The sequence below is a fragment of the Callorhinchus milii genome, unplaced genomic scaffold (genome assembly GCF_018977255.1).
Source record: "Callorhinchus milii isolate IMCB2004 unplaced genomic scaffold, IMCB_Cmil_1.0 Scaffold1, whole genome shotgun sequence".
Classification (NCBI taxonomy): domain Eukaryota; kingdom Metazoa; phylum Chordata; class Chondrichthyes; order Chimaeriformes; family Callorhinchidae; genus Callorhinchus; species Callorhinchus milii.
Window position 1 is genome coordinate 4461551 of NW_024704742.1, and position 72089 is coordinate 4533639.

The 72089-nt window shown below is 41.0% G+C and overlaps 1 protein-coding gene and 2 non-coding genes across 3 annotated transcripts; all 3 read right to left on the bottom strand.

Moving 5' to 3' along the window:
• Window positions 1–2854: 2854 nt before the first annotated feature.
• trnap-ugg lies at window positions 2855–2927 on the bottom strand. The gene has a single exon. It is a non-coding gene; the product is annotated as a tRNA-Pro (tRNA).
• A 20382-nt stretch (window positions 2928–23309) lies between these two features.
• melk (maternal embryonic leucine zipper kinase) lies at window positions 23310–56546 on the bottom strand. Its single transcript, XM_007899031.2, has 18 exons — window positions 56436–56546; window positions 55068–55160; window positions 51715–51800; window positions 49749–49865; window positions 48716–48859; window positions 47158–47226; window positions 46295–46387; window positions 44289–44387; window positions 43238–43306; window positions 43055–43153; window positions 42861–42947; window positions 42524–42652; window positions 41227–41325; window positions 39404–39644; window positions 36842–36938; window positions 35924–36092; window positions 29516–29619; window positions 23310–24165 (listed from the first exon to the last, which is right to left on the bottom strand). Exons 2-18 carry the CDS (start codon window positions 55126–55128, stop codon window positions 23988–23990), a joined length of 1941 nt encoding a protein of 646 aa, XP_007897222.1. The 5' UTR covers window positions 55129–55160; window positions 56436–56546; the 3' UTR covers window positions 23310–23987.
• A 13178-nt stretch (window positions 56547–69724) lies between these two features.
• Window positions 69725–69797, bottom strand: trnat-cgu. The gene has a single exon. It is a non-coding gene; the product is annotated as a tRNA-Thr (tRNA).
• Between the last annotated feature and the right edge of the window lie 2292 nt (window positions 69798–72089).

Here is a 72089-nt window from a genome sequence, read left to right on the forward strand (position 1 = left end):
GCCATCAAGTGCGTGCCATTCCATTACTGCAGCCTGCATGGAATTTAAGGCTGGAAACTTTTATCGCCGCGTAAAGTTTTGGGAAATCCTCGTATTCAGCCTCAATTAGAAAACCGGGTTCCTGCAATTCTGAACATTTTATAATATTCTTGAATTGAGTGTTCATATTCGAAGAACTGTGGAAAGTTGGTTTTCAAATTAAGGGAAAATATAAGAATTTTCCAAATTTCCACACAATCTTGTATGGTCGTAAGACGAAAACCCCTGAGATAGTTTGAGTTTCATGTTGTTTAGAAATTGTATTCTCTCTCCTGAAGGCAATGACTCTTTTCTGGGGTATAGTTCCACAGTTTGCTGAAAGCTCCATTCTTCCTACGTAGTGAATGTTGGTCGACTCTTCAACTATAAGACGTATACATATCGTACATATTGCCCAGCCTGTCTACACACCCTTACAGTAGAGGTCACCGGATAGCATTCAAGGAACAGAAACCCTAGATTCATGTTCCTGCTCCCTGGGCTAGGTATTGCTGAGGATAATTGCCATAATAATAATAATAATAAGTCTTGCATTTCATATTGTGAATTATCCCACAAAAATTCTCAAAGTGCGTCACAATGTTTTCTGTGAAGTGCAGTGACTGTGTATTTGTGGGCGAATACAGCCGCCAAATTTTAGACACAGCAACATCCCACAAACAGCCATGAAACAAATGACCAATTTTTTGGACCCTTTTTTTAATCTGGGGGATGGTTAGCAGGGCCACAGGGAGAAACTCCCTTCTCTTTATCAGTAGTACCGTAGGAATAACAGCTCAATCAAAGGACAACATCTCCATCAATGCATCGCTCCCCCAGCACTGCACTTGAATCTCAGCCTAGATAATGAACTCAAGGCCCCGATGTGTGGTTTGATCCATGGTCTTCTGATTCAGAGGCAGGAATGCACGCTGTACATTCTCGCTACGGCCCTAGCTCAGTTTGAGTGTAATGCTCATTATGTAGACAAAACATGGACAGCTAATCTGTGCAAAAAAACAACTTGCCTTTTTTTAAAAGACGCTGTCGAGCTGAAATAGCTCCTATTGCTTCATGACTCCTCATTGACCAGTGTAGTAACTTTTTCTGAAGACAAATACAGAGGCCATGTTTCACACAGTAATATCCACAAATGGCCATTCGGTGAATGACAATTTAATTTGCAAGATTGCTTGCTAGGTCACTGGGATAAACTTTCTTTTTTTACATAGTGCCATGAGATCTTTAACGTCCACAAAAAGAACAGGCAAACAAGACCTCCGTTTAACATCTCAGCGAAAAGATGACAACATCTCATAAACAATAATGAGATGAGGTGCCAATTAAAATGTAATAATAATGGTACCAGGGATGAGAGACTTCAGTTATGTGAAGAGACTAGAGAAGCTGAAATTGTTCTCCATAGAGCAGAGAAGGTTAAGGGGAGATTTAATAGAGGTGTTCAAAATTATGAGGGGTTTTGATAGAGTAGATGGGGAGAAACTGTTTCCACTGGCAGGTGGGTCGGTAACCAGGGGACATAGATTCAAGATAATTGGCAAAAGAACCAGAGGGGAGGTGAGGAGAAATGTTTTTACACAGAGAGTTGTTACGGTCTGGAACTCACTGCCTGAAAGGTTGTGGAAACAGATTCAATGCAACTTTCAAAAGGGAATTAGATAGGTACTTGAAGAGGAACACTTTGCAAGGATATGGGGAAAGAGCGGAGGATTGGGACTGATTGGATAGTTCTTCCAAAGAGCTGGTACAGGCACGATGGACCGAATGGCCTCCTTCTGTGCTGCAATATTCTATGATTCTGTGATAATAAAGATTTTTTGAGTGAATTTGGAAGAAGTGGGTATTTTAGTCAGGACACATTACATTATATTAACATACAAATTTATAGGGAAGCAAAGGAAATTTAAAAATAAAAATAAAAAATTAAAAAATAAAGGAATATGGAGAAAGGGAAATGAACAACAAATCATATATTTTTATAGAGTGAAAAGAGTGAAGAAAAGGGAAAGAAAATAGAAGACAGAGGGATAGGCAACTGGTCCAGGGAAGAGCTAATGATAATAATAATAATAATAATAATAATAATAATAGTAATAATCCTTGCATTTGATATAGCACCTTATCAAGTCTTCGGGACGTCTCAAAGCGCTTCACAGAATATATCCCCGATTACCCCAATCCTGGCCAGACTGCACTGGCTGCCTGTCCCAGAGAGGATCGACTTCAAGATCCTCAACCTTGTCTTCAAATCCACTCCTCTGCACCCCCGACCTCTCTGACCTCCTCTCTCAAAACAGTGCCCATTGCCTTCGTTTCTCCGGGTCTGGCCTCCTCCTCGTCCCCCGAGTCCTCCGCTCCACCCTCAGCAGCTGTGCCTTCAGTCTCTATGCCCCGAGGCCCTAGAACTCCCTTCCTCACTCCCTTCCTATTTTCAGGTCTCTGCTGAAGACTTCTTTTTGACTGTGCCTTTGGTCACCTTCCCCCCCCACCTCCCCCTGGCTCGGTCCCGGGATCCGTTACTGTGAAGCGGTCTGAGACGCCGTCCGGCGTGGAGGGTGCTATATAAATCCAAGTTGTTGTTGTTGTTGTAGACTGTAAAGTGAATTAACTGTACATTTTGTGGGCGAAACTCGGCAGCCAATTGCGCACAGCAGCGTCCCACAAACAGTCTCGGACTGAGTGACTAATTTATTATTATTTTTTTGAAGGGATTGTTGCCCCCGGAAAAGCGATCCGCCAATCGACTACCAACCGTGTTTCTACTTACTGCTAGGTAAACAGAGGCGTGTGGAGTAAGGAAACTTGCCTAATGTTTCGCCCCCTGCCTGGGAATCGAACCCAGGTCTCTCGCTTCCAAGGCGAGCGCTCTAACCACTGAGCTACAGGACTCCAACAAGCTCATGCTAGGAACCTAGGTTGAATTAGCACATGTGAAAAGCAACGTTTCGCTAAGTGAAGGAGCAGTTGTTATCAGGGCCTCCACTTGAGTTGTGCTTCTGATGCCACTGTCACACAATAGCTCACTCATCTACTGCAGTCCTTAATACAGGACATGCCATTTCTCTCGCTCACACACACACACACTGTCTTTCAGATAAAGTTCTTCACCTTCAGCGGGGCCAAGAGCCCACCCACTGTTCTCAGTGCTGAAATGTGCCGGCAGAATTTACATCTCACCGCTCTACCCTATCTCGGCACCTCTCCTCCAGAAATGCCCATTCACCTTCACACACCACGAATGGTGACAATTATCATGTTTATCCTTACACGTTAATCCTGAATGTTAGTCGAGAGCACCCATGCAGGATTATAAAAAGTACTGTACGCTTTTGATCAAGCAGACATGGTCACTTAATTTTTTTTACACACACACACACACACATGTTTAACTATCAATGGATAAGAGGGAAGGAAAATCCGTCTCACCCTGGGGAGGTGGCATTCATTTTGATAGCGTTACGGATGTCACCGAGTTGGTGAGGAAATGTGTAATCCGAGGAAGCAGCCAGCGGCTTAGAAAAAGATCTTGACAGAGTACGCACTTGGGCTGATCACTGACAAATGAAGTTCAATACAGATGAATGCAAGGTACTGCGTACAGGAAGTCAAAAAAATAGGACACACATGTACTCCACAGGCAGGACACAACTTGTCAAGGGGGAAACTGAGAAAGGCATGGACTGGACTCATCAATCACTTTGTCCAAACAGTGTGAAGCAGCAATAAACAAGGCAAACAGGATGCTGGGCTATACTGCCGCTTCAGTTGAGTTCAGATCCCTAGAGGTCTACAGTAGTCAGATGTAGGCACCTGGAATTCCGATCCCTGAAACATAAGGGAGAGAAACTCTGGAGGGTTGGGGAGCTTGCAGAGAAGAGCAATGAGGATGATTCCCAGTTACAAACGAGGTGTGACGATGATGAGACAAACTAGGACACTACAGACTTGTAATTGAGTTCAATTCCAGGCAGAGGGCGAAACCTTGGGCAAGTTTCCTTACTCCACACACAGCCTAATAATAATCCCTCCAAAACAAAACAATAATAAATTGGTCATTTTCAATCCACGACTGTTTGTGGGACGCCCCTGCGCAATTGGCTGCCGTGTTTCGCCAACAAATATACAGTTAATTCACTTTACAGTCTATTCTGTAAAGCGCTTTGAGATGTCGAGAAGACGTGAAAAGCGCTATATCAAATGCAAGGATTATTATTATTATCATTATCATTATTATTAAAGAAATAGTAATAATCCTTGCATTCGATACAGCGCCTTATCAGGCCTTTGAGACGTCTCAAAGCATTTTACAGAATAGACTGTAAAGTGCATTGACTGTATATATTATGAATGAAACGATGTCCTGGGATGGGGTGTGTGTGGTAATCATAGTAATATATCAAATTCTAATTGGGATTGAGGAGTGCAATCTTAGGGCAAACACAACAAAGTCTTTACACAGACAAAGACTTCCGCAACAGGTGAATAGGATGGGTGGCAGAGGTCAGTACACCACCATTTAAGAAGCAGCTGATACTGCAATGGGAAGATGTACGATGGGAATTTACGATCAAGTCGGCCACTTAAACCTTTCTTATGATTTCTAATGTTTTGAATGGAAAACTACACAGACACAATGAAACTTGCAGCAAAATACTGATGTCTTTACAGCCCATATCCACGTGTCATGGTCTGCACAAGAGCAGCCACCTTTACTTTGAAGAGCAGTGAGATGAACGGCTCAATTTAATCCATTGGGTGCAGCTTCTCAGCAAATGAGGGTTCGTTACAAAACATCCACAATTAAAATCTATGAAGAAAAAGAAATAATTTACAAAGCGCTTCTTCACTAAGTATTCAATCCAGACCTGTTAACTCTAGAAAAGTACAGTACAGACAAACATTGGGCCCCAGTTGTTTGTCTGCTTCTCTGATTTGGGCACCACTGTATCTCCTTCAAGACATAAAAAAAAGTCAATGAAATGCAGTTTGGGGAACTTGTAAGATATGGAAGGATAGGGTTCGAGGGTCTGATCATCAGTATGTTTAAGGACCATGACTGGATGACCGGTTTACAAATGTTTCGAAATATACAGATCAGAGGAATTTCACATACGTCAAAGTCCATCCATTTGCCTCCAATTTGTGAACGACACTGATTCCTCATCGCTGTCATTATTATTATTATTGTTATTATTATTATTATTATTTTCCAGATTGGTGTAACACTGTTTGCGTATCTCAGACCTATGGAAGACAGGAATAGGACTATGTTTAGTATTCAGATGAGGAAGCAGCAGTCAGAGACTGGGAATGGAATCTGAACAGTCTGTGGGTAGGGGAAGTGTTGGAGAAGTCTGTAACCTTTGTACCAACAACACCTTGACCTTTGGGTCAATTGGTTGAATTATAAATAATAATAATAATAATCCTTATATATTTTACATACATTGTAAAGTGTAGTAACTGTATATTTTGCAGTCACACATCTGAATAAGAAAATCACTTGAATTGTATTTGTCGAATTAGGAGCGTTTCAAGTCAATCAAATTAATATTTCCAGGTACTTTCATGAATGAATGTCTGAAAAAAATGCATTTTAACACACTGTAGTGAGGAACTAAGTGGCAAAGCTGTAGTTTATAGCTTTTGATCTGTATGGTAATGTAAAGCATCACCCTGTACTAAACGACAGAGAGGAAGAATAAAGATAGCTGTACAAATACAAAAGGTCATCTATAGGATTCCTCTTAAATTATTGGAATATATTACAACTCCAGAGCTCTACTGATGAGAACTATCATCGTTTTAACAGACAAAGCACTTTAATTAAGGAATCCGGAAGTACATTCCTTAATTAAGGAATCCTGTTTGAAATCATAATGTTTTCGACCCCATTGCCTCAATTTAACTCAGTTTTTGAAGTACCCTCTGGGTTAGGAAAAGTGCTCAAATAGCACGATTGGTGTCTAGTCACAGACAAAAATTAAATGCCTCACAACATAAAACTAGGCTTTCTGTGGGAAAGCATTGCCCATCACACGCACTTGCAGGACACAGGCTGTGAGTTGATCTTCGGTTGGAGCTGAGGTCTCACAAGGCTGTTTGCCGTCCAGGGGTTTTGCTGTGGAAAACGTTTATAACACACGGCAACTTTTAATGCTAACACAGAGGTTGTTTCCGCTTGACTCAGTGTCTGGCAATAACAGGAGGATTAGATACGTGCTTGACAAGAACAACAATACACGTTGCATTTGATATAGCGCCTTTCGTGTCAGGGAGCGGCATTCAAGCACTTCACGGGAATTACTGTAATGTGTAGTGACTGTTTTTTTTGTAGGCAAACTTCAATGCTCAGCAACCAAACAGCTGTACATTTAAGCAACCCCAAGGCAAAAATGTTCTACCGCTTCTGCTAAGTGTCCTGGCTTGAATTTGATGAGGCAGAGGCACCTTGTGTCAGTCTAGCACAGAAAGCATATAAACAAATGAAAAACAGTGTCCAAAAACTCTGTCTTTGAAGAGTGTTGAAAGATATATTACGACGAATGTTACGAATAATCTTTGCTTTTGGAAGCACAAACTGTTAGTTTGTCACCTTTTTCCTAAAATAGCATGTTTAATGAATGTATACACCAATTAGGTTTATATAAGTTGTTAGAAAAGTACACACAAGTTGTCAGACTGTTGCTTTGTCTTTGAAGTGGTGCAGAGAGCTTGAACTGAAGAAGGGAATATCAGTCGGGTGATGTATCCGTAGGGAGAGAGTAAGGCTCACCAACCTGGCATTGAAATGAGACGTGTCATCCACCACCTTGAAGAGGTGATTTCACGGCCATCACCAGTCTGAATGGAAATGTATGCAGATTTTCTTTTAACATTTCCTTCGTAAACTACCTTGGGTTAGCTCATGTCTCTCTGAATGCTCCCGATGCTGTGTTTATCATTCACATGGACCCTGACCTGTGTGCTGTGTCAGCTCGACTGTGATGCGCTATAGCTCACAGACACCGAAGTAGAAAGATTTCTAACAAAATCGCAGACGGCGCCTTCAAAAAGTCCATATGATGTTCACTGCTCCAGTTTACTGCCTGCTGTTGCTCCTGAGCCAAAGGCTGGATGTAGTGGGAGGTCCTAAACAGTAAAATCATTTGCTTGTTAACCCCTTTTTATCTTATCTTTTAACCTGAAAAAGTCATCTTTACCTGTGGCAACTGATGAGCACGTCCCATCACTCCCTGGGCCTGTCAGGCAGCTCTAGAACTGCTTTTTAATGGACTCGGAGTAATTTTGTCTGAGTGAAGCCCTAAAAACTCCCCAAGGAGAGATCATCAAGCAGAGCAGTCCCCAATGGAGGATTTATTACCAGTCAGGATGAGAAGGTTGATTAGCTTCTGTGGCTGAACAGACATGCTGTCAGGCAAGCCTCTTAATCCAATCAGTTACCTGTCGGAGAGAAACTGTCTGTGTTCCTGATCGGGGCAAGGGAGCATGACCACATCACCTCTCCACTTCTGTCTTCTTAACCAAGCAACACTTACTCTTCAACCATTGTGCGCACCTCCTCTTACTGCATTGCCCACCAATTTTGTTGAAACATTCCTTTAACCATAAGTCGCCTCTTAATTCTGCACTATAAATTCCATCTTCTCTGATTGATTAATTAATTTTAAAACCAAGTGCAACTGTAGCCTATACATAATACAAATTGGCACGCTAGTTAGACTAAAGCTCCGGAGCATTTCTACAGGATAGCTTACTTGCACTTTTCTAAAACTCAGGTAAGCAAATGCTGAAGTAGGAAACAAGCTGCGAACATCACCAGATGGGACACTTCAGAAATTCTAAATCGTAAAAAAAATGGAAACTTAAAAACTAGTACTTACGAGCGTATAAAACAATTCAAGAAAGATGTAAGATTGCAATGGGTGAAATACATTTACTTTATTCAGTCATTGACTTTGCCAGTACAACAACCAATTGTGTTGTGTGGCAGTTGCAGTTTCTTAGTCTATATTTTTGATGTTTTTTTTTACACTCAGAAAGCTATCTGAATCAATTATCTTCTGTTTCTAGATATTAATTGCACTAATGCACCAAGGTAACATTGAGGATTCGTTTCCCACACTAGACCTCGACAATAATACTTGTCGTGGAGGAAAACCTTGCCTCACACACACACACACACACACACTTTTCTAATGGTTTCACCAGAAGACAGTTGTTGCAGCTGTTGACCACAACACCAACTTACATTTTTATACCAAAAGGCAAAATACTGCAGGCGCTGGAAATCTGGTATAAACACAGAAGTCTCTGGGAACACGCAGCAGGTCAGGCAGCATCCATGGAGAGAGGAAAATGAGTTGAGGTTTCAGGTCTATGACAGAACAGTTTTACATTGCTCTTCGCATAAGAGGCCTGACCTGACTGGCAATGTTTTTGGTTCTGCCACACTGATCTCAGCATTACGGTGACAGTTTGAGAAATATCGTCTTGACTACTTCAATAACTTAGAAACAGTTTTTTTGGCGAAAGCAAATTAACAGTTGCGGGCAGACACACTAACAGTAATCATTGAGACATCTCCAGTAGTGCACCGACCTACAATATAACAATTGTCATCGCTGATAATTATAGTAACAACAATAATAATCCTTGCATTTGATACAGGGCCTTATCACGTCAAGCTGGGGAGAGAGAGGTGACCATAGGCACGGTTTTCAGGTATGATCTGAAGACCTGGTGCAGAGATTGAGGCAGGGAGTTCCAGAAGTAGTGGCTCAAAGCATGGCAGCCAAAGGTGGAGTGGAGGGGTTGAGCGATGTGCAGAAGGCTCGAGCCTGCTGAGCAAAAGAGGCAAGTAGAGGAGTGAGTGTGAGCATGTCGGAGAGGTCCTGGCAAGGACTGGGGTGGTGGGGATGCGCGGTTTTGTATGGTGAGGATGCGGATGGCGCAGTTTGTTAAGCTATCAGCAAATTGATGCACAAATATCCTGATGCAACGTGAGTTGCAATTAAACCTATTGTTTTACAATACTACCTGCTATTCTCACACACGTGAAGCGCTTTGAGGCATCTTGAAGGACGCTTTGAATGCGTTGAGATACCTCGAAGACATGATAAGGCGCTATATCAATTGCGAGGATTATTATTATTATTATTATCTCTCACAGAAATGTCTGACTGCTACGTGAAGCCAAGAGCTCTGCTGTATTGTGTAAGAGTAGCATAGTGTCACTCACTGTGTCCTGAACCGTTCCTGATCGAATTGCTACCTCCTTGCTGAGGGGTTCAGCGATGGCCCGAGTCATTCTGTCCCAATCCCACTCCAGTGAAGAGTTGGTAGACAACAGAACAGCAATTAGGAATCTGTCCTGTAGGATGATTCCCTTAAAACAGGCTGAGGCAGCATCACACAGCTTACAACTACAAAATTACATTTGTATAGTGCTTTTCACGTCGGGAGGACATCCCAAGGCCCTGTCATTTCGTACATATTTTGTAAGCAACCTAGCACTGCGAGAGCTACAGTATACAACATTTGCAATTAATACTAGAAAGAATTCCCCCCCCCACCCACCCACCCCAATCTCCATCAGCACCAGGCATCCTCTACCACAGGCCGCATTACGCATGCATGGAATAGTCACGTGGTCACAACTTGGGCTTAGCTTCTCTCTTCCAGACCATCCAGAACTCTGCAGCTCGTGTCCTCTCCCGCACCAGACTGCTCCACAACTCCCGCCCGGTCCGCCCCCACCATCAGAGGTTGAGCCTTCAGCCTCTCCACCCCCACCCTTTGGAACTCCACCTCGCTCCCTCCCTCGCCTCCTTCAAGGCACATCTCAAGACCCTCCTCTTCGATCGTGCCTTCGGTCACCCTTCTACCCCTACCCTCCATGACTCTCCACCCCACCTGATCCCAACCCCCTGCTCGGGACCAAATCCGGACTGCCTTGGGATGTCCTCCCAAAGTGAAAGGTGTTATACAAATGTAATTTGTTGTTGTTGTCCAGCCGGTCACTCTGCATTGTGTCACTCGTGACACCTGATTTGGGAGGAGGGGGAATCCCATAGCTGAGCTTGATCTGGACACTCATCGAACTTCCATACATTGTCTGTCAGGAATCAATAGCTGTTTTTTTGCTCCTTAGCCCAATGTGCTGAATCACTGTATTTTGCCTATCTGAACAGGCATTTGTGTGCAAAATACAGTCACTGCACAGTCACTACAGTAAATTCTGTGACGTACTTTGCGATGTCCACCCAACATCAAATTCTGGTATTGTATTATAATTACAGCAGTTAGAAATTTCCTTATGCAAAATCCAATCTGAATAGCATTAGCCATTAATTGTGTCATCGGTTTAGGTTCTGGAAATGGAAATTCCAGAGATATTTATTGGAATGGATTGCTCACTCTCTCCCTGGAGGGATTCATCCAGCTTACCTAATTCTGGAAAGTATTAGACCAGGTTGACATGAACCAAGGAGTTGGGGTACTGCTGGAGTCTAACCAGCCAAAAAAACACGTAGCTTGCCATTGAGAGCACTACTGGGCAACCTTTCCCACTATTTGTCCAGCTAGGACCACTCCATCAAAGCTTTGGCTTGCGTTGTTAACATGAGTTGAGTGGGATGACTCCCTGCCCCAGTGACTGGTCTGCCCTTCCAAATCTTCCTGATGAGCCAGGCTGGCCTTGCTGTCATCAGCAGTGCCCTTGAGTACTGTGGACCTACCAGGCTCAGGAACTGGACTACTGAGACCGCCACAGAGGGCTGGATCGATTCTAACATTCCACCTTGGAGCCAGTTCAGCTCCAAGAACGCCCTGCCCTTTCCCTCCCAGGAGGTTAACTAAGGTTAGATATGAGGTTACCCCTACACACAATCTCTTGTTACTTTTAGTCAGCTGTTACAGCAGTTGGGTCATTTTTTTCAAGGCTTGTACCTGTTTTGTTTGGTCAGTTTTGAACTTCCTGAAGCACAAAAACAGTGGGCTTTTCTTGAATCAAGACAACAAGTAAACATCAAATGAATTTCCGTAGCTTAGTGGTTAGAGTACTCACCTGGCAAACGAGAGGACCTGGGTTTGATTTCTGGGCAGGGCGAAATGTTGGGCAAGTTTCCTTACTCCACACCCCTCTAAGCAGTAAGTAGGATCCTGGTTGTTAGTCGATTAGCGGATCGTTTATCCAGGGGTAATAATCCCTTCAACAAAATTAATGAAAACAAAATAATAATTTGGTCACTCAATGCACGACTGTTTGTGGGGACACTGCTTTGCGCAATTGGCTGCTGCGATCCACCAACAACATAGACAGTCAATTCACTTCACAGTATATTTTAGGAAGCGCTTTGAGACATCTCGAAGACGTGATAAGGCGCTATATCAAATGCAAGGATTACTATTATCAAATAAAGCGGAGATTTATCGGCTGTGGCACTTATTTGACTTGATGGAGTTCTGCGGTTGAAACCCGTGTTCATGTTGTATCTGTACATGAACCTTTTCTAGCATGTTTTTCTAAAAAACAGTCTCTTGATCTGCCTCTCATCATAAATCCATTTTGAAAAAAGGGACACCCGTTAGGGTTACCAAACGTTGAGAGCAGATGATTTGCCTACAGCAGACGCAGACACTTTACAGGAAATCCTGTGAAGCACTTTGAGAAGTCCTCCCACCTCATCAAATGCAAGGATTGTTGTTTTATTATTTTAAAATCTCAATTCAAATGAAGAATTCCCATGTACTGGGGTTGGTACTGTGTACAACAATCCCTTATTACAATGGTATAACTCAGTGAGAAGAAGCTAAGCAGGGGCTGAGACACAGTCCCGTATTGCCTGTGACTGTGGCCAATTATCAACATTACCAACTGGCAGGAGATTACAGTCATACTCTTACACTCAAGGTAATAATAATACTAATAATAATCCTTGCATTTATATAGCGCCTTATCACGTCTTCCTGACGTCTCAAAGCGCTTCACACAATATACTGTAAAGTGAATTGACTGTATATTTTTTGTGGGTCAAATGTTCAGGAATGACCAATATTATCTAAATGAACTATTCTGACAGGATAGGTGGTAGCAGAAAACAGTAATAAATCCTGAACTCGCAACATAAACACTCATCCTGAATTACCTTAGAGAATTAATTACAAATGTAATAAAATTAACCCTTTTTTTCAACTAAGGACAATGAATGTCACCAGTTTAGGCTAAATCTAATCGAACATGTAATGCATTGCTGCAATATTACATGCACGTAGAACCAGAGAGAAATTTATAGCACAGAAGAAGCCCAATTCTCCTATCATGTCAGCACTGGCTCTTTCAAGAGCAATCGTTTCAATCCTATTCCCCAAACTGCCCATTCCCAAACTGACTGTCTAGTTTTGTCTAGTTCCCTTCTGAAAGTGGAATTTGCCTCAGCCACTGCTCCTGGTGGGGCATTCCATATCCTAATTACTGTCCGTGAAAATAATTCTCCAAACCTCCCTATTTGCCTGTTTGCAAACTACTTTAAATTGCTGGCCTCTAGTTACTGACTCACTGACCATTGGAAATAATTTCTTTCTATTGACTATCAAAACCTCTCATAATTTTAAAGACTTCAATCAGGTCACCCTCAGGCTTCTTTGTTGTAGGGAAGGTGTTCCGCTATAATCAATAAAACCTTTCCTAAACCTGGAGTCAGAGAGGATGGAGCAGGAATGAACGCACCACAGTGATGTGACTGTAAACTGAAGGTTCAAGTGGCAGAGAGGAGCCTATATCATTAAGTCTGCTCTAACTGGTTCATCACTGAATTAGGCAATTAAAGGCAGGTGGCTGCATGTGCTTATTTGAACCACAATTAAAAAAAATTGAAGATAAATGAAGCTCACAGGGTCAGAGACACAGTCTGTCTTCCTTCACCTCTACGATTCGAATTAATCGGAAGCTTTGTACTTACTCATCACCATCAGCACAGTTCCAGATGGCCAAAAGAGTCCATGTCAGCCCTATTACCAGTCCATTGACTCTTTCATTTGACTTAGCTGCAATTTCATGTCCAACAGCAGTCACTTGATTTATTGCAGGTGCCTCATAATAACGGTATAAAGCGTTTGGTGTCCTGGCCTTCAAGAGGAACAGATTGGTGTGTGAATATGTGCGCATTATTCTCCAGCCTAGAAAATGCAAAGCAGCACACCCACTCATGCCAAGACATGTCACGATGAGGCAGTTTAGACCCAAGATGGAAAAGGGGCTACCAAGCTGACAGATTTACAACAGTTTAGCCATAATCATTTTGAACTCATGGGATTTGTCCATTTTGAGAGGTCATTCCTCCTGTTCTCTCGTCGTCTCCAGAAGTTTGAAGTTCCGGCGTTAAAGCTAGTAAATAATTAGGACGATTTCTAATCCTAGCCCTGACCCGAAAGGAGCTAACATGTAGTGGTCCTTCATTTGAATACACAGTCAAAACACCTGCTCGAAAGGAAGACTTGACATTCGGAGGGCAAAGAATTTGAAGTAAAAAGCCAAAGCCACATCACCTCTGAATTTAAAAAGAAAAGGCTAAGCTGTGGTTCAGATTTTTCTCTTTCTCTCTTGTGTTCCGGGAAGTATGAAGAATTATCCTAGGTTGTTGAGTACTGTGTTAGGATCCTGGCATTCTCACTGTGGAAAGCAATGAATTCCGGGTTCTGTGACATTAATGTGGTGGCCGAGGAATGATACTCTACATGCTGAGGTAATGAGCTGGGAGGCTAGTGGCTTTCAGCTGTTGTCTGCGTCTCAGCATTAATTTTTTTCCAGCTCAATTTTGCTGAAGTTGCCCCTATGCCTGGGGAATAGCAGTAACATTGCTAAGGATGGCACCAGTCATTCCTTAGCACATCAGTAAAGCAACTATGTAGAACGACCCTCAGATGTTTGCTAATGATTTGCAGCACGTCATCCCGAAGAGATGATGCAAAAACAGACGTGTAAATCACTCAGTCTAACAACTGCTTTGCTCTCTGCGCTTTCCATATTGTAATGATCTGGTGCCTTTCAATTTGGAAGAAAAAGGTTAGCGAATTCACAACAACCACTGAAAGAAATGGAATAAAGTAAAAAGCATGTGATACATATTAATGGCACCGTATCTTGTCATCAAAATGTCTCAAAGGACTAAAATCCTGACTCAAAAAAAAAAGGTTTTAAGTCTGGAGTACTGTAGCTCAGTGGTTGGAGTGCTCGCATCGCAAGCGAGAGGACCTGGGTTTGATTCCCTGGCAGGACGAAACGTTGGGAACGTTTCCTTACTCCACACGCTTCTGTTTTCCTGGTTGTTAGTCGATTGGCGGATCGCTTTTCCGGGGGTAATAATCCCTTCAAAAAAATTAATTAAAAAAAATAATAATTTGGTCACTCAATCCACGACTGTTTGTGGGACACTGCAATTGGTTGTCGCGATTTGCCCACAAAATATGCAGTCAATTCACTTTGCAGTATATTCTGTGAAGCGCTTTGAGACGTCTCGAAGAAGTGAAAAGGCGCTATATCAAATGCAAGGATTATTATGGTCTTCTTTTTCCACTGACAATGTTTCAATCCGTATGCGACGTTCGACTGGGAAGGAGGGAGCGGGTGGACCGAAGTTGTGAATGGTCTCGGGCCGGGTGAAATCATCTGCTAGGCCACCTGTTGGACCATGCTCCTCGAAGTGTCTGTCCTGAAATTGCCCTTTGCAATCCTAAACCTGTGTCGTCTTCTTCTTCTACTATTTAGGTGCATCCTAAAGTCCTTGGGACGTTCTCCCGACGTGAAAGGCGCTATACAAATGTTGTTGTTTGAGGGTTTTCTTTTTTAGTCCTGTTTAAAATTGTATGCTATTTGTATACTCTATGAGGTCTCCTCTGAGGGAACCATCTTCTCTTCAGACCAACCCGGCCAGCTGATCTAATCGTTACTCATTCCATCAACACTGGCATTATCCTCGTTGCTTTCTTCTGCACTATCCTGATGATGACCAGAACTGTATGCAATCCTCAAGGTCTGACCAGAGCTCTGTAGAGCCTGAGTGTGACACCTAGGCATCTAAACACAATTGACTTAGTAATATATAGCCCAGCATCCTGTTTGCCTTGTTTATTGCTGTCTCACATTGTTTGTAGGTACCAAACTCCATAAATAATAATAATAATAATCCTTGCATTTGATATAGCGCTTTTCACGTCGGGAGGACGTCCCAAAGCGCTTCACAGAACACACTGTAAAGTGAATTGACTGTATATTTGTGGGCAAACGCGGCAGCCAATTGCGCACAGCAATGTCCCACAAACAGTCGTAGATTGAAAATGACCAATTTATTATTGTTTTTGGTTTTGGAGGGATTATTATTAGGCTCTGTGTGGAGTAAGGAAACTTGCCCAAGGTTTCGCCCTCTGCCTGGAATTGAACTCAGGTCTCTTGCTTGCAAAGCGAGTGCTCTAACCACTGAGCTACAGGACTCCACATATAAACATACATCATTCCAGTCTTTGCCAGGCTCTATTAGTTTCCTGTCCCAGAACAAATCGATTTTAAGATCCTCACCCGACTCGCGTTCATTCACCTCCTGCCCTAACACCTCCCTCCCTCTCCCACCTGTCTGCACCCCACTCCTCTACCCCCTTCTTTGCTCCACCACCAGCTCAGGTCTTCTGCACATCCCTGATTCTCGGCTCCACCTCAGTGCAATGTTTCATCTGAAGGATGGCATCTCTGATGATGCAGAGTTCACCCAGCACTGCACTGGAGTGTTAGCCTCGCCTTCCTGGTGTCTGTTCTCAACTTGACCCTCATAACCCTGAACCTGTGCCTCCTTGTCCTGCTACCTGAGCGTACCTAAAGGTATTTTTCCAGGTTCTCTTTCTCTATCCCATAACCTACAGCCAAGAAACAACCTTGAAGGACCGTTTCACCTGCACTTAGACACATTGGCAAGAAGGAGCCCTGGGATTGTGACTCGCATAATTGAGCTGATATTTCAACTTCTGAAGGACTATCATGTTTGACCTTTCAGGCCAAATATAAACATGATGTCTGAATTAACCTCGAAGCTGAACCCTAATTGCTGTTCAATGACTCCATATTATTAATAGTGTCTCCAAGTCATAAAGTTATCAATTGGAGTTGGTGTATTCTGTGGTTCATTTTTTTCCCTATTTATCAAGGTGAGATATGTTACTGGATGAGAAACTGAACACTTTCCAAGTTTTACACCTGGAACAATGTGTCCTGCCAATGCTGCTGCTACTTACGTACTGAGAACACGGTCTTGAAGGTGAGCAGAATACAGGGGACAAATGCCTGACAAAGCATTTGTAAGGGTTTATGGTGTGATATGGAGAGTAAAGTAATGTATGAGGTGCTAAATCTGAGCAAAATTCCGACCCCCTTTTTTTTTCTGCACTGTAAAACCTTTCATTGGACCTCATAAAGAGGCTGTTTGGCGTATTAGGCATGTACCCAAACACGGAAAGCGTCTGAAGGGAGGGAGGGCTCTGGCCAAAATGACCTGTCGTTAAGCACGCTGGAGGTATAGTCAGCTTCACAGTCTATTTACCAAAGCATGAAGACCTGGATCGAGCAGCTTGTGTTGAGTGAGCCTGATAAGCGGAATTGGAATTGGACCTAGAGTAGGGTGACCATATTTTGTAAAGCAAATCCAGGGACCCATATTAAAAAAAATGTAACTCATCACAAGTGCCAATTAATGGCTATATTTCTCTGATGAGTGTACCTTGGCGGATCACTTTTCCAGGGCTAATAATCCCTCAAAAAAACAATAATAATAATTTGATCACTCAATCCACGCCTGTTTGTGGGACGCTGCTGTGCGCAATTGGTTTTCACGTTTCGCCCACAAATATACAATCAATTCACTTTACAGTATAGGCTGTGAAACGCTAGAAGACGTGAAAAGCGCTACATCAAATGCAAGAATTATTATTAAATTATCATCTGTTCTTGTTCTTTACTGTTTTATTGTATTATTGTTCTTGCTCAGTTTGTTGTTGTATTGGCCATTTCTGTAATATCTTCAACTGACATGCTTCGTAATTGCAAATACATAAATGGTGCTACAAAGCAACGTGCCTACCTTTTTTATATCTCTGTATTGCCTTTGATTTTTTTCTTACTCTTCCTGACCAGGTTGAGTCTCGTAGCTCGTGTTGGAGCACTTGCCTCGCAAACGAGAATACCTGGGTTTGATACTCAGGCAGGGCGAAAGTTGGGCAAGTTTCCTTACTCCACATGCTTCTGTTTACCTAGCAGTAAGAACCTGATGGTCAGTCAATTGGGGCATCACTTTTCCAGGGGTAATAATCCCTTCAAAAATAATAATATTGTGGGACGCTGCTGTGCGTAATTGGCTGCCACATTTCGCCCACAAAATATACAGTCAACTCTATATATAGAGTATATTCTGTGAAGCTCTTTGAGACATCTCGAAGACATGATAAGGTGCTATATCAAATGCAAGGATTATTATTATTATATACTGTGTATTACATTTATGTATGTAAACTGTATAAACTTGGATAGTTCTTTTTCCCATTGTGTTTACTAATGGAAATGCACAGGTTTTATGGCCCCTATGTACATGTAATACAAATTCCAATGACCCCATGAAACTGTGTAACCACACCAGGCTCCCTGACCCCATCACCCCCACCCTCGCCTGGCTCCGCTGGCTCCCATCCCTCAGAGGATAGAATTTAAAGTCCTCGTATAGTTACGTGAACTCACTCAATATTTTGCCATTAGAATTGCGACCCACACATGTTCCTGAACGGCTTGGTATGATTTCAAATTTAAGGTATTTCCGATAGCCATTACATGTATTAATGAGTGTTATCTTCCAAGTGACAGCACTGATCAAATCTGTGTAAATTATTACCATTGGTACTTGCCTCTAACCCATCATATAATTCAGCTTGCAGCTACTTCCTTCATGCCACGAGCTTTCACTTTAACTATAGTGTTCTTTGAAAGATTGTAACCCACTGCAGACTTGTAACTTTCACAATTGTACTTCTGACTTTTCTAATCATTTGAAGCCATATGGATTACTTTCAATTTTCTTGGGACTAATTCAATAAGCTTCATAAACATGATATCCATTGCACCACCTACTTATATCCCTTTGTAATGTGATGTTGTAGTCCAGGTTTCTAATTTCATATTTAGAAATGTAATCAGGTTTTTGGTGGCATCATCTTCACCAAGTACCATCGCATCTCTATATAACAGTAAGAAAAGCAATTTCAGGCTTTCTCTTTGTTTGTATTTTATGCAGCTTCGGATCAGCTTGTTTAATGTATGATTTTCTGCTAAACTTTATCACTAACATAGGTGATTTTAATTATCAGTAACTGATTGCAAAACTGGCAAGTGATCAGATCAGAGTTTTGTGGCAGACAGGTAAAACTGTCCAGTTATCAAATAGGAGCCTTCTGATTGACTGGAAAGTCAGCCAACTATGAAAGAGGATATGTACAGTATTGTTAAACCTTTATTGATTTTTAAAATATTTCTCTATTCTTAAACATGAAGGATTGACTAGACTTATTGATTAACCAATCACACTAAATGAAATATATCTGACAGTTTTATTGCGACACTCGTTTTTATGATTTAATAAGTATAATTTATACCAGATTTAAATTGCAATTACATGGATAGATTATGTTTTGCTATGGGCTAGGTATCAGCATCTTGCTTAAAGCTAATCTGGGATTTGTCTGAATCTAATACAGGGAGATTCGTAACTGGAGTCTAATACCAATTTCATCCAGTAATCAGAGATGTGTTACTGACCTTTGGAAACTCCACTCCACTCTGATCTACTGAGTTCTTATGAGCCACAGAGATGTTTTCTGGTTACTAGAGAGGGTTACGATTCGAGATTATCGTGATTATCCCATTCAACTCACCTAGTACTCAGCGCCTTGGGACGTCCTCCCGCTGTGAAAGGCGTTATACAAATGCCATTTTGTTGTTGTTATACTCTCAAAGAAAAATTGTGGTTAGTGGGGTTGTGGATAAATTAATAAAAGACAACAGAGATAAAGACATGAAAAATAAAAATTCTCCAGTCCTGTTAATAATAATTCTTGCATTTCAATAATTCCTGCATTTGATACAGCGGCTTATCACGTTTTCGAGATGCCTCAAAGCGCTTCACGGGATATTATTGTAAAGTGAAGTGACTATGTGTTTTGTGGGTGAAATATGGTGGACAATCCAAGTCAGGTCAAACATCCTTCATGTGGGTAGCATCTCAGTCCTCCTCTCATTGCTCACTGACTCCGGACCTTGGTGCGCTTAGCGTAGGCTACACTGCTCCTCTCTGTGCTCGTCGCTCAGTTAATCCGCAGACCCCGACCCTGCACAGCCCCCTCCCCGGTCGCCTTCTTAGTCTGGTCTGTCTGTCAGGATTGGTGGAGGCCGCTGAAGTTTTCTCTCCGACAATAAGATATGATGGGTAAACTGACTACATTCAATAGATCTCACTCAGTGTTCCAGTTCAGTTTTCTCAACCCCAGCCCCCCCCCAGTTACAATACTTCAGTGTCTTAATTATTATCTCTCCCCCCCACCACTTCCTGATTACAATACATTAGTGTCTTAATTATATCGAGAATCTTTAAAATTAAAAGGAATAATAGTTGAATACAAAAGCACAGGTTAAGATGAAGCTTCTCCGATGGGATCAGCCTGTTTAAATAATAATAACTATTGCATTTGCTAGAGCGCTTTATCACATTCATCAAGACGTTTCAGAGTCGGGCAGGACCTTTGCTGTGAAGTGTAGTGACTGTGCATTTTGTAGGTGAATATTCACCACAGGAAACAGACGACGACTGGGATTGTTCTGATTGGTGGGCACGGATAGGATCACGACAAGGATCATAATCCAGTAAGGACCATCTGCCTTTAAGTTTTGGTTCCCGGCTCAAACTTAGGAACGTGCCAGAGTGCTAGACAGTTGCAAGATACAAGAGAGCTGGACGCTGGCTCAGTTTGAACACGAGGCACAAGGGACTATGACTATGCTAAATGCAGAAAATATGGTTCTGGGTGTCGGGTGTTAAATTGTTGAACTCAGCACCCAGGCTGCAAAGATATGTATAAAAATGCAGGCGTCACTGAGCGGGTGGCAAACTATGACTGCAGTCCTTGGACATTAGATTGGAACCGACTAATGCAAGTTCATGGTATGATTACTAATCGCGGCCGACAAGATCACAAGATTGGTCTGGATGAGGAAGGCCCTTCAGCCTCATCCCTCCAGAACAAACCCCATATTCTCCCTTCATTGCATCAAGCTGTTTTTTTTAAATAAGTCCAGTGTCCTGGCCTCCAGCACCTTTCTCATGTCTCGTGTTCTGGCCATTGATTAGCCTCTGTATTAAAAAAATACACTTCCTTGCATCTGACCTGAATAAAGAATTGAACACAATGAGGTGCTTGAGGTGAGGAATTAATTAAACGAAATAGTGTTAATTTGTTTCCTTTATTTGAGTATTTATTAAAGAGCGAAGCCGAATTACTTAGTTTTGAATCATTATTCAATCATTCACTGATTATCTATTTGCCTCCAGTCTCCAATATAGTCAAACCAAATCATTATTTATGAATGCAAATCTATTTAATCTTTTACTAATACGGTATCAAATTAGTTTGAAACATTTGAAATACCAACTCATTCGTATCTCTAGATGTCTTGTCAGCTGGTTGACTTGCAATACAGGCAGCACTAACTTAATAATCTGCCTTTTTTATAATATATGGAGCAACCAAGGCAAACTGAGGGAACAGGGAATAAAAGATGAACTCTTGAGCATACATTTGAAATTTCGTACGGGCTTTAGTTAGCATAAAATCTTTAAAAAATAGATCTGCATAGCATTTTTCTCCACTATGAATCTGTTTAATTTCACTCTCTTACTTGTTATGCATCCCCTTTAATGTTTCTCCTTTTCAAACTGTCTGATTCCCTTTTAAAATGGTCCAAGGACTCCAGCTCAGCTCTAGTTTGTGGCAGAGAATTACACATTCTCACTGTACACATTTGTTTTCTAACCTCTGATTCTTTTTGTGATCATCTTAAATTTGTGCCCTTCAGTTACTGATTTGCCAACCTGTAGCACTACATTTCTATTCATCTCAAACCCCGATCATCAACCAGTTCATTCCTCAACCGTCTCAGCTCTTGTGAAAATAGCCTAACATTTCAAATCACTCTTCGGGATTGCACATCCTTTAACATGTGGCCATACAGCAGATGTCACTGTAGCTCCAGTCAGTATCAATGGACAAAATGAGCAGACAGTAGGGTGATAGCGTCTTTACAGAATAAGGTTAGAATTGTGCTGTATAATTAAAATATTTTAGGGAAGTGTTTGGACAGATCACCCTCACCCAGCTCCACGAAAATACCTTGAACACCAGCAATTTAAAATGTTTACATGGACAGAGAGGCGGAACGATGGCTATAGAATCACATCTTTAGAAAATAATATTCTGGATTTATACTCCAAGGTAAGTAATGCCCCGAAAGAAAACAAAACTACTGTAGAGTTACTTCTCCCTTCTCAGTTATTTTCTGGAAGTATAAGTATGGGGAAGACATTTTGAAAAGTTTAAAAAGCTGCATCCCTGAAAATAATCTTTCATCTCAAAAACCCCACCACTGATTAAGATGATTGTTAATCATTTACCTCACATCCAGATGCAATGCTCGAGTCATACATACTCAAACAATGTAAAATATGTAAATCCAATATTTGCGGTAAACATACTTCAGTTACTTCCACATGCAGACAAACGGTGCAGAACATTTGGTTAAGCGACGTGTAATTTAAGTGTTGCCTGCTGAGCCAAGGTATCATACAATTTAGTAATTTACTGAAGGATTTAAGTAGGAGTAGGTTTAATTTCCTGATAAGCATGACATGTAAATGATCCGGTAAGGCTAAGAAAACTTTGAACGAAAAACTTTAGATGTTATATTTAAGTGCAAATTATATTTTTTAAATATAAACACATTTTAATGGCAAGCTAAATTTGAGCTTGCACTAGTATGAAATATCCTTGCATTAGGGAAGTAGTAAAACATTGCAAAAATTATAGGGGAAATTAAAGGTTACATTGGCGTGAAGGAAATGTGCACTTTTAACCCTTGTAGAATAAATCGAAGATTATGCAACACAGCATAACCTCCCTGAACTAAATGTTCGTTCTAATTGGATATTCATGTCACTGCTGGGAACTGTCACACACCAAATGGTCTAGTGTTACATGTTAAGATATGTAAATCGTTGTGCTCATGCATCACTTCATTGAGCTTCATAAAAATCAGATTTATCTTAACTTTGTAGTGCTGTGATTAGCTGAAGTGTGCCCGAGTACTGTATAAACAGGTCTCCACACTAAACAACCAATGTCTTTTCAATTTCCTCAATATCAGTTGCCTTTAGCAATTTAACAACAGTACTAAAATTGTAGCAGGTAAAACAATTGAGTATGAAACTTGTAAAAACAAACTGGAAAATAGGAATATTTAAACTGGTGAAATTGGACACAAGAACATATGCTACAACCAAATGTGCTTTGAACATCCTTATTGGTGTCTTTTTTGTATACCATCACTGAAAAAAATGAAAGTGCATTGTTCCTAGGGGCAATTTCCTTGTCACGTCAGTCCATTTTAGATCATTAGTTTGTAAATACAGAATTTCATTTAACATTCAGAAAGACAGGCAAGTTATTTAAATCAACTTAATTTTATGCAACATACTGAGTGTATAGTTCAACTGTGGTAACCGCAGCTGTGACTCTTTTAACGATCCCAATAAATCCTCTTTGAATCACAGACAGGAAGAGAATTATGCAAATGATATATTAAGCAATCTGACTGAATGTAATGTTCTGTGAATACTGGATTCTTAAAAAAAAAATCAGGAAAGTCACACACCTGAAAATTGGAAAATTAATGATTCACTGAAACAAGATTAAAATGGTACAGCAAAAACCCAAGAACAAAAAACAATATTTACAAGTTTATTAAGAAATGAGATTATAGTCCACCATAATCAAAGATGAAATGTGTACTATTTACAAATCACACAAAAAAGACATGATGAGGAAACAGTATACAAAAATAAAAATGAGAAATCAATGCAAATGTATCCTACATTATACATTTATTCATTGATTTAAACTAATTATACCTCAATTTTCAGCAATTGAGTTTTTTTTACAATGCATTTTACAATTTAAAGGAACAGTGCAAGTGCAATACAAAGCTGTATGATGGCTTTAGATATTCTATGTAAAACATCTTGTTGTATCCTTCATTAGATTTTAGGTCTCCTATATAAAAAAAACTTAAAATATACTGACTTATGGCTATCTCAATCAAGGACATGCCATTCTATTGTGATTTCTGAAGTCTAATGAAGCTGGCAACATTGAGAAGTGCTCCAGTCTTCAGCCCAATGCGCTCAACACCCCATTCCTACCATGTGGTCTAGTCAAAGGAGCCCCTTAGCCCAACAGCTTCTACAAAAACTATTTTAAAAGTCTAATTAGCAGTCTGTCCTTTAAGGAATCAGCAGAAAAGGATTTTCTCCATAACCACTCATTCCTGTAAGACATCGACATATTCTGGCAATCGAAAACAAATAAGATGTAATCAATGTATTCTTATCTTATGGATCCAATTAGTTAATAGTACCAACTGTGATAAAACACAAGTATGATTTTTTTGGAAAAACGCTATTGTATGAAAAGGTAAGATTAATAAAAATATTTAAATAGGAATAAGGGAATATAAGGTGACTGGATCAGGAAGCATTCATTTTACAGCTATTGAAGAATTTTCAAGAATAATTTTGGACCAGATTCAGTTTCACTGATTAGATGCTGGAACTGGATAAAATATCTTCAACTAAGCGCTTGTACACCCAGGCATCACCCTTCAGTCGCTGTCTTCTGATGCCAATCACTTCAGGCTTGCTGAGTTGACACATCTCAAGCTCAAATTGCATAGTTACCTTTCCGAAGTCTGATCTAGTTTGGCATTTTAACGTATAACTGTGAAAATAAGGTAAAGTTCAGCAATCACATCTACGGCATCATTACATTTACAAAATTGATTATGCTAACATTCCATGCATTGGTGCAAAAACAAGACTTGACACAATGAGCAGTTTTCCTTAACACTGAAGGTGGTGACTTATGTTAGATACCAAGTAATCATTCTCCTTGTGACAGCTGGACCTTTAGTAGATGTTCAATCACAAGGGCAATGCTAATCCCTCCCTCATCACCACACTTCCAAGTGGATAGCAAGCAGGAATGAGACATTGTTTTAGTCCACATTGTCAAGGCTAATTGTAGCAATGTTTCTCTTCCTCTTTCCTGGCTGAGAGATTTAAGAAATGATTGAGAAATAAACATATTAAGGGATATACTAGAAAGACAGGGACCCAGTAATAAATAGGATATTGATGGGCCAAATAACCTTCTATTCCTACGCTTTCCTCTCCCTGCTCAAATGAGTTAATTCAGCAGATTGGATATCAACCCTGGGACATTGCTGATCCTTTATGGCTTAGTACCACCGCAGATGCTGCATTCATTCACGGAGCCCTGAAGACAGCTGCCATGTTTTATTCTTTGTCCATGTACAGATATCTAGCTGAGACACCACAAAAATTATTTACTCTAAAAAAAGGATACATTAATCACATACTGCAGAATCATCTAATATCTATTTTACTTCCAAATCTGATGTTACTTTGCCACTTACTAAAACATTTCATATATTTTCAAGCAAAAGATTTAAGTCATGATATTGCCTTCAATGGTATGGATATAACATCTTCACACATTGCAGTAGCAATCACCACAAAAATGCTCTGATATATCTAGAATAAATTTATATCTGAATATTTGAGGAAAACCGGACATTGGAAATGAAACTCCATCACTCTATGGATTGAAATAGTGTAAAGCCGATTCATGAATTATATATTTATATATTGCCCTTCACACGAGTAGCATGTCAGAGTACTTTGACGTCAAGCTAGAAAGAGGTGATCAAAGCACAGTCGAAGAGGAAAGTCTTCTATTATGATTTCAATTTAGGCAAAGAGGGGCAAGACAGAGATTCAGGCAGAGTTGTTGAAATCACAGCCACGAATGGTGGTGCAGAGGCAAGAGGGGCACACAGAAGACCCAAGGCAGCTGAGTGATGGCTATGGATAGCCCAGTCGGATGTGAGCAGAACAGAGGTAGGGAGGAACCAGGGCATGAAGTGATTTGAAATAGAAAGTGAGAATCTTGGGGGAAAAAAAAGATTTGTTCTGCAACATGGAGCCAGTGGTGCCTAGGAAGGTTTGGGGTGATGGGAGTGTGGAGCCTGCAACAGGTGGGGACACAAGCGGCAAAGTTTTGTAACGTTTGGATTTTGTTTACCGTGGAGCAGGGGAGACAGGTGAGGAGGACATTGGAAAAATAAAATCGATAGAACAAAGGTGGGTGTTGTGGTAGAGGAAGGCAGTTCTGGTCAGGGACCAGATGTGAGGTAGGAAATATAACTGGGTATCAAACCTGATGCCAAGGTTTGGTAAGTCTGAGGGATAGGAAAGAAAGGTTAAGGAGTTCAGAACCATAGGTGAGAAGATCTTGATATGAACTGAGAAGGATGGCTTCATTCTTGCTGATGGTCAGCTGCAGAAAGTCTGTGCTCATCCAGGCCTTGATGTCAGACAAGCAGACAGTCAGAACATCGGTAGGACTGGAGTCACAACTAGAGGAGGAAAAATAGATTTGGGCATCATCTGCATACATGTGGATGTTGACCACATCACAGCAAATTATATTATTAAAAAGGAGCATGTAAATCAGAAAAATGAGAGGCAGAGGGAACTGTGGTCATAGAGATAGAGAACAGCATTTGTAACCTTGACAGTCTTAGTGTTGCACCCAGGGCAGAAACCAGACTTGAGGGTCTCAAGAAGTGAGTGGGAGGAAAGATGTAAGTGAAGTTGGGCAACATGTTCCAGGACTTTAGAAAGGAAGGGCAGGTCTGAGATGGGTTGTAGTTAGGGGAGTTTGACAGATCAAGGGTAGGTTTTTGAGTGGGATGATGATAGAAGTTTTGAATCACAGTATGGATATCACACCGTTATAATAAGAGTATCATGGCTATAATCATCTATTTATGGTCTATAGTCAATTAATCACTATAATCACTGTCAATTAAACCCAAATAGAATCAAACGTACCATATGATCTTAACAGTATCTATTAAGCGTTCTGGGACACTACTCTGCGTGAAGGGCGCTATATAAATGCAAGTTGTTTTTATCTGTTTATTGCCATTATTTCAAGGATGTAAACTGATTATTACATTACATAAATTCTAAAGTCAACTTGATTTAAGAGATCTTGGGCCACTGATAATACTTTTTAGACACTTATTATAACGCTTATATATCAATTCCAAAAATCATAATTGAATTGGTCCATTTGTTAAACACTTTACGATTAGAAATTCGACAATTGCTTCCCTACTTGCAATTCCCAAATGTGCATCACCAAAGATTTGTCAATCTGCTCTTTCAATCAGATAAAAATCATATTTGGTGTGCCTGAACTTGATGAATTTCAGTTGACAAGTTGAGAAGGTAACAGTTAGACTCAAGCCTACATGTTAACAGGTTCCATGATTAACGTGCATTAATGAGAAGAAAATGAAATCCAATAATTTCCAGTCTAAAGCACCTAATCCCAAAGGGTTGGAGAAATATTTATCCTCAATTCTCACTCGTGAAAGATTGCTAAGAGCAGGATGTGCTCTTCACCAGCTAACACATGATCATCACACCTGGCTAATTTTTCATTTGTTTATGTTGGCAGGTAGTTTCAATTAGTTTTCTGAAATATTACTATACGATTGTTGATGTGCAACACTAAGCAGTTTTAGTACTTCAGAAAACTATTGGCAGGAGGGGAAAGCCAATCTGGTAGTTTGGCACTAGAATCTATATTGCCAGACAGCCATGAATGATGTTCACGGCAGATTTCAGCTGAGTGCTTCAAAATATTGGCTTGCTTTAGAGGATAAAAAAACACAGCCCTTTACGAAACAAAATGGGAACAGTTAATGAACAAACCTAACTAAAATATTAGAAGGCAACTATTTTACACTAACAGCACATCCCACATCAAACAGTTCTAATCTCAGGACCTGGAATCATTAATACAACAGCACCACCTACAGGAATGAGGAGAGAATCAGTTTTGAACCAAAGATTGATTGGTGTTTTTGTTTATGTGGTAGATTTAAAACATTCAGTGTACCAACGAACTATATGCAAAGATGGCTACAAAATATCTTTCAGCATGAGATGATCACAAATGCAGTGTTGCTTTATTCCTGACTAATAATGCATTTGTGCATTATATTTCGTTTCAACTTGGATTTATGATGTTAAGATTTTGTCTTAGATGTGTTTTATATAAATGTATATATTACTTCCTTACCATTATACTCTATTCCTCTCGATATAATGCCAAGGATTCAATTTGCATGCCTTATGCCTTTGTCAGCCAGATGTCAGCCTGGCTCAGTGGGTAGCACTGTAGCCTCTGAATCAGAAAGCTTGGATTCAAGCCCACATCAGACTTTGAACTCACAATCTAGGCTGACACTCCAATGCAGTGCTGGTAGTGTGCTGCATTGTTGGAGATGCTGTCCTACGGATACAACCTTAAACCAAGGTCCCATCTGCCCATGCAAATGAGCATTAAAGATCCCATAGCACTATTTGATAAGAGAAGGGGGTTTCTCCTGGCGTCCTGGCCAACACTCCCCCAAATAAAATTGGTTATTCACTTCATGAAAAGCGATCCGCCAATTGACTAACATCCTACTTACTGCTAGGTAAACAGAGGAGTGTGGAGTAAGGAAACTTCCCTAAGGTTTCGCACGGCCGGGAATCAAACTCCGGTCTCTCGCTTGTGAGACAAGTGCTCTTTAATGCAGAATAGTCACTAAATTGCTTGTCTTTCATTGACTTTGTCAAAAGTCTGACACATTGTTATATTAATTAGGCTTTAATCTTTGTATGTACGTGGTTGTAATATAGAAATAATGTCTTCCGAATCGATACATTTCCTCTCTAATGTTTTACAATACTACTTCACAAATACATTCAAAACGTGTACGAATTTCACAAGATTAGTTCAGATGAAGAAGGCACTTCCACTTGATCTCATGTTTGGTCACCTGACCTCAACCTCCCTCCTGGTAACCTGTCCCAGTCATTAATTATCCTATTAGTAAAAAAAATACTTCCTGGTGTCCTGAAATAGCCCTTGACAAATCTGAACCTCTGTCCGCCTATTCTACTGTCTTGGTGCATCTGAAAGTATTGTTCTGGGTTTACTTTCTCAATTCCATTAAAAAAATACAAACCTCTATCAGATCCACTGGCTATCACCAAAGCAAGATTTTTAAATCTATTTAGTATGTAAAAATATATAAATGGATGCAAAAATAACTTTGAAAAAGACAACTAATCCAATGTTGAATGCAAGCTCCCTAATGAGAGCAGGTAAAGGTACTGCCCTATATGGCTAGTAGAAGGCCACATAAGTTACAGGGTCAAATCATGGAATGTGCCTGTGTTTTCTGTTAGGGAGAACTTCCAGGCCGAAAATAAGACAGGGATCACTCTAATAGCTAATCAGAGTTCTACTGTAAGATGCATATTTATGTCAGATGACCAAAGAATCAGGTTCATTAATAGTGCACTTGTGTGGTCAAATGGCCCATCAACACTTAAACAAGGGACTTACATAAAGTTCAACTGAACAAAATCTAATGAACCATTCCTCAGTGGTGGAAGCGTGAAACCATCCCTTTCTAAGAAATGCATACTGTCATGAATGTCTGGGTGAAACACTGAATGATTCCCAACATTCATTAACGTGTTCTCCATAGAAAGGTATTAAGTCACATTCAAATGTGCGGGAGAAGATTTTTTTTTAGAAAAATAGTTGTAGGTAAATGGAACAAGTTATCAACAGAAGTATTAGAACAAAGAGCAGTAAAGGATTTAAAAAAGCACCTTGATGGGTTATTGGAAATTGAAACAATTAAGTTATTAGAAGATGACTAAGTAGATTGTCAAAGGAAATGATAGGGAAATTGGATGAGATAATTTGGATATTCCTGCCTGAAAACGTTACTAAGAGGAGGAAAAGGAAACAAAAGTAATGAGAAGCAATACTTAAGTCAGGAATATTCACGTAATGGAGTTACGAAATCAATGAGCCACTTTTTAAAAAAATAACATACGTCTGTCTCATTTGAATATGAACTTTAAAAGCTAGGTTGCATTAATATGAAAATAAGTAGCAAAACACATACCCTTTTTGCACAAAGTCAATCCTTTTACTTGACAAGACACCAATTATCTCATTGAGAACTTCATCTGCATTCAGCATGGTGGTTGTAGTTACATTATATTGTGCCTGAGAAAAAAAAGTACAGTATTTTATATAACAATGGAAATTAAGAAAAATGACAGTGCTACTTACAGTGAAAATGCCAATATGGTCATTCATTTGTCATAGAACAGAATGACCAGAGTTATAATGAGGTGATAACCCATGTATGAAAATAAGACTATTAGTTTTCTAACATTTAACATGTAAAGGAGAATCTGATCACCTATTAGATTAAGTTCAATTCCAGGCAGGGCGAAACCTTGGGCAAGTTTCCTTACTCCACACAGAGCCTAATAATAATCCCTCCAAAACCAAAAACAATAATAAATTGGTCATTTTCAATCCATGACTGTTTGTGGGACATTGCTGTGCGCAATTGGCTGCCGCGTTCGCCCACAAATATACAGTCAATTCACTTTACAGTGTGTTCTGTGAAGCGCTTTGGGACGTCCTCCCGACGTGAAAAGCCCTATATCAAATGCAACGATTATTATTATTATTATTATTAAGGGCACTGCCAAATTCAACCCCGACTCAAATAAGTTGCTATGATATTCAGATTCATAAAAATAGCCCACCTAAAATTTTCTAACATATTACACTGCTTGTACAAGTGACCTCTTAAAACTTCGTTTAAACATTATGTCACTACTTAATAGGCAAGGTTGTGCTTTGGATATGGGAGTCATAAATCCATGATGAAAGAAGTCACCTAGGGACAGTAACAGGAAACAAATTCCTACTGTTTCAAAGAGTCTTTCAGTGAAGATCCTGGATTTGGATGATCAATCATAGTTGTCCAATAAATTGTACATAGACAATCAAATACGGTGCTTGATTTAGACGCCCAAACAAATGATTCTACAACAACAACAACAACAACAAGATTCCATTTATAGAGCGCCTTTCACGTCGGGAGGATGTCCCAAGGTGCTGGACAGTTGGGTCAGCACCCGAGCAGGGAGGAAATGGTCAGGGTGAGGGGAGGGAAGGAGCGAGGAGGGGGTAGAGAGTTGAGAGGGGAGCTGAAGGCACGGTCAAAGGGAAAGGTCTTGAGACCGACCTTGTGTATAAATGCTACTGTAGAAGACAGATTGGTGATTTTATAATATTTTTATACCAAAATTTCCATGGGTTGACCTTTTACTGGGCTATTTGATGATTTCTCCCAATAGGTTATCATGATTCAATTACTTAGTTGACTGTAGCAGCTAGTTCACGACAATGTGGCAAAACTAAACTGATAGCTTGCTTTACTTTGTTCAGGGACTCTTACAACTTTGCAGTACATGCAGAACTGTCTGTCAGCTTGGACTTCAAGGGCTGACTGCTCCATCAATATGGTTGTAAGACAAGATAAGAAGAGTTGCCTCATATCCAATGACTATGTCAAAGCAAGCCTCCAAAAATCTTGATCACTATAGAATCTGTCGTGGGCAACATTTTCTTTGCAAGCACATTTTTAGAATGGTTGCTTGCACAGCACAAATATAAACATAGAAACTCTGTACTTGTGATTCTTCTCGAGTCTTGGTGAACCAAATTAGATGTTGGTTTGCACTGTTACAAGGGGATTGAATTCTCTCCTGACCCGCAATAATGCCTTAAAACACAAGGAAAATCAACCCAGAAAGTAGCCATCATATCTGTACCACACAACCTCTTATATCACCCTTTTTTTTGCATTGCATTTTTTTTTGCATTTGACTAATCATTACATAATCAAGGTCAGCAGTAATTCTCTCTGCACATGTTCAAAGTTAGCATAACTTGTATATTAGACCCCAATGTCATGATCTTCTCAGAATACCACACCTCACATAAAAACTTGAGATGACCTTTAAAAGGTCAATAAAAACAAGCTCAAAAAAATTCCAAAAACACCTTCTACGCTTAAAACTGAGAAGAATAACTCCTGTCCAATTTGACTTAATTTCTTAAGAGTAACAAAACACGATAATGTTTCTTAGTAAGATCTATGGTATACTGATATCAAAATTAAAAGCACCTTATGTAAATGGAGTTGCAGAAACGATTGGATCAAAAGCCTTGAGACACTGGGTAGAGCTTATTTGCATTTCTTTATGGTATCCAATGACTGCCATGAAAAATGGGCAAGTAGATCATGTAATTTTCTGGCCAAAAATCAAAATAAACACAGAAGATCAACAACAACTTGCATTTATATAGCGCCCTTCACACGGGGTAGCGTCCCGGAGACCAAGTCAATATAATATGAAGGACAGCTGCCTGCTCTTCCCCTCCCCACAACCCCTCAGACTCTATTTCAGAAAGAATGTAGATGAACAAAAGAGAGAGAAATAAGTCAACAGTAATATTGGGCCTGAAGCCAGACAAAAACAGCCACTACAACCAGCAGGACCATCAGTTTATAAAGAGAACAACCACGTGCCTAAGGCCAGCCACACCCCCCTGGACCAAGACCAAATAAATTGCAGCGATCCTAAACCATGTAAGGCCTCCAGTGTATGCATATCCATGCCAATAAACTCAATGTACCTCCCTGAAAGCACCGTGCAATTAAAAGTACAATTGCTTCACACAAAACGAGTCTGAATGAAAAATCTGAAAATTAATAAAAGTTACCAGAACAAAAAAAAATGACCCCAGTGGGCAAAGGCTCCCTGCTGCCTGTGACAATCAATTCCAGCTGAAGCCAATGACACAGAACCTTAAACAATCATCGTACACCCAGAGGCCAAAGAAACAGCAAAATGTTCCCGAACAGTAATCTTGTTCCAACTGAGTATTTTTAGAATTGTTTTCCTTAGAACTGTTTTCGGAATTGATATACTAATTCAATCCCTGCAGAATACAAAGGGGCATAAGATATCAGAGATGAAGATCCCTTCTTCCCAATGGTTAAGTACAATTAATTCATATTTTCCTCAATTTGTCATCAGCTATTTTTTCCAGAGAAGTCAAAAATCAATATGAAAGGCATTATGTACTGATATAAAATGCTATCAATATTATTATCTTATATCGCAGTATCCATTGTCCAGTAATGCAAAGCAAGTCTGGAACTCATTGCAATGAAAAATCACAAAGGTTTTTCTTTATTTCAGTGTTTGGGGGGTTAACAAGAGAGCAGGGGCAGCCACTGCTTCTGATCTTGGATATGGTGTCTGAGTTCATCCATTTTGTTTACCCAAAATAGTATTAATTTTTACTTTATACTTATTTGAATTTTAATAGTTTTTTTTTAAAACACATGTAGCATTTTTACTGACAACTACATACTGATGACGGTACAGTATTCTGTTATCTCATGAGGGGCCGATTCAGATTGAGCAGCTTGAGCTAGAACCAATACTTGATCCGATTCAGTTTGGAAATTCAGTCTTTGCATTACAATTTGATTTTTCGAGATAGTCTCAAAACTGGAGTCAAAATCACCAATTGACTTTGCTGTGCAAAATATAAGCAAAAACTCAGTACTCACCTTGAGGTCAATCAATCTTGACCAGCTGGATACTGAGTGGAGTGATTAAATGTTATGTATATGCAACTTATTCTTGACCACACTAAATTTCCTATATTGTTCCAAGACTTGAGATAAATTTCCAGACAGATGCACTCACTTTTGTATGCAAGGCTCTCATGAAACCATCCTTCGTCTAGAAGTTAAGGAATTTTTGAATCTTAACTTCTAAGAGATTTAGAAATATGTATTTAAACATGGTTACATTTGCTATTTAGAACAATTAATAGTCTGTTCTTTTTGTGAGGTTTTGCCTTTATTAGGAGTCGTGTAGCTCAGTGGTTAGAGCACTCGCCTCGCAAGCGAGAGACCTGGGTTCGATTCCCGGTAGGGTGAAATGTTGGGGAAGTTTCCGGTTGTTAGTCAATTGGCAGATCGCTTTTCCCGGGGTAATAATTCCTTCAAAAAAGAGTAATAATAGTAAATTGGTCACTTCAATCTACGTTTGTGGAACACTACTGTGCACAAATGGCTGTCAGATTTTGCCCACAAAATACAGTCATTGTATTGACTGTAATTATTTCTTTTTGAATAAATTGCGCAGTCACCTCCAGTACAAAAGAGATTTTATATCCTAAGGATCCCTTTGGGAACCTTGTTAAAAACTGTTTTTAAAAGATTCTGAAATAAAAAAGGCACTGACTTCCATTCAGCACAATTCTACAAACCCTATCCCCAAATTTATTATAATTAACAATCCCAATAAACTCACCATACAAATGTAGAGACTTGCTTATAGCTTTGATGTAACTACCCATGGATGTAACTACCTATGGTTCCATTTCAACTATGCAATAATGAACCTATATAGCCAGCATGATCTTTATTGTAGTGAGGAACAGGGCTCATGGATATGCTGTGCCTTACACAAAACCAAAAGGTTTCCCCATGTAAAGACAGAAATATTGGCTAGATCTGTGTGTGTGTGGGGGGGGGGGGGGGAAGAGAAAGAGGGAGTTAATTAAAGGAAATCCAAAACTTATGCAAGACAAAAATATCAAACATCCTGGACTCTGGCAATCAGAGGGCGGTATCAATATCAACCACCCCCCTAGGATGCTTTTAAATCAGAATGATACAAGTTCATCAAGTAATCTTTAGCCATAATTTCCCCTTCAGGATGTCTAGCCTTCAGGAGTCTCACTATCATTTGCAGAAGGTTATCAAACTCCCTGGAAGATTTAAAGTAGGAGGTTGGCTTGAGGACATGTTTTATCTTATGAAAGATACACCACACTAGTCTGAAAGTTTGCTCCTTCATGTTAGACCCGAGTTCAATTCCAGGCAGAGGGCGAAACCTTGGGCAAGTTTCCTTACTCCACACAGAGCCTAATAATAATCCCTCCAAAACCAAAAACAATAATAAATTGGTCATTTTCAATCTACGACTGTTTGTGGGACATTGCTGTGCGCAATTGGCTGCCGCGTTTGCCCACAAATATACAGTCAATTCACTTTACAGTGTGTTCTGTGAAGCGCTTTGGGACGTCCTCCCGACGTGAAAAGCGCTATATCAAATGCAAGGATTATTATTATTATTATGCATTCTAGAAACAAGGATTGCCTTCAGTTTGATGAACTTTCTATTCTTCTAGTCACGAAAGTTCTGCAATAGTTCCAAAACCTCACACATGAGACTCAGCAAACTCCCAACACTGCCACATCGAAAAATCTACCAAAGTACAACTTTGAAAACACTAGGGGGAGTAGTTGGATGCATGGTAGCATCCGGTTCAATACAATATAGCTGAAAATGGCAGACCCATTAATTTCCACACTGACTATACAGTTTATCCAATTATACGTTGGAAATGACAAAACCACATTTTATCTAGTTTTGTTTAAACACCAAATTTATAAGCAAGACCATTTCGTCTCATTATTCGAATCAAAATTCAGCATATTTGCTGAAAAATACCTCTGTAGAAAAATACAATTTCATGTTGACAAACAAAACACGGCCCTCATAATAAGCATTACAATTGACAAACTGGATTAAATGCAATTGTTGCATGGGATCCTTCAGAAGGAACGGAGGGTATAAACCAATAAAGCTCAGCATAATGCAGTAACAGAACAATATTTTCCACGGGGAAGAACTTTAATTTGCGCCTTCCAAGCTTAAAATTATTAGGTTGGTAGACAAGGTTCATTCAATCCAATATCCATCTCCACATGACATATGGTGAACTTATATTTTTATAAATAATATATATTATATACATAAACTAAATCAGTTATTTCACATATTAAATTCAGTATTAAATCAAAGTTTAGTATTTTGGAAACCTACTTCATATTAGATTCTTGGCAATGAGTTCTCAATTAACGTTCACATAGTCAAACAAGAAACTTTCTCCCTCGGCCACCTTTAAATAGAATTGTGTATGTTTGCATACATGAGGGAGAAGGAAATAAGAGTACGAGTGAGGTGAAGATGTATGTGGGGTATAAACACGGGCACAGACTAGTTGGGCTGAATGGCTCGTTTCTGTTCTGTAACATCCTAAAAATCCTAATTCTATATAGAGTAAAAGTGGTCTTCAGTAAAATAATTTAATAAATGAACTGATTAGAAGTAAATTGACTCAAAGAGCCATGAAATACAAAATATACAGTCAATTTACTTTATACTGAATATACTGATATTCTGTGAAGCGCTTTGAGACGTCTCGAAGACGTGATGAGGCGCTACATTAAATGTAAGGATTATTATATAATGTAGTGAGATTTTGGCATTCAAATTGTGCAGTGTGACTTAACCGTGTCATCTTATCTTTAAAATCTACGAAATGAAGTATTGTGGCTAAACTTTAAACCCACCTTGATTTTTCTTGGACCCTCTTTCCAAGGCTTTTTCAGTTTGTTTGGAGTTAACATTGTGATCATTTTGTCCAGGCCTCGTTCCAAGCTTCCAAACATTTTTGTTCCTTTCTTTTTCTGACTACTGCCCCCATTAGCTTGATTTAGGTCCATGTCCAGTGAACGGGTTCTGTACAACACAACAGCATCTCACCATACAAAGCAAGTTCTTTCATTTAAAACATGCAAGATAGGAAAACACTCAAAACATCAAAGAACACAAAGATCTTGCATTTACAATAAAAATAAAATGTACTGAAGCATTTAACACTCAACCTGGATGGGAGAACTACATCATTTGTGTCTCAGCCTGGCTCAGTTGGTTGCATTCACCAAGTCTGAAGGTTGTGGGTTCAAGCCCCACACCAGGACCTGGATCTCATATAGTCGAGACTGACACTCCAATGCAGTGCTGGGGATGTGCTGCATTGTTGGAGTTGATGTGTTGTAGTTGAAACGTAAACCCAAGGCCCCATCTGCCTGTTCAGGTGGCCATTAAAGATCCCATGGTACTATTCAAAGAGGAGCGTTTCTCCCGGGGTCCTGGCCAACAATCCCCCAAACTAAAATTGGTCATTCACTTCACAGCTGTTCATGTATATACAGTGCACAGAAATTGGCTACTGTGTTTGGCGACAAAACACAATCACTATACTTTCCAGTTTATCCTGTGAAGCGCTTTAAAAAGACCTCAAGATTTTAAATCAGCCTATCACCCTCGTTCTCGCCTGTTGGCTCTCCATCCCCCAGTGGAATGAGTTCAAGATCCTCGTTCTCACCTTTCAATCCCTCCAGTCTCACCCCATTCTACTCTGTGACCTCCTCAAATCCTACCGATCTGGCCAAATCAACAAATAAATACTGATGTGCATTACATACCGTCTTTCTGGACTAAGTGCTGTGACTGTCAGGTCTTCCGAGTTAAGCACGCGTAAACCTTGGTTTATAGGCATTTCCATAGTGCAGCTGATCATGGCTGATAGTTAAGGTGAGGGTGGGGGGGAAGAAAGTTAAATATAAAAACCATATTTCATAGCAATTTGAGTACAATTTTATAGTAACTCATCATGATTACTACCAACTTTGACAATATTACCAACAAGATATTTAGTAAATATACTGAACTTCAAAATATGTGCAGCAGGAAGTACAGTATTTACATTACAGAAATAATTTGTACACACAGTAGTGATTCATACTCAAGCTTATTCAACAAAAAATGGCACACTTTCAAGTCAAAATAATTTCAGCAATTAAAGTCATAATTCTTCACAAGCAAAAAGTTTAGAGGCAAATCTTGAGTTGGACAAAACATTCAGTTCTTTTGAGAGAAGGAACTGAATGTTTTGTCCAACTTCACATTTGCATTCTTATTTCTTAAATAAGGCATCACAAATGGGAAATACAGAAATTTAGGTTTTTGACATTTTCCACATTTTGGAAACGCTGTTCGCTTCACTTTGAGCTTTTAAATATTAATCTCTGAACAAAACAAAGCCATTCAAATCATACTTTATTCACCATTATTCTAACTTTCCAAGATGCAAAGGTTATTAAGTGCCAAAAGCAGATTTGGAAATGATTCTACATTACAATACAGAATGGACTCTTTAAAAAAAACTTTCCAGTATATTGTATGAAAAACTGAAACAGACATGCTCTGGGACACTACCCTGCGTGAGGAGCACTAAATAAATGCAAATTGTTTTTGCAAGGTGCTAATACCAAATAAGGACCATCATTTATTATTAACAAGCAAATTAAATTTCATGAAAGAGTGAGCATCGTTTCCGCAAAGGTAGTGGTTGCTGTGTTGGTCTGGATGTTAGTTGTCAGATTGCTTTCTGGGGGTAATAACCCCACAAAAATAATAATGCATTTGGTCACTTACTCCATGACTGTTTGTGGGACACTGCTATGCACAATTGGCTACTGCATTTCACGCACAAAATACACAAGTCAATTCACTTTCCAATATATTCTGTGAAGCACTTTGAGATGTCTCAATGACGTGAAAAGGCACTGTATCAAATGCGAGGATTATAGGACTATTATTAATCACAGGTCTGGATGGATGTGCGACACAATGGGAACATCACAATACATTACATAGATGTCAGATCACTGCAAAATGTTTGGATCAGAATCTATGCTTAGTGCTGCCAGGTTTACATGCATTTACTGGATGCAATTACATTTCTGTCTTCCCGGGAAAGGTTCGTCCACCGGAGCAGGTTGAAAAATGGGAAACCTTTTTGTAAATCTTGGAACTTCAAAAACTGTTAGAGGAGTTTTTTTTGCTCTATCCGGTAAGCCAAAACTTAGAAAAGTTGAGCAAGTGCGATATGCTACTGTCAAGTAATGGTGTGCTCCAACAAATCAGAATAAACCTCAAGAGGAGATGAAAGGTGCAGATTCTAACCTTTGGCCTCCAGCACATTGTTTTGATTTTAAAAAAATCAAAAAACAGTGGCACTAAATTGCCTGTTTGTGGAAGAAAGCATTCACCTGTTTCAGCCATTTACACACATTTTGCCAAGATCTCAACATTTTAGCAAAATGACCTCCAACCTTTGTACATTTATAGCTGCTCTTATTAATGTGGTGCCCTCTGGTGCCTCTCCTCACTGCTCATTACATATGTGAGCCTTTGCAATGCCCCACAATACCTCGCAGATTGGAAAACTTAAATAGTCATATTTAGTTTGTTAATATTTCTTCAAAGATGCTGTAATGCAGTGGGGTTTTGTTAGTGGCTGGAAATCTAGCTGCATTATGTTTAATATGGTGGTAGTCCTGTAGCTTAGGTTAGACCAGCTGCCTCGCAAGCGAGAACCTGGGTTCAATTCCCAGGCAGGGCGAAACCTGCAATAGTAATAATCTTTGTATTTGATATAACGCCTTATCACGTTTTCAAGACGTCTCAAAGCGCTTCACAGAATATACAGTGAATTGACTGTATTTTGTGGGCGAAAGCAAGTTTCTTTACTCCACATGCTTCTGTTTACCTGGCGGTAAGTAGGAATCTGGCTTTCAGTCGATTGGCGGATCGTAATAATCCCATCAAAAAAATAATTTGGTCACTCAATCCACGACTGTTTGTTAGACATTGCTGTGCACAATTGGTTGCTGCGTTTTGTCCACAAAAAATATACAATAGCAATGGCGGAGAGGTGTGCAAAGATGATCGGAGCAGCGTTGGAGAGAAGACGTGTCCGCTCAGGCACACCTCCGTCTCAGGATGCTTAGCGACAGGCTCAAGATTTGCAGGTGGGAGCAATTTATACCCAATTTTGTGTTCGGTGCAACATTACAGTGATTCAAAGAGAAAGCGACTCAGCGAGAGAGAGAAGGTAATAACACTCACTGGACTCAGTGGTTTAAGCCACGAACAATTCTTAGTTCATTAATTACAAAAATCTAAGTTATAACAAAACTTGCCTTTAGTAGCAGCCTCGGTATCTTGTTTTGGAGTAACCAGAGTCCTCTTTTCATAATTTTTCTTAGCGACTGGTGTTTTGACTTGAGGTTGTAGAAAGTGAACTTCGCTTTTCACATTTGTTTTAACTTGGTTTATATTTTCTTTGTTTTCATTTCCAGACTTATTTGAAGCAACTTTTTGTTTACCTGATGACCAGAGCTCACCTCCTCCACAATCTTTTTGTGTTTTACATCTTACTCGCTGAAATTTAAAAAAAATCCAACTGATGATGTAACGAAACTCAACTTGTAATTAACAGATTGTAATGGACAGCAACCACTGTATATAGATAAAAAAATGGAAACTCATGAAACATAGCAACCTAGAAAACCAGGAACCGTATTAGGCCGTTCAGCCTACTGAGTCTGTTCCATCTTGCAGCACAATCCCAATGACTTTTGTAGTACCCCTTTAATACTTCTACTATCTAAATATCCATCTTTCTTAACATCATTATTGATTCCACCTCTAGTTTTCTGGGGCCGAGTATTGCACATTCAAAACCCTCTATGTGAAGAAATGCTTCCTGATCTCAGTTAACATAATCTTATGACTTTAAGGCTACGTCCCTTTGAGGACATGATAAACATGAGAATTATGGCATCATGTTCAATTATTTTATAAGAATGTACTGTTGCCGTACATTTTTCACTATCTACAGTGAGACACCATTCCCTACATAGCAAGTGGTAAGCAGATTGAGGCAATTGGTTATTATCACAATGGTCATTTCAGTTAGCCACAGGATGGGACCAAAGTGGGGGGTGGGGGAGACTTTGAACTAAGTCCTCTTTAAAGAAAGAATCTACAAATATATACAGCTTATTTAAAGCCTGCACTACACTTGAATAATCATTGCCAATTTATTTCACTTTCTTCATCAAGTGGGCATTGATAAAAGGGGTAGGTCATATTAGACATACAAAAAGTTATTGTACTGGCAGCAAAATCTTATTAAAGTGCATTTTTCATTCTCACCAACAATTGACACTGGTAGAACATCTTTCATGTTGAAAGAACATCTCAAACGCTTTACGAAGTTGAGCTGGAATGGGATCGCAGGAGATTGCAGACAGGATAGAGCAGGGATGGGAAGGTATTCTCCTAAATATGCTGGTGCGTATTGGACTACTCTTCTACTTTTATGTGCGAGTCTGGAGAATATACTTTGACAGGCTATGCAATTGTGAGGGACATTTCCACCAACCGATTCTATCCATGCACGTGCACCAATCAACAGGGGTCACTTCATGAGTGCTTAAGACCAGGTACTCTAACTGGGAGAACTCCCCATTCTTCAAAATATTGATGGAATCTTCAATACCCATCTGATCCATCATAAGAGGGAGTAATATTGCTTTAATGGCTCATCCAAAGACTGAGGGGGGGGAAAAAAAGCTTCCAATAGGTCCTCTAAACCACTTTCGAGCCATCAATCTACCTCACCATTTGAAAACCTGAAATGTGCAAATCAGACCATTGGTTTTACCATTCAAATTTATAAGTTGAATTAATCAGATTCCCACCTGCCTGACAGATTGCCATAGAAAAGCCATTATCCTCACCAACTTGGTGGCATTGTTCAACATGCAATTCTCCACTCCATAACCTTGGTGAAAATTCCCCTATAATAACTCAAGGCAATTGTCTATAATGGTGCAATTCTTACTTGCAGTACAGTATTCTCTGAAAACGATCTTGCTGAAGAATAGAGTTGAAAATGGTAAGGATGATTATGAGCAGACTATATAACATTCAACACAAATACGTCAACAACACAAACCTCTGTGAGATGGGGTGCCACAGCAAGAGGAGAATCCATAAATTCCATGGAGCCACATACATAAGAGATGTCATCCTCAAAATTCAAATTCCCTTTAAACTAGTAAATGGGTTTCAAGTTAGTTTAAAACATTCAAGGATCAAGCAAAATGTTAGCTCATCTTTCTTTAGTAATGCATCTAAATATATATCCATGCCGAACCTTACATAAAATTCCAACGGGTGGAACCTTTGCTCAACAGGAAGGGATCAGCTGCGGACAGGAGGATGGTGGCATTACTCTCGCATTTCATGCTGAGCTGCATTGCCCACCAGCTGAACTGGCTCCAAGGTGACATGTTTGGCCAAGGAATATCGGAATTGAGTCAGTCCTCTGTGGCGGTCTCGGTAGTCCAGTTCCTGAGCCAGGCGGGTCCTCAGCACGGGGCACTGCTGATGACAGCACAGCCAGCCTGGTTTACTGCAGGACCTGGAGGAGCAGACCAGTCTCTGCAATTCCTCCCACTCAGCTCCTGTTAACTCAACAAGTCAAAACCCTAACAAGTAGGGTGGTCCTAACTGAACAAATACTGGAAAGCTTGTCAGACAGTGCTTTCAATGGCAGGCTATGTAGTTGTAGCTGGTTAAACTCTAATATTACGCACGTTCTGGAGTCTCCAAGTCTTAACTTTTGCTAGTCTGCACCTAATATTCTCTGGAATTAGGTAAGCAGGCTGCATCCCTTCCTCCATAGAGAGTGTGTGCATTACCTTCCATTACACAGTAATTTCTATATGTGGGTGGGAGGCACAGAACTGTGTTTGGTTTGGATACTCTTAAGCTTGGTGATGGGTTTCCACATGTGTCAGACACCTGGCTGACCAAAAGAAAGTTTGTGAAGCCTGGTGCGGGAGACACCACCAACTGCAGAGTTCTGGGTGATCTGCAGCTTGTATACGGGCCAAGAATCTTCTGTTCCAAGCCCAGTGCTCAAGTGACTGGCCTGCCCGGGCAATGCTCAATCACCACTGCTCAATCACCAATTTCTCCTCCCTTCTGTCTCTGGTTTACTCCCCACCTCTCCCCGTCCCCCCCAGTAAATTATACATAGCAATGAATTATAAGATTACAGTTTTGGTTGGAGAGTCAGAGACAATGTGCAGTTTACAGTAATTGAGAGCAGGATGTCACATCTCAAAATCAGTTGATTTCTTTCCCACACAAACAAAATATAGCATCTTTAAAAGTTAGTATTTTAATTAATTAAAAAGGCAAAAAAAAGGTTCATTTTTTTAAAATTCTCTAAAAGAATTGCTCACCTTCAGTTCTCCAAGAGGAGTTGTGGGCACATCTTGCTTTTCAGAGCAAGAAAACAGTCGAATGGGTTTGCCGTGGATCTTCTTATGAAAGAGCAGTAAGTATGCTGCTGTTATTCGATCATATTTCCACTACATAAATAAATGGATAAATAATAAATCATAGTCAAACCTAACAAAATCATTTCCTCACACTCACGTACAAATCACCTGATGCCCTGGTACCTTCCCTCCCTATCAGTCCTGCTTACACCCCACTCCTTTTACCCCCCACCCCCACTCCGCTCGCTCAGCTGGCTCCGGCCTTCTGCACATCCCTTATTATGCAGCAGGCTCTTACCTCTGCCACCAAACTGGCCATGTTCTTTTTAGAGCGCCTGAAGAACACAGATAGTTCTGTAACACAGTTCTCATCAAGATGGCCAATCTGCAAGTGAAAATATATTCAATATTCTAAGTTGCATAATCACTGAAAGATTATATTTATAGGACCTCAATTGTAAGTGAAACATTAACAAACATTAGTACACTCACTGGGTATCTGGTGTGCCATTCAACTGGGCTAGAGTAACCTTGCATAAGCCAAGGGTGATTCAGAAGTTGTTTTACTGAAACACGCCTACTTGGATCCACCTGTTGAAAAAAAGTCACAACTGCATAGATACATAGACTTGTAGATTTCTTAAGGCAAAATGATTTTGATTTGAACGCATTTACCTGCAACATTTGTTTCAAAATCAGTTCACTACCAGGAGAAAGCCATTTAGGTATGCTATATTTTCCTTTCTGAAAAAACAGAACACCCAAGTTAGAAAATATGATCTGCCTACCTTACCTCACGTGTTCTTACCTCACAGGATTCTCCACTTACCCAGCTGACAATTGGGAGAATTGAAAACGAACCATTCGTAAAGGCATTGATAATTTACATTAATGCATTGAATTATGTGCATGCACTTTTTAAAAAATATATGCAATTTGCCTTTATATAGCACTCTTCATGTCTCGCAACATCTTGGAAATCTAATCTATTTGCTGTTGGTGGGTGGCTCTAATTAGGATCTCTTTAAATTTTTAATAAAAAAAGCTACAAAACCCCATTGACACACCCTTCTGATAATCTGTAATATTCCAAAGAAGGATAGCTGTGTAAATATTGAAGCTTTGCAAAGGTTTCAAATACAAAGACTTTGTAAAACTCAGGGTGGTAAAGTGGGCTTTCACTATCACTCAGTAACTGTTCTTTGATCTAAACTTTAAAGAAGTTTGTTCAGGTGTCTATTCAGATAAGGAATAATACCTAGAACTTGGGGACGTATAAATCATTGGAAATAAAATACCTAACAAAATTTTCCTAGTTTACAGGAACTTTTTTTTCAAAACAGCCATGGGGAAATAATTGTATTTACCTACAATCTGAATGGTTACTCTGAACTTTAGGAAGCCTGACTTGAAATACAAGTACTGGTCCGACTGAACAAGTTTCCAAGTAGTCCCACAGCAAAGTGCTCATTACTTGTGATTTCAAGTTCCAGCAGAGGGTAGTTGTGAAGATCATGCAACATTTTCAATTGTATCATTAGGTTTACATCCAATTTACTGAAAATGAAGTTGCTGTTCCACATGACTAAATAGGTCAACAGCAGCAATAAAATTGCGAAATCTGGTCTACAATATTGACATTAAAAAACGTATTTGAATAAAAGATGACATAACAAGCCTTTTACTTAGGTTACTGATCATCTACAGCAAGGCAAAAACTACTTACTATTATTTTCCTATACAGAGTCACAATATTATCATCATCAAACGGGAGAAAGCCACACAAGAGTGCGTACAAGAGCACCCCCATACTCCAAATATCTGCCTGTTAAAATCAAGAACACAAATAGGGGTTACTTAATACAAAGTATATTATCCTGAAACATAGAAATTGCCCATATGATGAATAAAGAATTTGTATTTGAACAGATTGAGTGACAATCGTAACATTGAGTTACTATCGATGGGAAATGAATAGCTTCTTTCTTCAGAGATAATCCTTTATTACATTCTTATGTCACATCTTGAGCTGCAGTCAACTCCTTCAACTAAGGACAGAATAATTTAGAATATAAAACCACTCCACAATACAAGAAAATAGAGAAGAGAAAACTATAGCTTATCTGGTGGCCTTACAGCAAACTCATTAACATCTTAACCCATTTTCAATTTTTTATTTATAACCACAAATGTGGAGAAGCCAGAATGGAGGATTGCACATGCCAAGAAAACAAATCATGGTGTGAGGTTACACTTCTACAAATAGCTACTAAAACATGTAATAAGACCAATTCATCTGATAACTAATCATATTGGACAGCTGACACTTAATTTATTCCCGATTCTATAATTCGGATTTCAAGAACCTTGAAGCAAGCTCTTTGTACTTGGAATTTACCTACCCAGCAGTCGACTCCATTAACTGAATAGAAAGGCACTGGGGTTTAGAAGTGGAATACATTTTAGCTGTACACGCACACACACAAAAAAAAAATCAGAAAGCCCTGGCCTTTAAGATGTCATAATTATGACTCACATTGGCCATGCAAATCCTTTTTCATTCTACAGACCATAAGGAAGCTTCATCCACACCCCACCACAGGTTCTCAGGTGGCTTGTCAAGTTTATCCACTTAGCTGCTCTAAGATTGTCAGCCTTGGAAGTTTACATTCAAATTTCCTGCATGGATCTGGAGACAATTCCACAGCAGGGTGGTTGGTGCCATCAGTGTCAGTCAGCGTTGATTTGCTCTTGGGCTGTCTTGGTTTCTCTTGAATAAATGATCCCAAACTACTGAGGTTGATATAAATCGTAGACAGATTGGACATGCCCCAACATCACGCTTTGAAGAAGGCACTTCAGACAGCATTTGCAATGTTTAAGCACAACTGAATTTATGTATTCCTTGAAGCCAGACATGCTGACAGTCAGCACTGGTCAGGGTCAGCATCGATAAACACAGAAGTGAGGCAATCTTCCACACACTTAAAAAAAAGGAAGTGAAACTATTCTACACTGGCACATACTACACATGAAGACAAACAAGAAATCTGAAACCTTTTTATAGGCAACCCAAACATAATAATCCATGCATTTGATACTGAGCCTCATCACATCAAAAGCATCAGATTTTTTTTCTGTGAAGTGCAATGACTGTACTTGCAGGCCAATGCAATAGCCAATCTGCACAGAAAAGTATCCCACAGTCAGCAGATAAATGACCAATAAACTGGAAGATTTTTGTCCACGAGATGAGGTATGGGGAAAGGGCAGGTAAGTGAAACTGAATGGGTGGCTCAAGGTTTTAGTTCATACTGTGTTCAGTTTTGGGCAACCCACCTCAGGAAAGATATGCTGGCCACGGAGGGGTAGTGCAGATTCACCAGAATTATGTCATGGCTTAAACGGTTAAATCATCAGGACAGCTTGTATTCCCATTAGTTTAGAAGGTCGAGGGGTGAAGTAGGGAAGAAAAGCAATGTTGGACTGGAATAAAGTGTAATGACTAGAAACATTGGAACTAGTGCTTTGACAAATGTGTTCATTCTTTAATGCCACTCAAGTGACTTGTAGAGAATGTGTCAGGTCAGTTAGAATCAGTCTTGTGAAGGTGCTAACCACATACAGCATTAAAATTGTAATCCATTGTCTCAACCTGTGGAAGAATAGGATTTCTAGTACAACATGTTATCAAAGATTTCCAATACTGTTTATATTGGGAAAACATCTTACCTCAGATCCAATATAAGCCTTCCCCTGAATGAGTTCAGGGGCTGCATAAGCAGGGCTACCACAGCATGTCATTAACTGGTAATCTAAACCACCCTACAGCAAAGAGAGAATCAAAACCAGAATTAGATGCAAACATCTACCAAATGAATATTGTCACAAATGTAAAACTTGCAATTGTGTTTGTCCTCAGGAAAATTAACAAAACATTCCACTTTTGTTTTTAACAGATATTTTTTGCATTAATTAAGGCTTATGGTTTTACAGTAAGGGCAGCTCTGGAGGGGGAACAGTAAAGAAGGAATGGCAACTAGACTGAGAACTGGAATTAGGCATTTGGATTCGGAGGAGAAGCAATAGAAGCTGGAATATTTGCCTTAAAGACTGAGGAGATCTTATTTAATTATTTAAGATCCTTAAAAAAATCAAGATGAACTGAACTGCAGCAATGTGCTTAACTTCTTCTGGGACTTTCACCCCTCCTCTCTCTCCCCATCGCTGACCTAGAATAATCCTGGTCATAATTCTTCGAATTCTTCTAATAATAATCCTTGCACTTGATATAGTACGTTTCCAAGTACTTCAAAGCCGTTACTGTGAAGTGTACGGACTACTTTGTAGACAAAATAGTTCTCTAGTTGATTCTTTTTTAAAAATCTGGATCTTTAGTTGGTACGGTTGAAAAAAATGTATTACAATTTATTTTGTTGTAATGATTATACCTAAATGTAATAATAATAATCCTTGCATTTGATATAGCAAATGCAAGGGAGCAAATGCAGCCTGAATCTTAATTAAGTTGAAGTTAATTTACAAGATAAGTTTGGAACAGGCTTTTTACAGCTGTTTACTGGAGCTTCACCTACCTTTGGTTTGGCACACAAGCCAAAATCAATCAGCTTCAAATTATGATCTTCATCTATTAGCAGATTTTCCTGTTGAAAAAAAGTCTGTAAATTATTTAAGCCTTAATTTATGTTTTATGTGCACTTAGTTTAGACTTCTCTTCCCTGTAAATTTACAGTTGATTGTAAATTTACAAATCACCATTTTACTGCTAAAAACATTACCAGCAAAGTTATCAGAATTATAGTAAACTTACATTTATATGCCATCTCACATTTTAAAAAATAGGGGTCTTGATGGTTTTACAAATTAAAGTTGTTTAGAAATGGCAATTGTTAAGACAAAACATTTATAATACATAAAACTACAGAAAGTTGAATTGAAAATAATATACATTTGCAGAAATTATTTCACATGAAGCAATAATAATAATAATAATAATAATAATAATCCTTGCATTTGATATAGCGCTTTTCACGTCGGGAGGACGTCCCAAAGCGCTTCACAGAATATACTGTAAAGTGAATTGACTGTATATTGTGGGCGAACGCGGCAGCCAATTGCGCACAGCAATGTCCCACAAACAGTCGTAGATTGAAAATGACCAATTTATTATTTTTTGGGTTTTTTGGAGGGATTATTATTAGGCGTGTGGAGTAAGGAAACTTGCCCAAGGTTTCGCCCTGCCTGGAATTGAACCCAGGTGTCTTGCTTGCAAAGCAAGTGCTCTAACCACTGAGCTACAGGACTCCACAAATAGTAGCACAAACTAGTAGTGAAAATGTGTAAAGATTAGAAAATGAGCAATCCATATACAGTCTGCTAAACTAAGAAGGAACAAACCAAGAAAAAATAAGAGAAAGAACAATGAACAACAAAAAAAAACAGGCTGATGTTAAGTATCACCAAAGAAAGCTGTATAATGGTTTCTGCTCCCACCACCCACCCCACTGCACAAAGGTGAGGAAACAAGTATGGAGGTAGAGTTGGAATAATTGGAAAAAATGCTAAGGTAAAAAGGTACAACTAATAAACATTCCCAAGCAAATAACATTATAGCTAATTGGGACATTTAGCAATAATGTTATTTGCTGGTGTGAAAGGGTTATACAAACATAATTTGTTGTTGTTGAATACATTTAAGGACCTTCCGGAAACATTAAAATGGATATTAAAATGAGACTCCTTTGTAGGATCTCCTTCATCTAGTGTGCAATTTTTTTAGGAGCTACTTTATACCAATAATAAGACTAATTTGAAGCGTTCCAACTAAGGATGGTATTCCTCTTTAAGTAAGATTAATAAAATACTTACATTAGGTATAGCGTTTTTCATGGCAAGAGGTGCTTTGAAGGATATACTGTAAAGTGGAGTATTCTGTGGGCAAACATGGCAGCATAGCTCAATGCCCCACAAACAGCCATGAAGTGAATGACCAATTTTATTTGAGAAATTGTTGGCCAGGACATCGTGAGAACCAAACTTAAGCATTACGGAGGGTACTCAATTTGATAAGCTAAAAGCAGACACTACACAAAAATAAAGACATCCCCTCATATAAATATATAAACCCAATACCGGTTTCAGGTCACGATGAGCATAGCCTTGGCTGTGCACATAAGCCACAGCAGATACAATCTGACGAAAGAATGTCCGAGTTTCTTCTTCCGATAGCCTGTCTTTAGCAATAATGTAATCAAACAATTCCCCACCAGGGCAGTACTGTAAGAAAACATTTATAGCGTGAGATAGGAAAGCAATCCAAAACAGTAAAGTTCAATGTTTCATTAACCTTGTTTCAAAAAGATTTATTTCACTTTATAAAACGTGTCATTTTAATGTCCAAATAATTTTACTAGCCATCGCCTGCTTTGTTGAGGGGAAGAAGGGTTCATAAAGCAGAGGGTCCTTGGCAGGCCATCTCAACTGGTGTTCAGGCAGAGCGATTGCTCCCACATCTGATATGGCAGCAAATGTGCCGCTGAAGTCCAGGAGGGATTCTTCTTTCCCTTCCCCTGGGCAGTCAGTTCCAGCAAGGCATAACCTTCCTCCTGTGCATCAGAAAGTCGTGTACCTAACCACCCACAGGCTTGAGGATGGACAGGTGGATCTCATTGCACCATCGCTCTCATCCATACATCACCCTAGTGTTCTGGTCACTGCGCCCACTAAAGCCTTCTCCTGCTGCAGGTTGATCTGAGTTACAGCCACCTGGTTGATCCTGCCATTAGCATATGTTTGTTTCAGAGATTAAGCCATACAAAAAGGACATAGGGTTGGTACAGCAAAACTGCAGTTGGCTTGTTAAATCAGTTATGGTTCCTTTCAGCACTCCCATCTATTTCTTGGATAAATGGTAATTCCAGAGCTAATACATGCCAATGACCTGTTAGAGGTCATTGCCAAGTGTTCCGGAACTCTTACCCGTGTGAAAGCCGTTATATAAATGCAAGTTGTTATTGTGGTAGAGATCTTTCAAATTAAGAGGGGTGGTACTTAATGGTCAATGAGGAAAATTATTTCTGCTGGTTGGTGAGTCAGTGACTAGAGAATATGTTTAATGAGTAGTACAAATAGATATTGTGAATTTAAAGTTTCCCGATTCAATTACCTCTAGGATCATGAAGATCTTTTGCGATGTTTCTATAACATGGTACAAACGGCAAACGTGCTGGTGACTCAGATTCTTCATTGCTTCAATTTCAGTTTGAACACGTGGTAAGTCGGCCTTTGAGAAAAAACAAGTGTTAAAATCATGTTACAAGTTATTTACTTTTGGTAAAGAAGTAATTTATTCAAGGTAAACTACTTTCTCCCCTTAGTCTTCACCCTCACTCCACAAAATGTTAGGTTAGTTTTAAATTACAGTAAAAACAAGTCTTATCTTTATCAATTGTATCATCGCCTAAGTTGTGCATAGTATTTTATGAGCAAATCATCTCCTAATTTGCAACCCCACTCCCCTATCCTCCTTTCCGCACTTTCCGACTGCACCGAATCGCAGGAAATAACTTTCTGAACCGTTAAGTGTTTTTGTCCTGACTGATACAAAGCAAGTTTTACTGTAGAACTGTACCCATTATGAATGTTTAAAAGCTCCCACCCGTAACAGACGGCTTCTATCCGTAACAACACCTAATTGTTGAAATAAGGAGGTCTCACAAAACATATTTGGGAATCAATCTACATATAAAAGCAGACTACACTATAACATGTTTCAAGTCTACCAAGCTATGGTATGCTGGAAGTGCAGTACGCTGACTTCCCAATATCCTGTGTATAGCAGGCAGCTCCAGAAGACCTTCCATTCAGCAGTGCCCCAAGAAACATTGGAAATGCTCACAAGAGTGGATGTCAGTTTTCTGCATGCGGTGTAGCTTGCCTAAAGTGACATTAACTGATGACCTGAAAGCACTGACTAGTAGCCATAATTGTAGCGCTCCTCACTATAATAGTCTATAATTTTAATGTTATATATACACACACATATACACACAATATTTACAGTTAAATTTGCAGATGATACCAATTTGGGAAGAACCCTGGAGTCAGAGCAAGTAGCAACGATATTCACAACAGAGCTTGATAGGGTATGCACTGGGCTGATAACTGGCAAATTATGTTTAATACAGATAAATGTAAGGTATTACATATAGGAAGTAAGAATAAGAAACACAAGTACTCCATGGAAGGGATAGTACCAGCAAAGGGAGAAGTTGAACGATCTAGGGGTGTTAGTTGACTTTTTACTCACTACATCAAAACAGTGTGAGGCAACAATGAACAAGGCAAGCAGGATGATTAGTTAAATTAGTTGCTAGATTAGTTGAGTTTAGATCCCAACACATCATACTCAAGCTACACAGTGCTGTGGCCAGGCTGCAGCAAGAGTACTGCATACAGTTCTGGTCATTGGGACATTAGGGAGCTGCAGAGTATCTTTATTATTATTATTGGGGGCTGCAGAGTAGAGCAACAAGGATGAGCCAGTGTTAGAGAAGTGAGCCTGGAGCAACGATTAGACAAGTTAGGGCTCTTCAGTCTTGAGAGATGTCTCAGGGGGATTATAGAGGCCTATAAAATATTAGATAGGATTGAAAAGTGTAATTAACAACTGGAAGAGGTTGCCAGGTAGGGTGGCTAAGGACAGGACACTGGAATCATTTTAAAAACACAGCTTGATGCTGTAGATGGGAGGATGGTAGAGTGAATATTCTAGCAAGATGACATCAGAGGACCTTCTTCACCCAAACTAATCAAGTAATAGCTTTACTTCACATCAATCCTTTGCTGAGTGAAAAGCCCTGTTCCCCATCCAGCTTCACTAGTTTCACTGTAAAGCCACCTAAACTGTGTTTAATCAATCCTCATGGAAAAGTGAACACGTCAAATAAAAGATCAAGCTTGATTGAAATAGTTACCAACACTCGGGCGGCTGATAACATTCACATGAAGAATGACCATTTACACAAGATACCAGGGGCTGCCGGCACCTTTGGAATTAATTAGTCTTCTGGGATGTGGGAAGGGGCAGGATTAAGAAATAATATATTTTCCTTAATATTTTCAAAACTCACCCCAAGTGATTCTTTATCCATGATCTTTACAGCAACTTTTTCACGTGTTAGAATATGGTGCGCCAGTTTTACTTTGGCAAATCCACCTGGCGGAAAATAAATCATGATCTTTAAACAAAAGGTTTCAGTGAAACGGTGATCATACATAAATGAATTTTGAACTTTTAAAAAAAGTCTGCAATACACGTAACCAGATTTGGTCAAAAACAATATTCTTCCCTTCCTCAAACTCATCTCTATCTCTTCTTCCCTTCATCTCCACTTAACCCATTTACAAAAAGTTTCCCTTTATAACAATATGGCATAGAGACACAGTATGAGATTGCAAAACTTAAACGGCTGTCAACATAAATAGGGACAGAGATAGAAATTGATATGGGGAATATTTTTTTTAAATCTGAGAATGAATATACAGCAATTAATTACCCCATAAAGCATCGCACAAGAACGCAGGTTCGCTTTTAAATTAGTTGCAACTCTGTTACCTATATTATCCACCTGTACCAAACCCCACACCTATTCAACCCAGTTTTGTCAGGCTTCACTGGTTGGTTCCCTGTTGCAGAACAGGTCGATTTCAAGATCTTAACACTAACTGATAAATCAATTCCCTAGCACCTCCCTACCTGCTTACACCCCTCTCCCGTACTCGCCCCCTTCACTCAGCTGGCTAAAGCTTTCTACACATCCCAAGGTCTCCTCTGCTCTACCACTGGCGGCTGTGCTTTCAGCCACTGGGTCTGAAACTCTAGAAACTCTCTGCCCCATTCCCTAACCCACAAAATGAATTATCAATTTTATTTGGAGGATTTTGGGCCAGAAACACTTTTCTTTTCAAATAGTTTCATGGGACCTTAAACATCCACCTTCACAGATGGAAGGGACCTTGATTTAACATCTCACTTGAAGGAAGGACGGATCTCCAACAATATAGCACACCCCCTACACCAGATCAAAATCTTGACGAAATTACAACATTCAGAGGTGAGAGTGCTACCAACGGTGCCAGGGTCTGAGCTGATAGATGGACAACCAAGCTACATAGCCACAAGCATTGAAACCTCTCCCAAAGTAGCACCATGGTGTACAATTTTGGCAGAAGCCAGAACTGCTTTCACGGGTACTTGCAGGAAAACAACGCTTAGTGAATCTCTCTATCAGGTCCAATTCACTTGGCTCCCAGGAAGGGACTACTATTTAAATGGTAGGAAAATAATCTGTACCGAAAATGAAAAGGACCTGGGGATCCTGACTGATAATAAATTGAAGCAATCCAAACAGTGCTCGATATCAGTGAGTAAGGCAAACCAGATGCTGGACTGTATTAAAAGGGCAATATTGAGCCAAAATAGTGGGGTAATCCCATCACTTCATAAATCACTGGTGCAACCGTACTTGGAATACTGTGTGCAGTTCTGGTCACTGCAACATAAAAAGGATATTGCAGCGATTGAGAGGATACAGAGAAGGGCAACCAGAATGATTGAGTGGATGGAGGGACTGGACTATGAGGAGCGATTAGATAAACTGGTCATGTTCACATGAGAGAAGAGAAGGTTGAGGGATGATATGATTATGGTTTTTAAGATTCTAAAAGGAATAGTTAATGGAGACCATGATAAGCTGTTTTATCTCGTACTGAACAGTAAAACCCAAGGGCATGGCTGCGATTGAAGGGAGTTAAATTCAGAATAAATCTGAGTAAACACTACTTCAGTGAGCGAGTAATAAACTTATGGAACAGACTCCCTAGGGAGAGAGTGGCAGCAGAAAATGCTTGTTTCAAGAACAAATTTGATAGATTTCTGCTAGAAAATAAAATCTCAGGATACAATATATAGTTTGGAACACGAGATGTCAAGCGATTGCCAGGATGGTGCAAGGTGAACTAGATGGACATTGGTCTTCTTTCGCCTAGAAAATTCTTATGTTTTTATATGTTGCTCTGTAAGAAGTAATGCCCTAGAACTCCTACAATAATGCCCTACAAATAATTTGAATTTGAATACAAGTTTGGATGAGGAGGGAAATATAAATAGGATAACTAGGTGAAAGACTTCACGTTTCCTTAAAATAGAAATTTACCTTCACCTGAATCACAAGGTAAAAAGAAACTAAATTAATATCAAAAATGGGCTGACAATTTGGACATGAATAAATTTGTATATAATATAAAATGTTGTGTAAACAGAAGCGGCAGCCAACCTGTGATAGAACATCCCACACACACAAGCAAAAGTAAAATATTCGTCAAGATAAACAATAATGAAGGGAAGAGACAAAGTGTAAAAATGTCTCAATTGGCTGGACTCAAAAAATTATTTTCAGTCAATTTTGAAAGCATTGTTTTGTTTACGTATAATAGTTCTGAATCATTCTGTTTACTTTATTTGTATGCCTAAGTTTTCCTCACACGGTATACAATGATAAGTAATAAGAAACAATAGGCAAAAAATCATGATGTTAATACATTTACTGGATATGTATACACTATACATATTTAATAGAATTGGTAGATATAAGAACAGTACATCTGTCTAGAAATGCCACTGCTGCATATTACTCAATATATTCTGCATCACCATAGAATATGCCTAAAACTTTAATCACAGTTGACTTGCAGATGATAAAAGCACAAGTTCATAAAATATGCACTGTTTCATGGAGATGCACTGATTTGAAATAGTTTGTATATTTTCACTGGGACCTAAACCTACTAAATAATTGTTGTACTGCTGTTTGTGAAACACATTTTTTAAATATAATTTACAGCCCCATATTTATGAATTTCAGTTTTACAGCCAATTTGTCCTTAAAATGTTACACAGCTTTAGAATTCTATTTTATGATCAGCAATGTTAGGTGAGAGAGTTGCAACTAATTTAAAAGCGAACCTGCATTCTTGTGCGATGCAGGTTAAAAAGTAACTAAAAAAAAGGGAGTTAAACTTGACAAGGTTTCATGGCTCCACAAGTAGCCGTTTTGGGGTCAGCCGGGTTCCTGACACGTGCAGAAACCTTTCAGCTGTGTTTAAGAATATCCAAACCATATAGATACACACATGTGGATAGAGTTCCACATATGTATGCCACTTACACATAGAAATTTCCGTGTCCAGAACGCAATGCACACCCACTCCCCGGAAGAACAGATGTTGCTTAGCTAATTCCAGAGAATATTAGGTGCAGGTATGCAAGAGCCAACACTTGGGGACCCCAGAGTATGTGTGTGTCCTGTAGTGGATACACCTGGAATACAACCAGCTAAAACCACATAACTTGCCACCGAGAGCATTGCTTGTCCAACTGCATCCTTATACATAATAAAGTTATACATTATCTCCTACAACCTACCTGCACCGATGGTTTCATGCAGCTCATAATGTTTAAGCAGCTCTTCATTATCAATAGCCATGATGAACAGTTAAAATTCCAAGCCGTCAGCACCTGAAACACATAAATAGTATTATTGTGACAAGGTTATGATTTGAGGACCTTTACATGAGTGTTATACAGTAAACTCCTGATAATTCAACCCTGCCTTAAGTTGTTACTAGCACTTAAGTCATCAGGCTGTCAATATCCCAGGCGTATTGATGTATGTACTTATACATGTCTAACTCGTCACACTGGATAACCTGTCCCTGGGCTATTTTCCCCTTTGGACTGACGAGTTATCAGTTTACTGTACATTTAAAAGGGCCGATGGCGACTTGGCGAGCTTTGTTACTTTGCTTCCCTGTATAATTATTTTGCAAATCATTTATATAGTAATTGGCATTAAATAAGTGGGGATGTCAACCACAGAATGATCCCAGGGCTTACAGGTTTAAATTATGAGGACACGTCGCATAAACTCGGTCTCGATTCCCTTGAGTTCAGAGGGTTGAGAGGTGATCTAATTGAGGTGTTCCAAATGATTTAAGGGATCGATGGGGTAGATACAGAGAAACCATTTCCTCTGGTGGGGAATCCAGAACATGGGGCATGATCTTAAAATTACAGCTCGGCCATTTAGGAGTGAAATCAGGAGGCAGTTTTGCACTCTGGTCTCCCCCCCCCACCCCTCTCTGTCCCCCACCCCTCTCCGATCGCCCACTTCTCTGTCCACCCCTCGCTCCTCTCTGAAACCCCCCACCCCAACCTCCTCTCTGTCTCCCCCCCCCTCCTCCCTGTCTCCCCCCCCCTCCTCCCTGTCTCCCCCCCCTCCCTCTCTCCTCCCTCTCTCCCCCCTCCTCCCTATCTCTCCTCCCTGTCTCCCACCCCCTCCTCCCTGTCTCCCACCCCTCCCTCTCTCTTCCCCCCCTCCCTCCTACCTCTCTCTCCCCCCTCCTCCCTCTCTCTCCCCCCCCTCCTCCCTCTCTCCTCCCTCTCTCCCCCCCTCCTCCCTATCTCTCCCCCCCTCCTCCCTCTCTCTCCCCCCCTCCCTGTCTCTCCCCCCCTCCCCCCTGTCTCTCCCCCCCTCCCCCCTGTCTCTCCCCCCCTCCCTATCTCTCCGCCCCTCCTCCCTGTCTCCCACTCCCTGTCTCCCACCCTCCCCCTCTCTCTCCCCCCCTGTCTCCCCCCCCTCCCTGTCTCCCTCCCTGTCTCCCCCCCTCCCTGTCTCCCTCCCTGTCTCCCCCCCCCCTCTCTCTCCCCCCCTCTCTCTCCCCCCCTCCCTGTCTCCCCACTTTTTTTTCCTGCCTCTCCTTTCACTCTCTCCCCTCCTCCTCCGCCGCTCACCTTTCCTTCCCTCTGTTGCTGTCCGGAGCGGCCGTTACTCCTCGGGTTGTTGCTGCCGCCGTTTTTTTTGAACTGTTCGAACGCTCGAATCCGGCCCCGCCTCCCGCCCCGCCCCCTGACGTCACTTCCTTTCCCCGCCCCGCTCCAATCAGATCAAAGCGGGTTGGGCCAACGCGGGGAGGGAGGCGGGGCCAGAGAGAGACAGACGACGACAACAACAACGCCTTGGGTGGACGTCCCGAGGCGCTGGACAGGCGGAGTTACTGACCCGAGCTGAGGGTCCGGGGGGAGGGCAGGCGGAGGAGGGGAGGAGTGGCACGGGCCAAGAGGAGGGTCTTGAAGGTGGCGAGGGTCGGGGGAGGCCGGGCGGAGGGACGGAGGAGACCGGGCGGAGGGACGGAGGAGGCCGGGCGGAGGGACGGAGGAGACCGGGCGGAGGGACGGGGGAGGCCGGGCGGAGGGACGGGGGAGGCCGGGCGGAGGGACGGAGGAGGCTGGGCGGAGGGACGGAGGGGACGGGGGAGGCCGGGCGGAGGGACGGAGGAGGCCGGGCGGAGGGACGGGGGAGGCCGGGCGGAGGGACGGGGGAGGCCGGGCGGAGGGACGGGGGAGGCCGGGCGGAGGGACTGAGGAGGCCGGGCGGAGGGACTGAGGAGGCCGGGCGGAGGGACGGAGGAGGCCGGGCGGAGGGACGGAGGAGGCCGGGCGGAGGGACGGGGGAGGCCGGGCGGAGGGACGGGGGAGGCCGGGCGGAGGGACGGGGGAGGCCGGGCGGAGGGACGGGGGAGGCCGGGCGGAGGGACTGAGGAGGCCGGGCGGAGGGACGGAGGAGGCCGGGCGGAGGGACGGAGGGGACGGGGGAGGCCGGGCGGAGGAGGCTGGGCGGAGGGACAGAGGAGACCGGGCGGAGGGACGGAGCAGGCCGGGCGGAGGGACGGAGCAGGCCGGGCGGAGGGATGGGGTTCCAGAGGGTGGGAGCGGAGTGGCGGAAAAGGCCCGCCCCGGAGCCCCGCCCAACGGGGTTGGTAGGGGTTTTTAGTGGGGGGGGGGGGTAGTCGAGGGCGTGGAGGGATTTGAAGGCGAGGACCAGGATCTTGAACTGTATCCTGTGTGTGAGGGGGAGCCAGTGAGTGGAGTCGGGTGGGGATGGGGGTGGAGGCGATGGGGTGGCGGAGCCTGGTGCGGGAGAGGACACGGGGTCCCTGCCCCCGGTGACTGGTCTGCCCTTCCAGGTCCTGTCGATGGGCCGGGCCGTCAACAACGGTGCCCTGGAATACCGCAGACCCCAACCGGCTCGGGAACCCGACTGCTGGAGACCATCGCAGGCGGTCCTCTTGCTTCCAACCCCAAAAGGAGGGCGGTCACTTGGCATCCGACGAGCCTTGGGTTTGAGCCCCCGCCAGGCGGATGACGGCCATCAGGAACACCCCTCGAGCTTCGCTTCCGGGTGGGCCACAGCGCAGCTCAGGGCGAAATGCTTCGAGAGCAGGCGGTTAGAGCGCCCACCTCGCAAGCGAGAGGGCCCTGGGGTTCGATTCCTGGCCGAGACGAAACCACGGGCAAGTTTCCTCACTCGGATCGCTTTTCCGGGGGCAATAATTCTGTCAACAAAAAAATTATAATTAAACTGGTCACTTCAATCCACGACTGTTTGTACGGACGCTGCTGTGCGCAGTTGGCTGTCGCGTTTCGCCCACAGAATACGTGGCCAGTTCGCTTTACAGTATATCCTGTGAAGCGCTTTGAGGCGTCTCGAAGACATGATAAGGCGCAATATCAAATGCAAGGATTATTATTATCTTCCTGCCCACATTCAGACACGCATCAACACCAACAACAACTTGCATTTATATATGGCGATGATTCCTCTAATTGGAGGTGTGGAGCTTAAGCAGCAGCTGCTTACCTCTCTGCAAACTAACCCGAGGCACCACCCTGCATGAAGGACACAATAAAAAAAAATCCAAATTGTTGTAATCTTGGCTGATTCCAAGCACTGGATGTTTGAACGTGCGTTCACGACCTCGGACCACCGCAATCGCCTGCCAACAGCTTTCTCCCCAAGCGTTAGAGTTTCCTCATCAGCTGTCTGATGGACATCTGCCTGAAGGGAGCATGACAGCGTGCAACGTGCCAGCCACCTTGATGTTTTCGAGGTCCAAGTTCAATGCCGGATATGGATTGGCTGTGGTTTGGGGGTGATAGGCGGGAGTCAGTTTGTGCAATATCCCACAAACAGCCATGTCTGTGGAATATTGCTGTGCGCAAACTGGCTGCCGCAAGTGAGTGAGTACAGTTAGGTAAGTGAAAAATTTTATTAGGGGGATTTGTTGCCCAGGACACCAGGAGAAACTCCGTTCTCTTTTCGAATAGTACCATGGGATCTTTAACGTCCACCTGAACAGGCAGACGGGACCTCGTTTTCACATCTCATCCGAAGGACGGCACCTCCATCACTGCATTGGAGAGTCAGCTTAGACTATTCGATTCAAAGTCCTGACGTGGGGCGTGAATCCACAACCTTCTGACTCAGAGGCGAGCGTGCTACCACATGTGTGGACCATTACAATAAGTTTCTAGATGCCTTGAACAGTGGGAGGTTTAATTATCAGCACAGTTAGATGTATGCAGTAACTCTGGGACCAGTGGGATACAGGAATAATTAACTGAGCAACATACACAAAACACAAATCAAAAGCTTGACAGATAAGTGAGTTGCATGCTTCCCCATGATATAAAATGATATATTTCAACATAATCTATAAGTCACAACATGGCAATTCAATATGCACAACATTTATGTTTGGAACAGTACCAAATTGAAGGGATTTTTCCAAGAAAGAAATCCAGTGATTAACATTATCGCAGATCAGACTGGTGAACATTCATTTGATAATATAGTTCACTATTAGACACATAAAGTAGTATTAAAATTATAGTACTGGTGGTAGGTGGTTGCAGGAAGTGAGTAAATGTGGTAAATATGAGATGAACAGACAAATTAACTGATTTTGATGGGATTTGTCTGATGCAGAAATGTTGGCCAAGACATCAGGAGGATTTACTATTCCTCAACATAAAACCACTGAACTACCAGAATGGGCAGATGGGGCCTCAGTTTAATTTTTCACTCAAAGGATAGACCTCTAGCGATGTAGCAGTTTCTCCCAAATCCACTGCTCTATCAGTCTAGATTATGAGCTCAAATGTTAACATGGGACTTGAACCATAACTGCTGCCAAAGAGCATAAAGTGCCATCAAATGAGCTGCACAGACCAAAATGTTTCTAAGTTTGCATATGCTGATTTAGTTAACCTTAAATGAAGGCCTTCGAATCCCCAGGAAAAAAAAAAGACAAAACAGCAGGTGTAATTCCTCCTCTCGATTGCTATCCAGTGAACTTGCTAGAAAATGTCTGTGCATTTTTGGTGAGGATGGATTGCAGAAATCCCTGGACATTGTCTCAGTTCACATGTAGGACGTCCAGTTGGCCTAGATATTGGAGGACTCCAGTACATATGGAAGAGCCCTGGGACATGTTCCCAACATGATAGGCGCTTTACAAATGTAATTTTGCATTGTACTGCAAGAGCACCATAAAATGTGTTGTTGCTTTAAGAGAAGAGAGCTGAAAATTGGAGTTATTTTGAATCGTTATTAATCATTACCTCACTAACCAGGATAGGAAGTTAATAACACCGGATAGTAAATAATAATAATATTCCTTGCATTGATATCGCACCTTAACACGTCGTTGAGACATCTTAAGGCTTTCACAGCATGTACTGTACTGTAAAGTGGTATGACTCTATATATTTGAAGGCAACAGGAGCAGCCAACTTGCGCACATCAATGTCCCACACACATGGAATAAATGACCATTTTATCCAGGAGACTGTTGGCCCCAGGTCCACCTGTTCAAATGATGCCACGGAAATTTTAACATTCGTCTGGACAAACAGACAGGACCTCGGTTTAACGTCTCATCTGAAGATGGGTTCTCTGACAATGCAGCACACTCCCAGCACTGTCAGCTTAAGACTCTGAGACACTACCCTGCGAGCAAGTTGTTGTTGTAGACTTTTATATGTGTTCCAATTCCCAACATGGGGCTTGAATTCACAACCTTCTGACTCCGAGGCGAGAGTGCTACCAACTGAGGCAGGCTGACACGGATGATATTATCAGCCAGCTGGTAATGAACATTATTAAAGCTGTTGGAATCCAGTAAGCTCCCCAAAATTGAATTTCAATGCTTATAGTTTTCACACATAAATCAACCATTCCTTCTTATCTTACACCAGCATACTGAGTTAGATCTTATATAAGATTTTATATTTATTAGACCACCCAGGACAGAAAGTAACCTGAAAATAGATTCCAGTGTAATTAGATAATTATCGTCATTTTAGATAATGTTAAAAGTAAGAATACAGATGTCAGAAGCACGTTTTTGTGATCTGAGAAATACATTCAGTAAGGAATGTGAAGAAAAAGAAAAATCTCAAGATGTAGATCACAGTGGTTGAATAAGAAGGCCAATAAGCATTATTCTTCCTCATCTTTTCGTCATTCACAGTTGACGAAGGCTCTTACCTTTTGGGCCTTTTTTTCTTATGATGGCTTCTCGACCCACATGATCCTCTCAGCTGTGAATGGCACATAAGAACATTCTCTGAACTTCATCCTCAGTCCCCTTCTATCATTATCAGCAGCACTGCTAGAGCCCCGCACTAGAAAAACATTCTTTCAGCTGCCACTCACAATGGCCTTTCTTTTGACTTGGTTCGACAATGTTCAGGTTAGTAGACTTGTCGTTTCTGTGTGTCCTTTTATCAACATGTCGTGGTAATACAGCAATAATATCAAATAGAAGGAGATCATTGGTTTCATTTAGCCTATACATACAATTTCCCACAAAATAACCTGTACCAAATGCCTTCCCTGAAAAAAGTTTCTTCCTTTTTTTTATATTCTTTGACTGTCCTTATATTGTAATGATGCTCCTTGGTTTCTGAATTATCTCCACTTCAGAAAATCATATCGGCATCCAATTTTTTGCAAAATCAAAAATACTGTACCATATTCAGGATCCCCAAGTTGGGATCAATATTTCTCACCTAATCGTGTTGACCGTGCCTTCAGCCACCTTCCTGTCCCCTCTGCCCTCCCTCATCCCAACCCTGCCCCCAATGCTCAGGTCCTGATCCCTGACTGTTCAGTGCCTTGGGACGTCCTCCCGAGGTGATAGGCGCCTTAATTTTGTTGTTGTTTCGATCCTGTTTCCATAGGCTACTTTTTCCATTAGGTTCCTCTGATGCACATTCATTCATTCATTCATTGTTTTAAGTTTTTTTTTCTTTTGCTGCCATGGCAGGTTGCATTAATCGTTGCCAGCAATCAGAATCAACGTTAGCTGTGAACGGGCTGTTCCTGTAACATTTAATACAATGCTGTGTGCCTCAGTACGTTAACATTTAGCAGTATTTGGCCCGTTCTTGGGAAGAGGATTTGCGAGGGTTTCAGTTGCTGGAAAGTGTTTCATTTCAGAAAGAAAGCATGATCCTGCAATTGAACCTTGAAAGACTAACTCATGTTTGAAATGCAGTAAAGACACACATGTCAAACACACAATAAAGTGCATATCACTGGCCCATAGAAGACACTTTGGAACCACTCACTGGATAATGCTCTGCACCTATGCAGTGCCAGAGCAGGGCTTCGTTTCACAAGATAACGAGGTTCAGAAGAAGAAGTTTCTTTAACCCATTTGATCTCATCCTTCCAGAATATCTGCCCTACAGTCTTCCCAACATCCCTTGGAGAACTCTGGCTAGATCTTTCAGTGTTGTGTTGTATTGCAATGCATCAACTCAAGCTTTTGCCTACCTATAGATCTAGAAAACAATGCCATAGTGATTCCACCCTTTTCATATCAGGACAAGGTATCTCGTCCAACAAAAGTAAGCAAAATATTTATAGCAGGATGAATAACTGGTCATTCTCTCAGTGTTAAAGCGAGAACTGCCACTTACAGTCACATCCCAGTCTTGTGCAGAAGCAGAGTGTTTTCACCTGGAATTATATTTGCAATGAACTGTTATTCTCAGCAATCTTCAAACACCAACTCTGTACTCCCATGTGCGTAATGGGCTACCGCGTTTCGCCCACAAAATACACAGTCAATTACCTCTACAGTGCGTTCTGTGAAGTACTTGGAGACGCCTTGAAGACGTGATAAGGCGCTATATCAAATGCAAGGATTATTATTATCCTACACCTTGAAAGCTGATCCCTTCTTCTGAGAACACTGATACCATCGATAACTCAAGAGGTTCAGATCTCGGTTTGTGCATTGCACCAGTGAAATAACTGCTGTGCCTCCCGAGCAGGGGCTCCATTCTGATTAACATTCATCAGTCTTGCTTTGCTGCGTCTCGTTCAGTTTCAATCGCACACCAACAGAGCAGAATTGAGCACTGAATGCATTCAGCTGACAGAAAACCAGAACCAATCATTTGTCTGTCCAAACTGGAGGAAATCTGGGTCAATTATTAAAGGTGCATAATACTTTGCAATTTATGTATCCCTTATGTATCCACCAAGAGTCAGACCAAAAGCTGGAAACTTCCTCGAGCTGCTCAGTAGATAGTTAGGACAGCGCCTTGGGACGTGAAAGGCACTCTATAAATGTAATCTTGTTGTAAGTAAAGCTGATAATAATAACAATCCTTGCATTTGATATAGCGCCTTATCACGTCTTCGAGACTTCTCAAAGCGCTTCACAGAATATACTGTGAATTGACTTAATATTTGTGGGCGAAAGGCGGCAGCCAATTACGCACAGCAGCGTCCCGCGAACAGTCGTGGATTGAATGACCAAATTATTATTATTATTCTTTTGATGGAATTATTACCCCCGGAAAAACGATCTGCCAATCGACTAAACAACCAGGTTCCTACTTACTGTTAGGTAAACAGGCTGTGGCATAAGGAAACTTGCCTTATGTTTCACCCTGACGGGAATCTAACCCAGGTCTCTCACTTGCGAGCCGAGCGCTCTAACCACTGAGCTACAGGACTCCTATAAGAATACTTTTATGTATGAGGAACAAGGATCTTCACAGAGTATATCAGCTAAGTTAAGCTGAGTTTCTTGCAAAATGTCCACACCAATACAGTATTTTATTTCCCCAGTTTTACGATTAGTTAGCACTGAAAGGAGGGGAAACAAAGGGGGATCTTGAGAACGTTAGAAATGTAAAGATCGAGATGAGACCAAACCAGAACTGCATGTTTTAGCTGCATTCAAGTATAAATGACGGCATCCAAGAAATGCAAAGATTTTGGAGGGGAATCTTCACTCAAATTAATGACCGCTGGGGTTGGGCTCACTGGATACATTGTCGATGACTAAAGCTTTTTCAATTGTGAGTCCCACTTATATAGAAGAAATAATAATAATCCTTGCATTTGATATAGCGCTTTTCACGTCGGGAGGACATCCCAAAGCGCTTCACAGAACACACTGTAAAGTGAATTGACTGTATATTTGTGGGCGAACGCGGCAGCCAATTGCGCACAGCAGTGTCACAAACAGTCGTGGATTGAAGTGACCCAATTTTTTTTTCTTGAGCAATTATTATCAGGGGTGTGGAGGAAGGAAACTTGCCCAAGGTTTCGCACTGCCGGGAATCGAACCCAGGTCTCTCGCTTGCGAGGCGAGCGCTCTGACCACTGAGCTGCAGGACTCCACAGGAAAGCCTGGAGGTTTCCATTCAGTTCCGCCAGCAAACATTTCTCACAGAGGGTCAATTCTTTTTACCAATATTTTGGGTGGAACACATTGAATAAATACGTGCTACTGTTTGAATAAAACGAATTGAAAACATAAAAGATAGAAACCCAAATGAAAATACGGCAAGAGGAAGAATGAAAAGTCATTGACCTGAAACGTTAACTCACTTTCCTCTCTCCATAGATGCTGCCTGACCTGCTGAATGTTTCCAGCGACTTCTGTTTTTGTTTTTATTTCAGAATTCCAGCATCTGCGGTATTCTGCCTTTTATTTTAAAAATCTGTTTATCTTTCTTTTTCCCTTCAAGCTCACATTTGCTGTTTGTGCCTGCTCTTCCTTTTATAAAATAAAAATGAGACAGCATTCAAAAAGAGGAATTATTCTGTGTTGAAGATATTTTGACTTGATACCATTAGAAGTAATAGAAAAAAACATAAAAGTTTAATTCAACTAAGGAAAAGCTTCACAGGTAGCACCACATAATTCATTCAAATCCCTTATCAGTCAACTAATCATACACAGAATACGAAATAAATAACATAAAGTCAAGTTTTTTGTGGGTAATTCAAGAGGAGCTCTGTGCTGAGGTTGACACCAAAGACTAAATGATCGTCTTAGCAGAAAATCGAGTGACCTACCAATGCCAACATGAAGTAAATTCCATGAATTAAATTCTGAAAGGAAATAGTTCAAAATGCATAATTACATGAAACAATAGTAAACCGTGAAACACAATAAGAAATGTGCATTTAAATGTTCACGTAAAGGGCCAAAGGAAACATTTTTACAGCTTGTCTGCTGCAGTGGTTTTGCTTATTTTCTTGGAAACTGGTCTCTACAGGGCTACTTAGCGCTGCCTACAGCAGCCGTGGAAAGAAATCCAGATGTGACTTGCTTCATTGTTTAAAGCGTGGGTATTGCTTCTGATCCCTGATGTGCGGTGCTGTGAAGTCATTGCCAGGGCTGAGGTGTGAGGAGCATGCAAATGCAAAGCCTGCCATTCCAATTCCATGCTCAATTTTAATAGCCCCAAAAGAAAATGGATTTGAATTGTGATCTTGACTGCAATAACGTAAGCAAATATGAAAGAAAAGAGGCCATTCCGCACGTGCCTGCACAATAGGCTCTATCGAGGTCTCTGCCCACAGGATCGCAAAAAGAGGGGAGGGAGAGAGCGAGTCGGAGGGACTCCTGGAAGGGAGCCCCCGAGACCGGGGTTGAAATGATGATAGTGTGGCAGATGGGTGGGGGGACATAGAATCATAGAGTTACACAGCACAGAAGGGGGCCATTCGGCCCATCGTACCCATACCGGCTCTTTGAAAGAACTGTCCAAATTAATCCCACTCCGCCCCTCTCTCCCCATAGCCCTGTAAATTTGTCCTCCCTAAATGTCTATCTACTTCTCTCTTGAAAGTTATTATCGAATCGGCTTCCACCGCCTTTTCAGTCAATGCATTCCGGGTGGTGGGGAATGATGGATGTAGCGGAGTTCTCCCTGGGGAAAGGGTGAGCTTTCTGTGAGGAAACTGCACACCACGTCACTATGGTGTCTGTCCTCGGTTTCCCCCACAGTGGGCGAGGGAGGCTTTGATCGTCTGTCCTGACAATGAACTACGAAACGCTGTCTCACTTCTCCTTTCTCTGTTTTCTCTCGTTCTCTCCTTCTCCCTCATGTTTTCTCTCTTGCTCTCTCTCTCTCAATCACTCGCTCCCCTCACTCTCTCTCGATCACTCGCTCCCCTCACTCTCTCTCAATCATTCTCTATCACTCTTTCGCGCACACTCTCTCCCCCTCTCACACCTTCTTTCCTCTCTCACGCTCTATTTCTCCTCCTCTCCTAATCGCTCTCTCAACCCCTTTCTCTCACACACTCTCTCCCTCTCTCAATTACTCTCTCTCTCTCGCTCCTCCTATGTCCCCCACACACACACTCTCTTCCCTCTCACACACTCTCTCTCTCCCCTCTCAATCACACTCCCTTCTTTCACACCAAGAACTAACACTGACCACACTTTTGGTCATCTTGTCCCTTGCCTCACCCACCGCCCTCACCTCCCACCCTCAATCTGGGTGCCCAGTTGGCAGTGTCGAGCACATCCGGCCCTCGGCATCCAAAAGGTTGGACCGCCCTGGGTTAAATAACCTGTTTGCTCATGTCTCACTTGTATTCTGCAGTGGCAAATGGAAGTACAGCACTGTGCTGAAGCTCAAACAGATCAGTAATGCACACTGGGCTCCACCTCACAGATGGCACTGTGGAGTGGGTGTCTGTGTGGGAGGCTCAGAATCATTGATTTGCATTGGGTTTCTCGAACCAACTGAGTAATGTAAAATCAGAGCAAAATTCAAAGAAGCATTTTAAAGTGGTGTTGCTTGGGTTTGATGAAATGCCATTGTACAGTTTAGTTTGCCTTGTCAGTTTATGCATTATTATTATTGTTATAATAATATTATATTGATACTATGATTATAATAACATAATAATAATCCTTGCATTTGATGTAGCAGCTTATCACCTCATTGAGATGTCTCAAACGCTTCACAGGATTGTACTGTGACGTTTAGTGACACTGTATTTTTGTAGGCAAACATCCACAAAGCATTGTGTTTTTAATTGGCGAATAGAGTAATGTTTAGGCCATTTATTTTATGGGGGGGTGAGGAGAGGAGGGAATTGATCATGCAATTGACAGAAGACTGAAAGGGTGGTGGAAGCCGACAACAACTTTTAAGAGAGAACTGGATAATTATTTGGGGAGGACAAGTTTGCAGGGCTATGGGAAGAGAGCGGGGCTGTGGGGTTGATTTGGGTAATTCTTTTCAAAGAGCCGACATAGATACGATAGGCCGAATGGCCTCCTTCTGTGCTGTATAATTCTATGATTCTATGAAGACATCCATGTCCCAAATGGCCTCAGTCCCCGCAATAGATATACCAAGTGCAGAGCTCATCCACTTCTAAGTACATATACACATCCAAATGCATATTTTCTACACTGTACAGTGAATCCTGTGAAGCGCTTTAAAACATTTCAAAGCCGTAATAAAGTACAAAATCAAATGCAAGTATTGATGAGGACCCGGGTTCAAACATCTGTCATTTTGCCAAGCTAATTCAGGCTCACTGCATGCCCCTGCCTCATCCATGTCATCATTAGTGACCTTCACCCATAATCTCAGGAACTCCCTCCTTCTACCCCTCCGATTCCCCTCCCCCATCTGCCTTCAAATCCTGCTTCAAAACCTACTTCTGACCAAGCCTATGGTCACATCTCCCAATCTCCCTCTCCCCTGGTTTGGTAAGCGCTCTGAGATGTCATTCTGCATGATATTAGTCAAACGTAAGTTGCTGCACTGTATAAATGTTGTTGCTGTTATTTGGGGAGGGGGGGAAAGGGTTTCAAATTGATCGTTTCATTAAGCTGCTGATTTGCAGTCTCCAGGACCAGTGCCTGAACTGTGCTTTTTTCTCCTCCACCACCTCTGCCCTTTCCTTTTAATAGCTGGAGGTCGAGCCCATTGAGGCTGAGGACCTGATTTATTCTGCATATTGTGACTATTGTCACACATCAATCAGTATAACAACCCTAAGAGTAAGAACAATTCTAAACCATAATCCGAGATCAAGGAAAAACACTTGCACCTTGCAACTTTGCCTTATCCAGACCAACTCATCCGCAATCTCCTCTCAAACAAGAGACGCTGACTGAACTTCTGGGAAAAGGATGTGGAATCCCGAATCAGTTAAGATCTACGATCGTGTTCACTCCAAAGCAGTGTGAGGAGGAGGTGGACTGCAAACTGGTTTCGCTTCCATCAGTGGGTCGTACTTCCTAGTTGAACTCCGAAGGTGTCAGGTTTTCTCTTCAAGTCAAGGCACAGTTAAAGAAGAATGGGCTTCCATTAAAACGGCTTTGAAAATACCTTTAAAAAGAAGATAAATTATATAACAACAACAACTTGCATTCATATAGCACCCTTCACACAGGTAACATCTCAGAACATTTGATAATAAAGAAAGAAAAGGAGGGTAGGATGTTCCAGTTGTTTAGAGCAATTTCCTTTGTCACTGGATTTGAGTTCTAATTTAACTAAGTGTGTCATGGGATTAGGAAAGACCCAGGACTAGTTTCTATGGGAAATGGAATATTATAAATATGGCCTAAATGGAGAATGAAGGAATTACACCGATGCAGGCAGACTGCTGAGCTGAGGTTTGGGTTGAGAAGTAGTGTTGAGGCAGAGTAAAAAGAAATTATATTATTGCTCATTGACCTAGGTTTCTGGTGCTGGATATTAACACACGTGTCCAATGTTAATGTCCAACACCCTCATCCTAGATCAGATAAATGTGCTACTCCGCAAGCATTCCTGACCTTGTGAAGTGAAAATTTGCCAATATTTAAAATATAGCCAAAAGGAACAATCTCGTGACATTCCCATTGCATTTTGGTGGTGGAATGAGCCAGGGATATTTTATATCTCTGGATCAGTAGGAATTGCAATCAAAATAAGTCAAAGATTGGTAGAATTGTTGAGAAGTTTGAAAGCAGCCAATTGACTGCAGAATCAGTCTCCAAGGAACATGTTCAACAATGCAATTCCCTTGGAAGTGATTCTTTCTTTGCAACTTCATCTGTGAAGTACATTACCAAAATAATGATTTAAACAGTAATGGTTTGATGCAAGATTCTCTTTGGTTGAGAACATTACATGGACTTCAAATGCTTCAGTCTAACACCCAATTTCTTAGCTTGGACAGACCCAGAATGCCTAGTTATTAAAGGTATTAATACTTATTACACAGTGGTATGTTCAAGTGGATATTAAAGATCTCATTGCACTATTTGAGAAGAGAAGGGAGTGCCCCAATGTTCTGCCAACAATCTCCAGAATAAAATTGGTTATTCACATCATGGTTGTTTGTGGGACATCTCTTGGTGGGACATTGCTGTATTCAAATAGGCTTCCACGTTTGCCTACAAATACACAGTCACTATTTTACAGTGAATCTTGTGAACCACTTGAAAATGTACTCGATGACGTGATAAGATGCTGTATCAACTGCTAGAATTATTATTTTATTTATGCACTTCAGGATCTGATTACTTCAATAAGATCTCCCATGAGTGTTGTCTTTAGTATAAACGTTCTCAGCCTTCGGAACCTTTCCTCATAACTCAGGTGCCCAAATAATAATAATAATCCTTGCATTTGATATAGCGCTTTATCATTTCTTCGAGGAGTCTCAATGCGCTTCACAGAATATACTGTAAAGTGAATTGACTATATATTTTGTAGTCGAAACACTGCAGCCAATTGTGCACAGCAGCGTCCCACAACCAGTCATGGACTGAGTGACCAAATTTTTTTTTTGAAGGGATTATTACCCCAGGAAAAGTGATCCACTAATCGACTAACAACCGGGTTCCTGCTAACTGCTAGGTAAATAGAAGCGTGTGGAGTAAGGAAGCTTGCCGAATGTTTCGCCCTGCCCGGGATCAAACCCAGGTCCTCTCGCTTACGAGGCGAGTGCTCTAACCACTGAGCCACAGGACTCCAATGCCAGGATGCACTTCCTGTAAATCAATGACAGAATTGGACCGGTGCGCTGTACAGGTTCAGTATGGCTTCTCGTGAGTATTTTATTGTTTTTGTTAATATCCCATAATTCTCTTCACTTTATAGCTGCCACACACTGCACTGCTGTTTTCAGCACTCTATCCATCTTCTCGTATCAAAATGAATGCCTGTTCCTTACAATGTCGTGCAAACTAATCTTGTTTATAATCTCACGGTTCTTTGTCCTTCCTCAATTTCATCACTCTGCATTTGTCCACGTTCAAGGATAGATGGCACTTGTCAAACCAATTCAAATCTATCCCAAACCTCCTCGTTCGATTAGCTTTTTCCCTGTTATTTGCAATCCCCCAATTCGGTATTATTGACGGATTTATAAAGCTTGGTTCAGTTCCCACTTAAGCATCGTATATGTTCATTGCGAATAGCATTATTCCTAACACTAATCCCTGAGGTACCTCACTTAGTTATTTCCTTCCACGTCAATGCAGCTCCCTGTACAACAACTCATTATTTTTTATGATCTCACCAAATTCGAATCCACTTCAGAAAATCACATAAACCGTCATATAACTCAGATAGCATGCAGTATCGGCAGCTTGGCTCTGTGACCTTTGGGTCAGAAGCTTGGGGGTTTCACTCCCAGTTCAGGATTTGAGCTCATAGTCTAGTAGCTGGACATTCTGGGAAAATCTCTGTCAATGAAATAATTTGAAAATACAAGAAATTGAGGAAAGACAATGAGAGTCGTCTTGAAAAAAACTAATTCCGTGGGTTTTATGGGCGTAAAACACCAAAACATTATTAGAGTTTGTTTCATGAACAAATGTTTTGCCCACAAAATATATGGTCAGCTCACTTTACAGTATATTCCGTGAAGCGCTTTGAGACTCTAGAAGATGGGATAAGGCGCCTATATCAAAAGCAAGGATTATTATTATTATTTCCTATCCGGGTACTTCCTATGTGTACAATGACTGCTACTTGGACTCAGTATCGGAGGGCTGTTGTGTCACCTTGTGTTATAGTTTCTTTAACATATAGGATGACTTAACAGGATTGCTAAAAAAAAAGCAATCCATTCACCTTAAAATAGGACTTTACTTTGTAAAAATGTGGAGAAAAATCACTGCTTTTAGCGACCAGCAGAAACAAAAAGATAGTGCCAAGTTTTAATTAGTAGAGATAGAGGAGTTGTAGTTGCTGGCAAATTCTTCTAACACTGCTCTGATCGTAGCATGATAGCAGCCCAAGGCATGAGACAACATTACTGTCAGTCCCTACCAAGTAAAATTTGCAGTATTTCTTATTTAACACTGGCATCAACTGTTCCCACCAGGTGCCAACACATCCCGCAAAATATACAGTCAAGTCACTTTGTAGTATATTCTTTGATGTGCTGTGGTACGTCTCGACGACTTGACAAGGTGCTATATCAAATGCAAGGATTATTATTATTATTATTATTATTATTGTTATTATCTCTTCGGGTAAGGAATTACTTCCTTTTCAGCTTCCAGCTAAGGATGCACCAATTTTTTTTGAATCCGAGGCTGTTGATTTTTATTTTATAATCTTTTAGGCCCAACATCTTGCTTTTTTTTAATCAATACTGTATTTCTTTCCAAGCCTTGGTTGGATGAGGAGGGCTGAAATCTTGCTCCTCAGCCAAAACCTAATTCTAATCAATCGAGCAGGGTAGGCCTGAGCTCTCCAAGCTGTTTGGTAAAGGTTATTTATTTTGCCAAAGAAAGCACGACTTCCACCCCCCCTCCACCCCCCACATGTTGTGCAATTAGAGCCTGATGTCGAGCCTAAAATTTTAATTTTTCACTAAATAAGAAACACCTCATATTTGACCTCCATGTTTCTTGTTACCCAGTTAGGGAAACCGGACAAACGTTACGCCTTCTGCCCCCTGGAAATCCAAGATTGGGATGGCTTAAATAACGCTTTTTGTATTTGACCTTGTCATGGCAGATGGCAGCTAAATAATATGTCAACTGAGCTCCGGTTTGCGAGTAAACTCCAGTGTAAAAAAAATCTCTTATTGTCCTGCTCATCACTTGTATTAAATGTGCTTTGATTCCTTTTATTGTAAATGATTACTTCGACTCAGGGGATCAAATGCTGGTTTCTGTGCGTGTGCTGACGCCATTGTTCACAAATCGCACTTTCATGTCGCTCCCCTACAGTTTATATGTTGTGTCACTGGTTACAGCAGGTGCTGGAAAAGACCCGTGAGCTTTGGAGGGTTGAAATCACCCCCTG

Bases quoted from the DNA above. Each gene is read 5' to 3' on its own strand.
- melk (XM_007899031.2), bottom strand. From the start codon at position 55,128: ATGGCTATTGATAATGAAGAGCTGCTTAAACATTATGAGCTGCATGAA. The intron at 48,860-49,748 runs GTAATTGAATCG...GTTTTCTTACAG, and splicing joins AGATCTTCATGATCCTAGAG to TACTGCCCTGGTGGGGAATT. The intron at 43,154-43,237 runs GTAAATGCGTTC...TTTTTTCAACAG, and splicing joins TTTTGAAACAAATGTTGCAG to GTGGATCCAAGTAGGCGTGT.